The sequence below is a fragment of the Schistocerca nitens genome, chromosome 5, assembly GCF_023898315.1.
Source record: "Schistocerca nitens isolate TAMUIC-IGC-003100 chromosome 5, iqSchNite1.1, whole genome shotgun sequence".
Taxonomy (NCBI): domain Eukaryota; kingdom Metazoa; phylum Arthropoda; class Insecta; order Orthoptera; family Acrididae; genus Schistocerca; species Schistocerca nitens.
The window spans coordinates 755,588,242-755,660,330 of NC_064618.1; the positions used below are offsets into that span (position 1 = coordinate 755,588,242).

General features: G+C 40.5%; 1 protein-coding gene across 1 annotated transcript; it reads left to right on the forward strand.

Moving 5' to 3' along the window:
* Positions 1-8,809: 8,809 nt before the first annotated feature.
* Positions 8,810-57,196, forward strand: LOC126260699 (ADP/ATP translocase 1-like). The gene is made up of 4 exons (XM_049958034.1): positions 8,810-8,993; positions 25,374-25,632; positions 26,085-26,319; positions 56,924-57,196. Exons 1-4 carry the CDS (start codon positions 8,810-8,812, stop codon positions 57,194-57,196), a joined length of 951 nt encoding a protein of 316 aa, XP_049813991.1.
* The last annotated feature ends 14,893 nt before the right edge of the window (positions 57,197-72,089 follow it).

Below are 72,089 nucleotides of genomic sequence, written 5' to 3' on the forward strand. Positions count from 1 at the left end.
TGAGAAACCGGTTGGAAACTTTCGTCATGTACTATACTTAGTCCTCTGTCTGCTACAGCATTATCCTACTCATATCAATAAACAGTAAGTGAAATCAAATTAAGCAGACGTATTATCAAAAACCAGTTAAAAGTTTATTTTTGAAACAGTAACTACTGGAAGCTAGTACAAATTTCAATTTTCAAGCATAAAAAAATATTGAAACACTAACGAAACTCAGTTTATTTGGAAGTAGCACATAGGAAAGGAAAGCTACTCCTGTGTAACCACACGATTGATGAGAAATTGCTGGAAACAGCATACACCTTAAAATATCTAGGACTAACTGTCCAGAGCGACCTTAACTGTAACGACCATAAAACAAGTAGTAGGAAAAGCAGATGTCAGACTGAGATTCATAGGAAGAATCTTAAGCAAAGGTAACTCGTCCATGAAGGAAGTGGCTCACAAGGTACTTGTTCGACCGATTCCTGAGTATTTCCATCAGTCTGGAATCCTTACTAGGTAGGACTGATAGAAGAGATAGGCACCAATTCCACATTTATATCTTCATGGCTACTCTGCACGTCACATTTAAGTGCCTGGAAGAGTGTTCATCGAACCGCCTTCACAATAATTTTGTTATTCCACATCCGAACAGTGCGTGGAGAAAACGAACACCTACTTATTTCTGTAAGAGCTCTAATTTCCCTTGTTTTATTGTGATGATCGTTTCTTGCTATGTAGATCGGTGTCAATAAAACAGTTTCGTATTCAGAGGAGAACGTTAATGACTGAAATTTCGGGAGAAGATCCCGCTGCAACGAGAAAGCCTTTATTTTAATGATGTCCGTCTCAAATCCTGTTTGATGTGCGCGACCTCTCCCCTATTTCTTGAAAATACAAAACTTTCTCGATGTTCTCTGTTAATGCTGTCTGAAAAGGATTCCATACCTCACAGCAGTACTCCAAGAGAGGATGGACAAGCGTAGTGTAGGCAGTCTCTTGAGTAGAGCTGTTGCATGTTCTAAATGTTCTGCCAATACAACACAGTTTTTGCGTCGCTTTTCCCATAAAAGTTTTTATGTGTTCTTTCCAAATTAAGTTGTTCGTGATTGCAATTCCTAGGTATTTAGCTGAATTTACGACCTTTCGATTTGATTGATTTATCGTGCAACGGAAGTTTAACGGATACCTTTAGCACACAAGTGGATGACCTCACACTTTTCTTCATTGAGGATCAATTACCAATTTTCGTACCACGTAGATATCTTTTCTAAATCGTTTTGCAATTTGATTTGATCTTCTGATGACTTTACTAGACGATAAGCGACAGCATCAACTGCAAACAGCCTAAGACGGCTGCTCAGATTGCCTCCTAAATCGTTCATATAGGTAAGGAACAGCAGAGGGCCTATAATACTGCCTTGGGAAAATAACTTCTGTCTTTCCGATGACTTTCCGTCAGTTATTACGAACTGTGATTTTTCTGATAGGAAATCACGAATCCAGTTACATAACTCAATTTCTTTACAACCCGTTTGCGAGGTACGGTGTCAAAAGCCTTCTGAAAATCTAGAAATACGGAATAAATTTGAAATCCCTTGTCGATAGCATCCAACACTTCGTGTGAGTGAAGAGCTTGCTGTGTTTCACAAGATCAATATTTTCTAAATCTGTGTGGACTGTGTGTCAATAGACCGTTCTCTTCGAGGTAATTCACGAAGTTTGAACACAATGTATGTTCCAAAATCCTGCTGCATATCGAAATTAATGGTAAGAGCCTGTGTAAGTAGGCTGTATAGGTTTTTATGTTGATAACGCCATGTAGCGCTCTATTTGAAAATCACTGACTGTGCTGTGTGAAGGCTGTGGTTGGTTTGCATTGTTGGAGTATTATTCGCCATTGTAGTGTTGGGCAGTTGGCTGTTAACAGCGCGCGGCGTTGCGCAATTGGTGGTGAGCCTCCAGCAGTGGTGGAAATGGGGAGTAAGATGGCGGAGTTTTGAGAGCGGATATATAATGACTTTTGAACACTATTAAGGTAAATACATTGTTTGTTCTCTATCAAAATCTTTCATTTGCTAACTATGCCTATCAGTGCCTTGTAGTTTGAATCCTTTATTTAGCTGGCAGTAGTGGCGCTCGCTGTGTTGCAGTAGTTCGAGTAACGAAGGTTTTTGTGTGGTAAGTGATTTGTGAAAGGTATAGGTTAATGTTAGTCAGGGCCATTATTTGTAGGTATTATTGAAAATCAGATTGCGTTGCGCTAAAAATATCGTGTGTCAGTTTAAGCACAGTCATTTATAATTTTTCTAAGGGGACGTTACACCTGTAATTTGGTGGATTACTCCTATTGCCTTTCTTGAATATTGGTATGATCTGTGCGACTTTCCAATCTTTGGGTATGGATCTTTCGTCGAGCGAGCGGTTGTATATGATGGTTAAGAACGGGGCTATTGCATCAGCATACTCTGAAACGAACGTAATTGGTATACAATCTGGACCGGAGGACTTGCTTTTGTTTAGCTGCTTCAGTACTCAGAGATATCTACACTCCTGGAAATGGAAAAAAGAACACATTGACGCCGGTGTGTCAGACCCACCATACTTGCTCCGGACACTGCGAGAGGGCTGTACAAGCAATGATCACACGCACGGCACAGCGGACACACCAGGAACCGCGGTGTTGGTCGTCGAATGGCGCTAGCTGCGCAGCATTTGTGCACCGCCGCCGTCAGTGTCAAGCCAGTTTGCCGTGGCATACGGAGCTCCATCGCAGTCTTTAACACTGGTAGCATGCCGCGACAGCGTGGACGTGAACCGTATGTGCAGTTGACGGACTTTGAGCGAGGGCGTATAGTGGGCATGCGGGAGGCCGGGTGGACGTACCGCCGAATTGCTCAACACGTGGGGCGTGAGGTCTCCACAGTACATCGATGTTGTCGCCAGTGGTCGGCGGAAGGTGCACGTGCCCGTCGACCTGGGACCGGACCGCAGCGACGCACGGATGCACGCCAAGACCGTAGGATCCTACGCAGTGCCGTAGGGGACCGCACCGCCACTTCCCAGCAAATTAGGGACACTGTTGCTCCTGGGGTATCGGCGAGGACCATTCGCAACCGTCTCCATGAAGCTGGGCTACGGTCCCGCACACCGTTAGGCCGTCTTCCGCTCACGCCCCAACATCGTGCAGCCCGCCTCCAGTGGTGTCGCGACAGGCGTGAATGGAGGGACGAATGGAGACGTGTCGTCTTCATCGTTGAGAGTCGCTTCTGCCTTGGTGCCAATGATGGTCGTATGCGTGTTTGGCGCCGTGCAGGTGAGCGCCACAATCAGGACTGCATACGACCGAGGCACACAGGGCCAACACCCGGCATCATGGTGTGGGGAGCGATCTCCTACACTGGCCGTACACCACTGGTGATCGTCGAGGGGACACTGAATAGTGCACGGTACATCCAAACCGTCATCGAACCCATCGTTCTACCATTCCTAGACCGGCAAGGGAACTTGCTGTTCCAACAGGACAATGCACGTCCGCATGTATCCCGTGCCACCCAACGTGCTCTAGAAGGTGTAAGTCACTACCCTGGCCAGCAAGATCTCCGGATCTGTCCCCCATTGAGCATGTTTGGGACTGGATGAAGCGTCGTCTCACGCGGTCTGCACGTCCAGCACGAACGCTGGTCCAACTGAGGCGCCAGGTGGAAATGGCATGGCAAGCCGTTCCACAGGACTACATCCAGCATCTCTACGATCGTCTCCATGGGAGAATAGCAGCCTGCATTGCTGCGAAAGGTGGATATACACTGTACTAGTGCCGACATTGTGCATGCTCTGTTGCCTGTGTCTATGTGCCTGTGGTTCTGTCAGTGTGATCATGTGATGTATCTGACCCCAGGAATGTGTCAATAAAGTTTCCCCTTCCTGGGACAATGAATTCACGGTGTTCTTATTTCAATTTCCAGGAGTGTATTTCTAAGTTACTCATGTTGGCAGCTGTCCTTTGTTATTTCTATAAGGACAATACTGCATTTTTACTGCAGAATAGAAGTGACTCAACAAAATTCTCGTTAACTGTGTAGCTGTGCACGTACTGACGACTAGCAGAACCTTGTCAACTATTCGTCAAAGTCAGTACCACTGATGAATTAAAAGGTATCTGTAGCAAGAACATTCATTCCCTCACGCTGCACAGTAAGAGGAATGGAAACTCGTACTCTATGTCAAATATAACTGAGGTGCAGGAAGAAAATACTTTGGTAAGTTTCCGCCCCAGCTACTCATTATTAGACACTGGGATACAGGATTCCCTGAAATTGCAACAGAATTGACGATTTATTTTCATCCAAATTGTTCCACTTTTTCACTTCAGAGAAGCTCCATCAGTAGCAGGTTTGGGTAGCGCATACATTTATCTAATTGCCAAGTTAAATATTGCTTTTTGTCAAAATGTATAAACTGCGCAAACTCACCTTGAAATAGCTATTGCGACAGGATCTTGAAACAGTGCGTCTTATTTAATAAGCTATAGGTGACAAGGGAGATCAACACCTTATGGGAAAAATTCTTGTGTCGATTTGCTGTAATGTGGGAGAAAAAATTTCACGTTTATTTTCGTACAAGCAATGCTCTTTTAAAAAGTACAGTATTTGATAGAAAAAAGAAAATTAAATGAAAATGTAGATTCAGCTATATCATCGTAGGTTAAGTTCTGCACGTTAACCTCGTGGCAAAACACTCTCCGTGTGCTAGCATTTGCCAAAATCTCGTTTCGATATCTCGAACGTTTTAGGTGATATGAGTTACGCTACGAATATTTCAATCTCACGCGCTTGCAATTGGAAGTAAGCTCCATACATAAATTCCATTTTCTCGAGACTGGAGACAGGTAGTGCTCCTCCCATGCCTAAAGAAAAATTCAATATCTTAGCTACATTTCGTTTGCAGCAACACATGGTGTAATATGTACCAGTCGCAAAATCATAGTGATTCACATTTTTCATTGCAGACTTTTCCGAATTTCGCACAGTATCTTAAGTGCAAATGCCACAATAAGTATGACCATTAGCGAGGAGATGAACACTTTATCATGAAGCTGACATACTAAGCTATAGACAAAGTAAAAATAATTTTTTTATGGATAGCTTTTGTAAAAGCGTGTGAGACTACTGACTTAACGGAGCAGGCATGACGTTCTCGACCTGTTATGGCACTGCTGCAGCTTGGCTAGCAGGCTAACCAGCGTTCTCTTTGTGCAGCTGAAGGCGCGTACAGCTGCCTTGGACAGTGCAGCGAGTCGGTACGCCAGACTACTTGTTTTCAGTCTGTTCTTACACTGTCGTTCATAGTGCGGGTAAATCAACGAGACGTGCCAGGTCAGAATTGAATACACCTACTGTCACAGTGTAAGTGGTACTACCGAAACGCCTGTCATTTAAATCCTACAAAAGTGGCGACGAAAAGGGAGCCAAGTTTTGTGAAGAAATGTTTAAACAAAGTGCAGACTGAAGATGATTTTCTCAATAAAAGCGCTTTCAGTGACGAACCCACCCTCCGTATCTCTGATAAAGTGAATCGGCGCAATGTTTGGATGTGGGCTGAGCAGTAACTAAGTCATATAATCGAACATGTACGGGACTCGCCTAAGGTAACAAGATTTACAGTCCTTTTTTGCCGGATCAGCTGTCGATACAAGTAGATTACTTGAGTTTAATAATATTTTTTCGCCAGCGTTTATGTTTCTGTTGACATGTCAGCTTTTCAGATTGGTTTGATGGACGCCATAAACTGTTTTGATGATGGCGTAAAAGGTAGATTAAAAACAATGAGCAGTCTAGGCATCAGAACATGGGACAACATGAAAAGTGGGGTGCTAGGTGTGGTCAGGTAATGTGTCACTGTAGTTGGAAAAACTGCTTGAAGCCCGAAAAAATAGGCCAGTATAACAAAGAAAAGAAAGAAAACTAAAGAAGATGAAAATGACATTCAGAATCAACAAAGTTATGGAGATTGAATGTTTCGACATTTTATCACTGAGAAGAAAATGACATGCTAATCTTTTGTTTCATTTTCCGGTAGTCAACGTTCTTGCATACTTAGGTCCCATTATCTCATTCAATATTAAACCTACGATAGCAAAATTTTGCATACAAGATAGTGCTTGCTTACGCAGTGAACCACATTATTCAGTAATGTATGAAATATTGTAAGCTAGAGGATGTCATATGTTTTCAATTACTACGAGAAAAAATTGACTTGTAAAAAACATTTTTTTATATACACGCAAAACAACAGAGTGTTAAATGTTCTTGGTTTACTGTTTCAACGAGTTAATAATTGAAAGAACAGATCTTGTTTTGACCTTTTATTTTGAATACTGTGGAAGTATAGGTGGCGGACTGCACGTACATCGGTTTTGGAGGACTGGGTTCTACATGATACTGGGACGAACCCTACTACAAGCTCCAGATCTGATGTACGCACTGTCAGCCATCTCTATGTACAATCGTCTGTCTGAAACTACCCATGATCACACAAACACCCAAAAACCACTTTCTCTTGAAATGTTGTGTGATGTGGTTGGTGTCTGTGAGGGTACTTGTTTTGGTATAGTCGTACTGCATATCAACTGTCTCCATCTGCTTTGCCGTACACAAACATCATCTCGGCTTGTTCCCGACATGAATACCAGACCATTCTGCTGCTTACAGTGAGCTGCGTCAATCATGGAGCCTGCAGCACGCAAGGAACACACGGCTCCTGGCCAGAACGGTCATTCGTCAGCGTCATTTACTGTGGCAACGATGCATTTCCGGACACATGCTCACAAGTCCTTTTTTCCTCCACTTCCTGTCAGGAATCCGCCCCGCAGTTTGTCGGTTTTATAAACGTTCGCCCTATACTTAATAGCTAATATGCATTTGTCCCGTTTTTTTGGGAGAGAATCATGGCGAACCTAGCCTTGTAACATGTCTTTTCACGTTTGGAAAAACATTAAATTTCCGAAGTAATTTTTATAATTTCAGAGGAAGACCGCAGCACTTAATGCTATTATTTAAAAATGAAATAAGAAAATATATTAAACTTTTATTATATAACCAGCTAGTAACGAAAGTGTGAAAACTGCTTGAAGGTGCAACACACTCTCCTACACATTAGGATGATCAACAACGTCTTTCTAGGAAGCTAATACAATGATGAAAGGAAATCCATTGTGTTTCGAAATGTAGCCACAAGGCACGAGTCGTGGGGTGGCTGTAGGATGGCGTATAAAGCGCATGCACAAAAAAGAATATGTTTCGCTAAAATTTTCAGTGAAATCTTTTAGTTTCTGTTACAGGAGATATAAACATTTTGAATTTGTACTTCCACTAACAATTCACCTCCACTGTACCACGAGTAGTCTGCTACAAGATTTATGCCACAGTCTTAAATAAACAGTCGCAACACTCCTGTCCATTTTTATCACACTCTGCGACAGCAGCGCACCAAGTGGCCAGCGAGAAACACCTTTGAATACGATATCGGATGAGTGCGAATAGTGTTGTTTATATTGATCTGTAACATAGGTTTTGCAATGGAGAGCTTATGTAGTGCCACAAACACTGAAAACTAAAAAATAATAACACATTTGGCTTTCTTTAGTTTTCTAAGAACTCTGGGAGGTATGAAACAGTAGAAGACGTGAGTTTTTGCAGAAAGACTTTGTGTATTTATTCAAAAACACGAAATTTTGTTCACTACACTACCAGTCAAATCAGTGAATGTGGAACGCAGGAAACTTGTATGGAATTCACTCCTACATTATGTAATCTACCAAGTAAGCTACCAAAACTGTAGCCAAAGAGAAAACTTCATAGGCGTGTTAATAACACGTCAAAAGTCATATTGTTGCTACATCTGAGCCACAATCGTCAAAGACCTGCAACACTTTCGCTTCTAAAGCAAAATTAGTTACATTTGGGCCTCGTCGTCAAATAATGAATCCTGCCTAGTCGTCAAAGATGGGAGTCCAGAAAACCTGCTTCCTCGGATCGCTAGGCAACAGTTCAAGCAAATCGTATTAATGAGTTTTATTACGAAATGAAATTTACAGATAACTTTGTATTATACAGATGCGTCGAAAGCAGAGAGCGACATGCAAAATAAGCAATTTTCTCAGCTTAAACAATTCGAAGTCGCTCCTATACAAGTGCTGCTGGTGTCTCATTTCTCTCTGATATTCCATGTTTCCCTTCAATTACTATAATTACGTAAGAGATGAAAATAATGGAAATAACTTCACAAAACTGTTTCTAAACAATAGGTGCTGGAGCACTATTATTTGCTAACTGACACCGCCTATTTCCTTGCGTGTAGGTGTTTCACATGTAATGTAACGTTCTCATTACAGTCGGGTCTCATCTTGTGCTCTTGCGATGAGAAGAAATGCGCATTACGTTTCGTAGAAATTGCTATGAAATGCTTTGGAAATGTGGGATCAAAACTTTTACAGTCGAAAATAAAATTTCTTATGTTTTTCCCTCTTTTATCAATAAAACAAAGAAAATGCTTTTCACGCAATTCATTATTTATTATAGTCATGTTAATTAGTTTGTCTGGTTAAAAAAAGCAATTTAATCATAACTAACTCATCGTGGATCCAGAGAAAGTGAACGATAAAAGAAACCAAAGAGTTACTATTATGCATTTCACAGAAATTTTTAAATCAGTAGTAGAGTTTTATAATTCTTTATCATGAATCACATATTTCCTTCCTGAGAGTTATGAAAGGGAAAATGTTTCCCTGAATTAAGTCTCACATTTAAACTGTGTATTGCTCTGAATGCCGGAAGATGAGTCGTCTAAGGAATCTAAGTCGAGTCGTCAGTCCCTTCTCCTGGACATGCTTGCTGGTGGCACAGCATCTGCAATTTCAAAAACCATAATGGCGCCTATGGAACGAGTTAAACTGCTGTTACAAGTGCAGACCAAATTGAAGAAAATTGAAAACAAGGCAAATTACAGAGGTTAGTATTCTGCAGGGTGCAGTGAGAAGGTTTTTTTTCTCAGTTTGTCTCCTCACTTTTTTTCTAGTTTTAGTGTCAACACACACATACACAGGGAATGTGTGATGCAAATTCTTCCCGTACGAGAAATGGGCTTCAGAAGAAGAAAAAGAATACGCAATAGACAGAAGCAACTATCACATCATAAATGGCTTCTCTCTCTCTCTCTCTCTCTCTCTCTCTGTGTGTGTGTCTGTGTTTTACAATGAATGAATGAATGAACAACCACTGATTCTAATAAGTTATAGTTCTCTCTGTGCGTTCTCAATCCAGACTATTGGTAATTCCCTGTTAACGATATGAGGTGTTTCGAAATATTACATGTCCACAGCGGCCCAGTTAACATCAAAGAAAGTTGTTACTTTTTCGATTACGGTACCCTAATCAGCTATTATATACGTGCCACAAGTTACTGCCATTTGCCGGCGTCAGTCAAAGACGTAACATCAATGTGAAAAATTGTCTTGAATCGTGGCTCATAGTTAATAAAATAAATAAATTTTGTTATTTGTCACAAATGCTGTTAAAGAAGAATAAGCTTGTAACTAGCATGCAATATAATTTATGACAAGTGCTGCAGAATTCATGGGTACAGGACCATGATAGAATATTTACATACCGTAACGACACTATATTGTATACTTGTCTTGTGGGTATATTTCTTACAAGTGACATATTCCTTATGGATTATATGTCACGTGCCTTCGTATAGAAATAATAACACTTGTTTTTGTTTATCTGTGCCAAACTTCGTAATGAAGGAAATATGCTTGTATATAAAAGATCAAGAACTTTTTATGTGAGAAGTGAATCTGTTTATGTAACTTTCTTTTTTCATTTATTGTTGATGGATATGATCTAGTGAGAATATCGCTAAGTTCATAGGAACGGTTCCAGGTACAGTAGGACAACACAGACCTGAATAATCAACGTAAAAGTTCCAGACTTAGTGACTATTCTCTAGTTCATACAAAATACTAATGATATTCTGCCCATTTACTTGACAAAGTTTTTTCCAGTCTTTTTTTCGATAACTAGGAACAGAATTAGCTCTTATGTCTTTCATTAATGAAACTGCCGAACAGGTTCGAATTCCTTAACTAGATTTGGAAGACGAGCCATGGAAGCTCGAGCACCGTAGGCATTTCTCAAGAGTCAAATTCTCATTTCAGCTCATGAGAAAAGCACTGAGATAACAGTTTCGTCAAATGGAATAAATGCCTCACTGTGTTCAATGTGAAGTAGAAACTTGGTGATCGCCTGTTGTGGAATGGTATCGAGCATTTTCGAATTTTTAAAAAGTGACTTTGCTTACCGAGATTTTGCCTTCTACTTCTGCTACTGAATCTGAATGGAAGTGTTTAGTGCCTTTTAAATTCCGCTATCCTAAATACACTGCGAGTATTCAAAAATTAAAATGATTAATTTGGCAGTTCACCGCGTAATATTGAGATAACTTTTTATCGCAATTTTTCCCTTAATGAACTTTGATGTGAAAAACACCATCAGTATGATTTGCTGCTTACAACTGTATACCTTTTTGAGTATAGGAATATCGACATGTGCAGAAAATATATACGTGCAAGATCCTCTAGCGAAGCAACTAAAACGTCAAGGCATATAGGAACTATTTTTAAAACAAAGCAGACCTTGTAAGAAGAATTTTTATTATTTTTGTATCTCTCTGATAAGAAAGGAGCGGATGATCACTACTGTCAGTGATCATGACCTTACGTGAATCATCCTCCAAAACTCGAAAATTCAAAAATGGCAAAGGATTTGTTATATTTCTCATTCACGGTGATAAATTGGGTAAATGTACGGAAAATTCAGCAGCATGTCACACTTAATTTAAAGCACACATCATCTCGATATTTGTACAGCTGTTTGCACTTACGTCCCGAGAGCTCAGCACTGTAAATGTTTTCTTGAAAATTTTCGAGAATTCACGAGAACAAATGTCGTTCCCATCTTGATCCAATTTTTAAACTAACGAAAGTTGTGACTTTCGTTAGTTTAAAAACAACAGCGCTTGATTATCTTCTGATAGCAGTCGACAAATAGTCAAGTTTTCGTAAAGAAACAAAACTTAGGCTATATCCATAATGTTCTTTCCAAATTGTTATATTCTATATACATTAAATATAAGATTTTTAACAATCAGTATTTACTCCAGAAATTATTGCCAAAAGTGAATTATTGAAAAAATGATTTGGATATTGTCATCTAAACATATTTTGTGTCCGCAGCTCCTGGTCTTGCGGTAGCGTTCTCGCTTCCCGCACACGGGGTCCCGGGTTCAATTCCCGGCGGGGGTCAGGGATTTTCTCTGCCTCGTGATGACTGGTTGTTGTGTGTTCTTTGTCATCATTGACTCGCAAGTCGCCGAAGTGGCGAACTAAAAAGGACTTGCAATACGGCGGCCGAACTTGCCCGCATGGGGCTTCCCGGCCAACAATGCCATAAAATCATTTCATTTCGTGTATTACCTTCCTGTGCATCATGAATTTACAATTGAGGACTTTGTGAGTCGCAGACAAATTTTCCATTTTGTACACTAAACACTTCACCAGAGTTAGGTATATAACATCTACCTGACATCAGTATACATGAAGAACTTTCGAAAATATCAAATTCCTGGTTAGAGAAGACAAAGTTAATATTGACTACTGAAAACAGCTCGATTTTCTCCGTTCCGTTGACGAACGTATGTTGGGTAACCATCTGGAAAACCTTCATAACAGTTAACTTCCTTTCCACCTAAAAACAGCTTTATTTATTCTTCTTAACAGCATCAATAAAATGATTAAAACTGTTACAAGAAAAGCAATTTCTCAAGTTTCAGCTCCTCAACTTCATTTAGATAGAGAAAATTAAGCCATTTTTGCCTCACAATGTTTGTGAATTTTTTTCGTAACTGAGTAAAGCCGAAGAAAATTTTGGCGAGCACGGACAACGCTGCTATACAGAAACGGTAAATAAATTAAATAATGGAATGAAAAGAAGTACCCCAAATCCAGTTACGATTGAAACTCATAACGTAGCATCCAATGCAGTGTACAATGGGATTTTTGATTGCTATTTTGTTTTGTTTTCGCTGTTCACAATTTTTACTTCGTTTATCGTTTTATCTACACGTGTCACATCTGCCTTCGTACCCAAAAGCAGTCGACACACTAAACACAGAGCACAGTGCTGCTAGCTAATAACTTTAGCCTAGGATGAAACAGACGTAAAGCTGTCAGTGATGGCCGAGTACCTTCTGTTTTTTATCGATGCAATAAATCTTATCAGTCATTGCGTTAGAGTCTTCAAGGAGTGCACGATTCTGACCAGATAAATTGGAGAACCTATCCTGCAGAAGCGTAGACTGTAAAACCCGGTCCCTGGTGATGGCGGCGGTGCGTCATGGCATGGATTCACAAGACATCGAAAGCATGTAAGCAGCTACCCTAATCCATGACCACTCAGCCAACACACGCAAATCAAGGAGTTTGATCGAAGTTGAGAACCGAGTGAGATGGCGCAGTGATTAAAAACACCGGATACCGGTTCAAATGCCCGGACGCCCATGCAGATTGTTCTCCGCCGTTTTCTTAAATCGATTCAGACTCTTGTCAGAATGGTTACCTTCAAAAGGACATATCCCATTTCCTTACCTATCTTTAGCCTTTCCAAGATTGTTTTCTGTCCCTTGTGGCATTGTTGTCGACCTTTCGTGAGACCACAAATCACGCTCTGTGGCGACACAAATGTGTTCAGCGCGTCAGGTCACCTGGAGGATGCTTCGCGTATGTGGAGAGTTCCTCACACTTCTATAGGACAATCTGGGAGCTATGGGGTATAGGTTCATGATCACGTTACGAGATATCCGCTATCAGAGAGGCCAGAGGCACAGTAAGAGGAAAGTGGTTTGAGCGCTTGCTCAGACGAGTGAAGTTCTAGCGTGAAACATCAGCCGCCTCATTGCCAGCTAGATTTTTGTTGTTGTGATCTTCAGCCCTGAGACTGGTTTGATGCAGCTGCTCCATGCTACTCTATCCTGTGCAAGCTTCTTCATCTCCCAGTACCTACTGCAACCTACATCCTTCTGAATCTGCTTGGTGTATTCATCTCTTGGACTCCCTCTACGATTTTTACCCCCCACGCTGCCCTCCAATGCTAAATTGGCGATCCTTTGATGCCTCAGAACATGTCCTACCAATCGATCCCTTCTTCTAGTCAAGTTGTGCCACAAGCTCCTCTTCTCCCCAATTCTATTCGATACCTCCTCATTAGTTATGTGATCTACCCATCTAATCTTCAGCGTTCTTCTGTAGCACCACATTTCGAAAGCTTCTATTCTCTTCTTGTCCAAACTATTTATCGTCCATGTTTCACTTCTATACATGGCTACACTCCATACAAATACTTTCAGTAATGACTTCCTGACACTTAAATCTATACTCGATGTTAACAAATTTCTCTTCTTCAAAAACGCTTTCCTTGCTATTGCCAGTCTACATTTTATATCCTCTCTACTTCGACCATCGTCAGTTATTTTGCTCCCCAAATAGCAAAACTCCTTTACTACTTTAAGTGTCTCATTTCCTAATCTAATTCCCTCAGCATCTCCCGACTTAGTTCGACTACATTCCATTATCCTCGTTTTGCTTTTGTTGATGTTCATCTTATATCCTCCTTTCAAGACGCTATCCATTCCGTTCAACTGCTCTTCCAAGTCCTTTGCTGTCTCTGACAGAATTACAATGTCATCGGCGAACCTCAAGGTTTTTATTCCTTCTCCATGGATTTTAATACCTACTCCAAATTTTTCTTTTGTTTCCTTCACTGCTTGCTCAATATACAGATTGAATAACATCGGGGAGAGGCTACAACCCTGTCTCACTCCCTTCCCAACCAATGCTTCCCTTTCATGCCCCTCAACTCTAATAACTGCCATTTGGTTTCTGTACAAATTGTAAATAGCGTTTCGCTCTCTGTATTTTACCCCTGCCACCTTCAGAATCTGAAAGAGAGTGGAATCCGTGTATCGATTTTTATGATCGTTCGAGGCGCTGGACTACTGAAGGCACCATTAGATGTCTCTGGTCTCACAACCACGTGATCCTAAACTGCGGTAGCCATTCTAGCAGATAAATTAATGCAACAGCTCATTGTATCTTCAATTAGTATATTCATTTCAATTCTGGAAGCTATTTCTACCTTTTTTCTGTGAAAGAACTTGCGAACATCATACTCGTCATGCATTCCGAAAAGTAACAATAAGTTTTCAGAGTTGTAAATAAGTATCTGTTTATAATAAAGACGGATTCCACGTTGAATTCGGTAAGTTAGTTCTAGGATCGGAAAAAAGGAGACGTGGGCATAATACAGGTAAAGGACCATTTCAATGGCAGCAGCATTCATTTATCACAGCGCTCTTGACATTTATATCCTTAATCATCCTTAATCTGCATACCACTGTGAAATACATGATAGAGGATTTTTCCCATTGTATCGCGTAATAGTGTTACTAGTGGTCAGCGTTAATTAGTGTAGCGTGACAGGGCGGAACTTTACTGATTGTTTGGACAACAGTGAACTCCTGTAATCTGGTTATGCTTATTTATGGATTGTTGAATACCTGTTCTTTCATTCCTGTGCTAGTAGTTGTGGGCCTGAGTCCACTATTGGGAAAAATTGGCAACTGAAACATTTTTTCTACAGCCTGAATCTCATCACTCCCATTATTTACTCTAGGTATAGCAATTAAAAAGTTTTATCATTCAGGTTCGAAAGCTGTTAATAGTTCCTTAATAAACCAACAATCACAAGCCATTTATTTAAGTTTCTGCAACACTATTTGTATCGGTGAGACACGTGCTGTATTTACAGCATTGGCCGTGTCCTACGTGAGCGACGGAAGCGAGCGACAGCTTCAGGCGACAAAACACAATCCATGGAGGTAGAATAAGGGGAGATGGCGCTACAGACTTACGCCGTAAGTTGTTTTGAAGCCAGTGGGCGGGGCGTGCCGCCATCTTGGATCCCACAAAACATTAACAGACGAGTGTTTACAATTGCTTCTTGTTCGTTGTTTCTGTCTTGTGCACGCGATATTTATTTTATATAGTAAATGTTACACTGTTTTAGTGAACAACACAGCATAAGGAACGCAACTGGCCTTAAATGCGTACTCCATACAGTAATGCGACACGCAAATATGACGCTTCTGGCCTCAGTACAGTAATTCCTTTTTGTTTATACACTTCGAATAACAGAGATGAGAAGTATGTGCTATGAAAATCGTGCTTTCTTAACCCATTTCTAATCACTTTCATTGTGTTTGTGTCGATAATTGATAAAGCAAAACTCCAAAAGCAATGATTGATAGTTTAAAGGCACCTATTTGTATTCGTTGCATTTTCAAGTCAATGCAAATTTTCAGTGTTCAAGTTTGCAAGAAACTTAACTTATTTCCTTTGGTGTCCCTTAGATGTATGGAGGGATGATATGAACAAGACAGCTGTCATGTCAACAACGTGAAATATTCGTTAAATTACGAAGGAAAAGAACGGAATTTAAGATTGTCAGGCCCATTGTAGTTTACACATCTGCTTTGTTCATAAATTGTACCTACCAAGTGACATTTAGTGTGGCAAATAACAGCAATTTACAGGGTAACACGACAACACAGTGATTAATGTAATGATCTAAATAGCCTGACTTAGATGGGGAACTTTACTTTAACAAATATGTAACCAAACTTATAATTTAACCGCTTATAATTTAACCACCGTAACATGTAACCTATAGCTTGATATCCTTAAATGATAAAGGTCAGAGTTTATTTTCGTTATTCGTCATACTTACTGTGCTGCACGAAACTGAGTACACAGCTGCACGAAATTTTTAAGAATTTGCAGAGGTAAAATCACGATGTGTACGTATAGTTCATTTAAGGCCATACATTATTGCGTATGAAATGTAACCAATATATCTAACTTGTATTTAAAATTGAGACCGGAATGATATCTCTTTTCATTCTTGAGGTATTGTTTGTTACACTACTGGCCATTAAAATTGCTACACCACGAAGTTGACGTACTACAGACGCGAAATTTAACTGACAGGAAGAAGATGCTGTGATATGCACATGATTAGCTTTTCAGAGCATTCACACAAAGTTGGCGCCAGTGGCGACACCTACAACGTGCTGACATGAGGAAAGTTTCCAACCGATTTCTCATACACAAACAGCAGATGACCGGCGTTGCCTGGTGAAGCGTTGTTGTGATGCCTTGTGTAAGGAGGAGAAATGCGTACCATCACGTTTCCGACTTGATAAAGGTCGGATTGTAGCCTATCGCGATTGCAGTTTATCGTATCGCGACATTGCTGCTCGCGTTGTTCGAGATCCAATGACTGTTAGCAGGATATGGAATCGGTGGGTTCAGGAGGGTAATACGGAACGCGGTGCTGGATCCCAACGGCCTCGTATCACTAGCAGTCGAGATGAAAGGCATCTTATCCGCATGGCTGTAACGGATCATGCAGGCACGTCTCGATCCCTGAGTCAACAGATGGGGACGTTTGCAAGACACGTCTCGGTCACCTCTTGTTCGTATTGACGGCACTTTGAACAGTGGACGTTACATTTAAAATGTGTTACGACCTGTGGCTCTACCCTTCATTCGATCCCTGCGAAACCCTACATTTCAGCAGGATGATGCGCGACCGCCTGTTGCAGTTCCTGTACGGGCCTATGTGGTTAAAGAAAATGTTCGACTGCTGCCCTGGCCAGCACATTCTCCAGATCTTTCACCAATTGAAAACGTCTGGTCAATGGTGCCGAGCAACTGGCTCGTCACAATACGCCAGTCACTACTCTTGGTGAACTGTGGTATCGTGTTGAAGCTGCATGGGCAGCTGTACCAGTACACGCCATCCAAGCTCTTTTTGACTCAATGCCCAGGCGTATCAAGGCCGTTATTACGACCAGAGGTGGTTGTTCTGGGTACTGATTTCTCAGGATCTATGCACCCAAATTGCGTAAAAATGTAATCACATGTCAGTTCTAGTATAATATATTTGTCCAATAATTAACCGTTTATCATCTGCATTTCTTCTTGGTGTAGCAATTTTAATTTCCAGTAGTGTATTTCCGCGGACGGGTCGCTCGCGGCGCGTCCGAACCGTTCCTGCGCTTCGGGAATCTTGTGGTAGTAAAAATCGAAGTATCTCATAAAAGGTTCAATATATCGAAACGACGAATTTTGGAAATGACAGCACGCAGAAAGGACTATTTTATCATACGAGGGCTATTCACAAAGTACATTACGTTTTGGAATTAAAAATAAATAAAGTATTGGAATTTTTTTATTATATACAGATGAAAGCCACACTTAAATACTACTTTTCTACATAGTTGCCATTTAAATTAAGGCACTTATCGTAGCGATGGACGAGCTTGGAAATTCCTTCGTCGTAAAATTCGGCCGCCTGCGCCTTCAACCATGTGGTTACCTCTTCTTGAAGCTGTGCGTCGTCATCAAAACGCTGCATAGCCAACCATTTCTTCATTGCTGGGAATAAGTGGAAGTCGCTCGGTGCCAGGTCGGGACTGTACGGCGGATGAGGAAACAACTCCCACTTAAAAGATTCGAGAACTTCACGAGTGACATTTGACGTGTGGGCCCGGGTGTTGTCGTGAATCAGCAAGATCTTTGAGCCCAATGTTCCCCTGCGCTTGTTTTGTATTGCTCTTCTGAGGTTGTGCAGAGTTTGGCAATACCTTTGAGAGTTTATTGTAGTGCCTCTTTCCAGGAAATCCACAAAAATCACACCTTTTCTGTCCCAAAAGACAGTCGCCATCACCTTCCTTGCCGACATTGCCTGCATGCATTTCTTGGGTTTTTGGGGGGAATTTGTGTGCTCCCACTGCATTGACTGCAATTTTGTCTCGCAGTTCACATGCTTAACCCATGTTTCGTCACCAGTAACGATGCGATCGAGTAATGAGTCGCCATCTTTCTCGTAAGCGTCCAAAAACGTTAACCCTGCAGCCACTCGCTGATTTTTGTGAATCTCTGTCAAGATTTTTGGTATCCATCTTGCACAAAACTTGTGGTAACCAAGCTTTTCGGTAATGATTTCGTGCGACAAACTTCGTGAAATTTATGGAAAACTCATAGAGAGTTCCGTTATTGTGAAATTACGGTTTTCACGGACCGCGGCATCGACTTTTTCGACAAGTTCGGCAGTCACTTTGCTGGGTCTTCCACTTCGCTCTTCGTCGTGAACGTTAGTTCGGCCGTTTTCAAATTTTATGACCCATTGACGCACTCCACCTTCAGTGATTATGTTGTCCCCATACACTTCACAAAGCTGCCGATAGATTTCTATCGGTGTACAGTTTTTTGCAGTCAGAAACCTTATTATAGTACGCACTTCACACTTCGCGGCATTTTCAATGAACTCTGCCATTTCAAACTGTCACAGTAACTCAATGGAGTACAGCACGAACCTCTCACTAGCACGGCAGGATGCCGAGTGAGCGGCGGAATGCCATGACACCAAGATGGCCGCGCTAGCCCCGCCCCTAACGGACACAAACGAAAACGTAATGTACTTTGTGGATAGCCCTCGTATGATTAACAGTCGATACGTTTTTGCTAACGCGTGAAGAGAGCGAAAACAAGACTCCCTGTATCTTACACCATGAGTGTTTGTCCAAATTTTCATAGCCAAACAAAGGGAGAGAAACAGGTAAACGGGGTATCAAAGTGACCAGTATGAGGTCTAGTTCGGCATGAAAATATTTAACTGCTTGAAAGTAAAAAGGGTAAGGTACGAAAACTTAAATAATAAGCCGAGGAAAAATTGAAATATTTCACGAAAAGCTGCTGTAAATGGGGTGTCAAAAATTTCATCTGTTCAAGACCCAGCTATTTTGCACTTAAAAAGATACATTGGAGCGGTATTTAAATGTCAAAAAGGCTTCATTTGAATCAAGTACATTAGGAAGGCAAACGAGAAGTCACTGAGATCATGTTTTCTGAATAAAACTTTAAATTCAGAAATGGAAGAAATCAGTCAAATATTTTATGAAATGGTTTGTGTAATAGAAATAAGTGGATCAGACAAACGTTCTATGTGCCTTTGAATGATGCTCGAAATCATGAATAGAAAATGAAGTGCGCCTTACGTTCCCTTATATTTTTTTTCATAATTTGAGACAAATCGTCAAACAAAATGTTTGACTTTCTTTTAAAAAATTTTGGGAGCTTTACTTTTACAGGCTTTTTAGAGTAACTGAAACGCTTGGCCTGAACACTGACTGCTGATGAATTACGTTCGAAACATCAAATATCTGTAAAATTTCATGGTTCATTGTAATTCATTAGGAATTAAATGTGTGTGATATACTCGCTACCCCTACATTACAGCTAGCTGTTTTTCAGTGGTAACAATCTGTGTACTTATGTTTGTATTTAGTGTACTTAGTCATGTGATAGTCATACCTCAGCATATATTGGCTGTTAAAAGGTATTGATCATGTAAAAAAAAAATTCGCATTTAATTTATTGATGAGATAGTCGGATGCTCCTCTGCTCATTCACGTGTATTCGAAGCATTTGTCTGGTGATCTTCTAGTTGACAATACTTATGAAATTCTCCATGGAGATTCCTCCCTTTGTACATTTTATGCACAGCATTCCTTTTTGCTTTATTTTCTTAAGTAAACCTAATTCTGTAGCCTTACTCTCCAGCTACAGTATTCTACAGGTTAAGGACGCCATTTTATAGAAACAGCTGGTTGGCTCTAAGCAGCCATCTTGTAGCGCTACATGGCCGCTCGCACGCAGGAGACCCAAGGTTGTCGCCTGATGCTGCTGCTTGTCACTGGAGTGTTGCGTATCCAGAAGTCGCTTGCTGTCGCTCGCTTCTGTCACTCATGTAGGACACGGCCTAATACTATCACCCTTCAAAGCATGTCCCTTTCCTCCTGACTCACCCTGTGTGTAAGTAAGAATTTTAACACGAGGCCAGCCGAAAAGTAATGCCTTCGAATTTTTTTTATGTGAAAACTCTTTGAAGTTTTTTAAATAAAATAAACATTCTATATCTTTTTCTTCATGTTTACATATTTTTTCCTCAACATAATCACCCTTTCTCAACACAATTACCCTGGTGAAGAGCACATTTCTCGCAACGAGAGACCAGTTTGTTGATACCGCCACTGTGGAATGTTTGATTTGGTAGATGGAGCCACAACCTAATCTCTGGTTGCACCGCTTCTTCCTCACTATCAATGTGAAGAATTCGAAGGTTTTCTTTAAGTTTTGGAAACAAATGAAAATCGGTTGGCGGCAAGTCGGGACTGTACGGAGGATGATCGATGACAGTTCACGCAAAGTGTCGGATTGTTGCAGAAGTCGCAGCACTCATGTATGATCTGGTGTCGTCATGCTGATGGAGAGGGTGCTCCACGCGTGAACGAACTCTTCGAATTCGGGACTTATTACTGCACGCTGTTTCTCTTCTCACACACCGACATAGTTAACGTTCCTCGCCGCCATGTAACACGCTATAATTTGGGGGCCTCTAGTGGCAGAAGGCTGCAAATATGTAGACATGAAGAATAAAGATGTGGAATGCTACAGTTCAATTCTTTTATCTTGGCGGCTCGCGCATGCCCGCCCAGACGCGGGAGATTGCTGCGTTGCCAGTTGCACGCGCCAAGAGAAGCAGCGCCATAGTACAGTATAGTTCGCAAACTACGTTTAGGGGGAAGCGCGCAGTTTATGAAGTAAAGCCACCACGGCCGCATTAACCCTTTCCCTGCTACAGAGACGTGCCCCCCGCATTCCGCGCTGTGCGCGATTTTGTCATCACTGCACTGCTCGCCTGTACAGACACATGGTGTTCCGACTGCTTTGACACACTTATTATTCGATTTCACAAAAACTACTTGGCCCAAAAATTTGATTTTTACACGTCTTCTTGACTGATACCTTCCCCCATAAATGACTTAATTTTGTTTCGATGTTCAACGTAGTTATTGTGCAGCATTAAATGTAGTAAACCATTGCAAGAAATTTTGAAGAGTTTGCGGAGGTAAAAGTCCATAGCGTATACTTTCCGTATGGTCATTTTTAGTTGCCACTAAAAATTTCAAAAAATTCATGAAGTAGGACATTTCGATATTGTTTTAAATAAAGGTTTGCACTCAAAACTTTTCGCTTAGCAACCAAACACTTTAACCATTACGCTAATGCAATTCGTCATTCGACAGACTTCCTGGAGGACTTTAAAACATCACGCAAAATACAAACACTGTTCGTATGACAATGAATTACTCACGTTTCGTCGAAGTACAATAGGAAATAAACAATTAGCGCTGTTCCTTATTGCGAAAAAGCGATTAGTGAGAATGATACAGACACCTTTCCTCGCTATCGCCTGAATTAGGAGGCTTATTGCTTGTGTGGTTTAATTAATTAATATAATATGAAGCAATTAGTATAAAGAATGCTTTTTCCAAACTTTCTATACAAGAAAGTCTGCTATCAAGACATTGCTTTTGTTCAGTTACTTTATTTATGACTGAAAGTTTCTAAAACTGGAGACACTCGTTCGTGCTCTGCACTCCAGTCGAGCTCTGGCAACGTCGTTCTCTGTTCATTGTCTGACTGTGTTTTGTGGCGTCTGTTTTTTGTGACGTCAGATGCGCAGAACGAACCTAAACTCGGCCGCCGTCGTAAATGACGCGCACTTTAATAACTTTGCTTCATTTAAAGCTTTCACATAAAAAATTCGGGTACATTACTTTTCAGCATGCCCTCGTAATTTTCGTTTGTTATTTTTATTAGAGAACGAAGTTTTGGGGCCATTGGGACTGCGAGAGAAAATTGTATCCCCAGAAACTGCTCTCTTACAAATAAGAAGAAAATAGATAAAGATGAAAGAGGTACTATACATTTTTCCGCACAAAAGGAAATTTGGGCCGTTTCTGTGTAAACGGCATGATAACCTGGTTTTCTCTTCAGTATCAAATAAAACTGGTGGAATGCGAGAAACTAATGCTAAAAGATATTCTCAGTGGTCAAGGAAACACATTGAAGTTTCTCGACCCTCCATTCTAATTGTATACAAGCACGTGGCTGGAACTGATTGAATGGATCAAAACGTGAGTACAGGATAAATTTCCGCAACAGGAAATGGTAATGGACTCTTTTCAGTTGGTTATTGGGTGTGTCTGTACAGTGTACGCAATGCGTGGATGGCAATGGAAATACCTTTTCTCATGTAAATTTTAGAATAGAATTTGTGAACGTGTACTTGAGCCGGTGAGGTACGCCACTGAAAGGATCCGGACAAGCCCAGCACTCCTGTACTGTAGTAATAGATGAGCTCGAGTTTGATTTAATGAACCATCTGATTGTGAATATACAGGAGCTCAAAAGAAGACGATGTGCTGATGACATCAGCGTGTACCAAGTGTAAGGAATGTAGTGTGGGACTGTTTGCTGAATGTTTTGTTCCTTATAATACGAAGTAATTTGCTGTTTTTGTTTTTGATTTTTACTTTGTGTTCATGTTTAATTTGTTTCTTTTAGTAAAATAGTACAACCTTTGCATGTAAATGTATATGTTCCATTAAATAGCGCTTTGCGTTACATAGAACGTGATTCTGTGATGACTGTAAAGGGTAAATGTGTCAGATTGAGGTAAGGGACCCTGGTCCAGAAACGACCAAATCGTAGGTTATAAGTAGACCGCGGATTTTAGGTAAAAACCTATTTTGTTCCTGAGTTCCTATTTGGAAAAAAATTGTACTTATGCGTTTCATGACTATTTACACTTAATAGCGTTAATTATATAGGACCTAAAAAAGCCTATTTCGACGTCAGTGCCTATTTCGGCTTTAATATCCTAAAAAGTGCCTATTTCATCATATAAGACAGTGGCTCCAACATTTTCCATACTATACGACAGATGGGAAAAAATATTTTCTGTTCAGCGTGCAGCAAGGTGGCTAGTTGATATGCGCGCTTGCTTCGTATTTGCCTAACACTTCGGTCTTTTTTTTATTTTCTTATATCTCTATCCCTGTTAATACCAGATTTGTTTTCGCTGGGAAAAAGTGAACGATGACCTGTTTTTAATTTTCCTTTTACTGCGGTGCATGGGAGCGGTAGGGGAAGTACCGTACTCGTTGCTGGACAAGCGAATGGAATCTACCGGTGCTTCAGATGAAAACATCTTACTACTGGCAAATTATTTTTCGAACCGGAAAATTCACGTATAATACCTTTCACGAGACAGAGTAGTTTGATAGGACTGCCTGTAGACAGCAGCGAGAAAATGCAATAATTTAGCTATAGAGGGCGTCTACGATTAACATTGTGATTTTTTAATCCGTGCTCAGCTTAAGGCCTATGAAACCGTTTCTTTGCGAAAATACACAGCTGGCCAGAATCCTACGAACGAAATATTTTCAAATATAACATTTAGTACTCCCACGTTCAATTCTAATGTGTAACTCAAATCTTTGACCGGTTCCCATTCGCTCACAGAAGTTAAGAACTGTCGCGCTCGGCGCGTACTTGGATGGATGACCATTCAACCGTGCCGAGTGCTGTTGGTAGTAAGGCAAGCAAACGAATTGTAAACAGTCTCAAACGACCTTCGCCTTCGACGAGACGTAAAGCCCAAAGTTTACTTCCTTTTTCTAATCTTTGAAAAAACAAGAACTCTATGTCAGATTAACGAAATAGGTACTTTTTAGGATTTTGATGCCGAAATAGGCAAAATTAGGCGTCAACGTCGAAATACGCAATTTTAGGTCCTATAGAACTAACGGTATTCAGTTTAGTTAGTGTATTTTAATTTATTTTTATTTTCTCTGCATCATTTTTATTAGAGCTTATTTTAGGTTTTATATAGCCTAAATGAACTACTGAAGGAGCCTATTTTAGGTGCCTAAAACACACTTTTTTACGACCTAAAAATCCGTGGTCCGGTTATAAGTGTCAATCTTTCTGAATACCTCTGACGATAGAATACGTGTACTGATACTATTATTGTTAAGACTGTAGGACAGACGCCGGCCGGAGTGGCCGTGCGCTTCTAGGCGCTACAGTCTGGAGCCGAGCGACCGCTACGGTCGCAGGTTCGAATCCTGCCTCGGGCATGGCTGTGTGTGATGTCCTTAGGTTAGTTAGATTTAATTAGCTCTAAGTTCTAGGCAACTGATGACCTCAGAAGATAAGTCGCATAGTGCTCAGAGCTATTTGAACCATTTTTTTGTAGGACAGGCAACTTTCGGACGTGGTGTGTGGACCAAAACAATCAAGTCCAGTAAACAGAGGCTCTAAAATGAATATGTTGAGAAATATGTTCATTGTACAAGTGCTCATAGGCCTTAAGGTTCGCATTTTAGATCCAAAGTTTATCAGACTTTTTTCTTGTTTGCTCCATACTGCCACCTCCGAAAGTCACCTACCCTCAACAATACCAGTCAGTACACGTAGGACTACAACGCACTAGACAAGCTGGCTGCGGCAGCCAATAAAACAATGACGTTTCATTGTAGCCATTAGACAGCATTAGACAGCGATGGTTTCCTGGCTGCAGCAGCCATTAGAATAAGCTGGATTGCACGGCAGCCAGCTGGATCCGCGCAGCCAGTTGTGAGGAAGGGTGTCTCGTGGAGACCACATGTGGCTGCCTTCATTCTCTGTGCATTTGTGGAAGCACCCAGATCTTGTTTGCACCCAGTCACAGAATTCGCGATGACGTTACATATGAAGAAATTTATTTCCACAATTGTGGTGTTTTACTGCTGATAGTTTTTTTTTTAAAAAAAATCAGCTTTTACTCCCCTGTGCAACCATTAGTAGTTAGTGTCATAAATCTTGGAGTTACTAGGTACCACAGAATTTTGCAACAACAAATACTTTGTTTTAGTTTAAAAAAGGAGAAATAACTAAATTGTGACTAGCACCATGTTACCTTCGAATTTATGAACATTTGCTTCACGCTATTTGACAGAAGGTATGTCAGACCTGCAGATTTCATTGTTTTGTTTTATGTTCATTTGATCTGCATAAAAATACAAGCAAACAGAATAAACAATAATATCGTTACAACAAAGATCTATTAAGCAATAACAAAATAATTTACTTGTGGCAGAAATTATATTTATCTAACTACAACTGACATTAGATTTAACATAATTATTGGTTAATCAGATGTATTTAACGAAAAGCTGATTAAATTTTGGAAATTTATTTGCCAGTAATATTTGATTAGTAATTCAGGATTAATTGTCAGTGACCATGTCATTTCTAGGTGTAGTGGATTGCTTCGTTAGAATCTTCAAGGAAGAAGGCTTTCTCAGTTATTGGCGAGGAAACCTTGCTAACATCATACGAGTTGTTCCCTTACAGGCCTTGAATTTTTCACTCAAAGACAGGTACAAGGAAATATTTCTTAAAGATGAACGTAACGCAAGTTTTTGGAGACTTTTTCTTGGAAATTTGGCATCTGGTGGAGCAGCGAGTGCAACATCTCTTACCGTTGTATACCCACTGGATTTTGCTCGAACAAGGTAACTACAGGCTATGAGGACATGACTAATTTTGCACGAACGATGTACACGAGATAAGACTGCAATGTCACTGTAGATCAAAGTTGCTTCTTTGCTTCTGTAATTCTCTGTCTTTGTGAAAACTGCACATAATTTACCTCTTATACTTTTATTGGTTTCATTTGTCATAGATACAGAACTTATTGAAAAAGTTTCTTATATTTTGTACTTTTGCTAAACTTACAATGTAACATAAGACAACTAAGGGTTATTAAATAACGAAATATAGGAAAATATCCTCAGAATAGCAGGTGATTTTATGAAATTTTACTATCCAGCATCTTCAGAAGAAAATATTGTCTAATTTCTTTTAGCTGTATGTTGTCAATTTGAACGAATATTTTGTCAGTAGTATCTACAGTCAGATATAATTCTAATGCAGTTAATATTATAAGTCTCTTTTCTGATTGCAGACTGGCCGCAGACACTGGCAGGACTTCCGTTGATAGACAGTTCCGTGGTATGACAGATTGCTTGGTGAAAACATTCAAGTCAGATGGTATTGTTGGGCTCTACAGAGGTTTTTGGATATCCTTACCTGGTGTCATCATCTATAGAGCAGTTGCGCTTGGAGGTTTCGACACAATAAAGGCACTACTACCTGAATCAAAACAAGATTCTATGGGTACATCATTGTGTATTGCTTTGGTATGTACACGTGAAAATACAATTTACATTTGTCTCTGTCAATAGGTACTATTTATAAATGAGATTACAAGCATTATATGTATTTATTGCGTATAATTTAGATAACGTGTTACATATCTCAAAGAAGTTACGTAAAGTATTTGAAAACCCTCCAACTTGTAGAAACTGCAAAAACATTTGAGCAATTTTCTTATCTCAGGAAAACTCAAGCGCGAAGCAAAAAATATCATAAAAAAGTATGATTTGCTTAACAAACGACGATAACTTCTTTATATTGATAACATTTCAGTTATAACGGGAAATTTTAAGGTAGATTAATGAAGAATCCATCATATAACTTCCCCATCTTTCAGTCACCTTCTGCCAATGCAGGCAATGGAAATGTTCGAAAACGTTAGTTACTGAATAAATCTGATGCAGCTTGAACGCCAAGAGGATGTTTGAGCAAGGAGCCCCTGTGAAAGACGTCTGTGCCCTATCATGAAGCAATTTACTGCAGGATCTGAAAATAATTAGTAGAAACAAGATGAAATATATACATACGAGAATTTTAGCGGCATCTGAGAAAAACCTTTGGAAGATAGAATAAAGCTTATACAGGTTTCGGAGCAAAAGCAGCAAATAAACGAAATAAAAAGAAAACAAAGGCAAATTACTGTAGGTGAAAAAATGGTGTAGGAAACGTGTTGCAATGTTTAGCTGCATCATTTTGTAGGAATTTTATCGAATGTCAGCCATTTCTGGTTTGATTCAACCACATTTTACATCTAAATCAGCCATAAGAGTTTAGTGATGACACTGATAAACGTGCTGAATAGTTTCAGCTGTTGTGTGGCCTCTTATTTAGTCATTCTGCTTTTCTGCACAGAGTATTCCAGTGATCAACGTATCTTAAGGAATGATGCATAGGAGGAAATGTGCCGTTTTGCAGTAAGGGAACGGGCTCGAAAGCATTGAAGTTAAATGTGTTGTGTAATAACTGTGCCAGTGGAATACGAGAAGAAATGAACCGTTTATACGATGTAATTATTTGATTTATTGCGTATGTAGCTAACACCGTGAGCAGGCACCACTGTCTTGCAAGTAACGCATTGGGAACAGCAGCTAGACCACTATCATTCAGAGGGAGAGCAAGAGTTAGGCCCTGCTGACTTTGGACATCACACTCTGTTGGGCCAATAACTGTTGAAGGAAGGTTCGCTTTAACGCCCCATCGACTCCGTGGTCACTAGAGATGGAGAAAAAGCTCGAGTAGAGAAGGGAAATCCGCAGTCCCCTTTTCGAGGGAACCATCCTAGCATTCCCCTTAAGCGATTTTGGGAAGTCAGGGAACCTAAATTTGGATGACCGTGCGAGGATTTGAATCGCTGCCCTAAAAAAGGCAGCCCAGCGTCTTACTACTGCGTCACCTCATTCGGTCACATGGCTCCTACAGCGCAATATGGCCGATACTCAATATTCTGCGTATATAATTTTCTTGGTTTTTCGGTTGGTACATGCTTCCTACCTGCTTAACAACATCAGTGTAGACTTCTAAGAGCCATATAATACTACCAATCGTTCTGTCTAGGCATAAGGGAGACATGTTTAATGTTAACTGTGTCGCATGGAATAAAGGTTGTGTTGACTGTGAATGTTTCACTTAAGCTGTGGATAAGACATTAAACTGCTCTCTAGTCAAGTAAGTGCCAACATAGATCTCCTCATGCCACAGTTTGGCAATTCGTCTTTGAGACGGTTAGAGTAAATAGATGGTCGCCAGTCCAAATCTTACACGTGCTTATATTAACCATTCAGCTATGCAGCGTTACGGATATTACATGAGGATCATACTACCTTTTTGGACATGCTCAAGAACGTGATTAGCCAGGAAGAACAGTGTCATATTTTACAGAAAACCGTCCTGTACGCTATTTTGTGCAGATATACAGACCATTACTAGGTCCACGTCTACATAGTAACGTCTACTTTTTGAACACATTAATTTTTAGATTTTTTATCTAACATACAACTGAAAACACGATACGATTGTAAAGATACATAAAGATATATAAAACAAAGATATTAATGAAAATAAAATAGTTTAGTGTAGAAACCTTTATAACATTTAGGTTAATTTTCATTATAAAGTAATACCAGTAGCCGATCACTGTCATTAGTGATATTTACTAAGAACGAAATCGATGTCGCAACTTTACTGTAATTGAACCTAACTACGAATGAAAACATTTTGTAACAAAAGAGTTGAGTTAGTTTACTGCTACTTACATAGAAAATTCTGCGACCCTTGGGAGTGTCAAGAAATTTTTTGTATTGTCTGCGTATAATATTAAAGTACACTTTGCACAACGTCCTGCAGGGTCTGGAATTTTTCGCCGCAATATCAAGATGGCTTGGTCACTTTTTTCGGTATGAAAAGAAAGTCCTCGAATACTGCGCGGTTTGTGCGGATTCCACACGTACATTTACATAACTATTTTGCAATTCACAATTAAGTGCCTGGTAGAAGGTTCACCGAACCACCTTCAATCTACTGCGTTTCTCTACCGTTCTATTCTCGAACAGCGCGCGGGAGAAATGAACACTTAACTCTTTCCGTGCGAGCTCTGATTTCTCATATTTTATTACAAGGGTCATTCTCCCCGTATAGGTGGACGCCAACAAAATATTTTCTTATTTGGAGGAGAAAGTTGGTGACTGAAGTTTCATGAGGAGATCCAGTCGCAACAACAAACATCTCTATTTTAATTATTGCCTCGTCAATTCGCCTGTCATATCCGTGACACTCTCACACCTATTTTGCGGTAATACAAAACAAGCTGACTTCTCTGTATTTTTTCGGTGTCCTCCGTCAATACTGTCTAATACGGAACCCACATCGCGCTGCAGTACTCAGAGGACGGACAAGCGCAGTGTAGGCAGTCTAATTATTAGACCTGTTGCATCTTCTAAATATTCCGCCAATAAATCACAGTCATTTGTTAGCTTTCCCCAAAACATTTTCTATATGACAGTTCCCTAAGTATTTAGTTGAATTCAAAGCCTTTAGATTTGTGCCATTTATCGTGTAACTGAAATCATCCGAATGTCTTGTGATACTCATGTGGAAGAATTCACGCTTTTCATTATACAGAGTCCATTGCCACTTTTCACACCATACACATAGCTGGTCTAAATCATTTTGCAGTTGGTTTTGATCACCTGATGACTTAACGAGATGGTAAATGACAGCATCATCTGCAAACAATCTAAGAAGGCTGCTCAGATTGTCTAGTAAATCGTTTACATAGATTAAGAACAGCAGAGGTCCTAAACACTTCCTTGGGGAAAACCAGATAACTCTTCTGTTTGACTTGATGACTTTACGTCAGTTACTTCGAACTGTGACTATTCTGAGGAAACAACGAATCCAGTCATACAACTGAGATGATACTCCTTAGGTACGCAATTCGACTAGAAGTTGTGATTCTTGAAGTTTTCCGGGCGTACTGAATGTTCGATGAGGTTTCGGGATTGCAGCCGGATCATGTTGACTTCTTACCACGATTTTTCGGCTGGCAACTGCCCAGCCATCTTCAGGTGAGACTTTAAGTCATTATGAATAAACTGTCTTCTCTCAGAAGAAATTAGAGAGATCACCGGGTCGCAAGCCTTGTCCAGTTGGAACCCGCTGTCACCATTTATAAGATTTTGTGCTAGGCCTATTTCCAAAGATTCTTTAATTACTCAATCCCAAAAAGTTCTCGCTGGGGCCAAGATTTTCGTGGCAGAAAAATCCATAGCGTGTCCTGTGATAATACAGTGCTCAGCTACAGCCGACTTACTGAGCTGCGAAAGGCGAATGTGGTGCTCATGTTCAACGCACCATTCATGTATTTTGCGTGTCGTCTGACCGATGTAAACATTGCCACACTGGCATGAAATTTTGTTGATTCCGGCCTTCCGCAGGCCCAGCTCGTCTTTCACTGAACCGAGAAGGGCACTTATCTTCGCAGGTGGCCGTAAGATTAACTTGATGTTTCCTTAGGATCCTGCCTACTTTAGATCAAAGGTTGCCGACGTAGGGAAGGAACGCTCTGGACTTGAACAGCTCTTTATCTTTTTGATGATGTGGGTGGTCACGTTTCTTCCTTCTTCGCGCTGTGCTAATTTGATGTGGAGAGTAACTATTACCTCTTAACACCGGCTGTAGATATTCTAGCTCCTTTGTAAGGCTGTCTCCATCAGAAACAATACGAGCACGGTGCACCAACGTTCTAAGGAAGTTTGTGAAGGGTAATGGCAACTCGACGCTTGCAGGTAAAGGTCCGTATGTGTGGGTTTACGGTAGACAGAATGCCCTCATGACCCATCCACTCTCCTAGTAACCAAGACGTCCAAAAACGGCAAGCAACCATCCTTCTCTATCTTCATCCTAAACTGGATGGTCTTGTGGATTGCATTCAGATGTTTTCACCATGGGCCTACACTACAAAAGTGTCATCTACATACCGCCAGAAGACTCTCGGCTTAAGTTCTGCCGAATCAAGTGCCCTTTCCTCAAAGACTTCCGTAAAAAAGTTTGCTACCAAAGGCGAGAGAGAACTGCCCATAACAACACCGCCAGTCAGCTCAAAATATTCGTTGTTAAATAAAAATTAGGCTGAGGAAAGGACATGATGGAAAAGTGCTGTTATATCGGCCGTGAACTTATTGCTGATGAACGATAAAGAGTCCATAAGAGGAAGCTTAGTGAAGAGTGAGATGACATCGAAGCTCACTAATATGTTAGTTTCACTGAGTTGAAGTGACTTCAGTCTATTGATAAAGTCAGCCGAGTACCTAACATGATGCGCGCACTTCCCCACAAAAGGTCTCAGTAGAGAGGCGAGATGTATTGCCAAAACATACGTGGGAGCACCGATATTACTGACGATCGGCCTTAACGGAACCTCTTTTTTAGGGATCTTTGGAAGTTCATATAACCTGGGTGGCACACAACTATGAGGTCTTAGTCTTTTGGCCACTTCTTGCGGAATAGAGGAAGAATTCAGCAGATGTTTTCCTTTCCACTTTCGCTGTGGGATCTTTGTCAATCTTCCGATACATTGGTTCACTCAGAAAGTTATAAATCTTCTATCTATGAACCTCACTTGGCAACAGCATTGTGGCGTTTCCCTTATCCGCGTGAGGATCTTCTCGTAGCTTTCGTAGTTCGGCCCTTTCCATGGCAGAAATGTTGCTCTTCTGAGGTGGAGCTTTCGTCAGTGCAAGACATGTTTTACGTCTTCTTTCTTCTGCTGCATCGCTAGGAAGAGGTCTAACAGCTTCCTCAACAGCACTAATAAAATCAGAGGCAGGGTTTTCGGCATAGGGACGGAGTTCAGGCCTTTCCCAAGCACAGACATTGAAGTTTGAAAGGTAAGAGCCGAGATACTGGCAGAAGTAAAGCTGTGAGGGCGGGGCGTGAGTCGTTCTTGGGTAGCTCAGATGGTAGAGCACTTGCCCGCGGAAGGCAAAGCTCCCGAGTTCGAGTCTCGATCCAGCACTCAGTTTTAATCTGGCAGGAAGATTCATATCAGCGCACACTCCGCCACAGAGTGAAAATTTCACTCTGGAAATATCCCCCAGGCTGTGGCAAAGCCATGTCTCCGCAATATCCTTTCTTCCAGGAGCGCTAGTTCTGGAAGTTAGGCAGGAGAGCTTCTGTGAAGTTTGAAGGTAGGAGACGAGGTACTGGCAGAAGTAAAGCTGTGAGGACTGGTCCTGACTCGAGCATGGGTAGCTCAGTTGATAGAGCCCTTGCCCGCGAAAGGCAAAGGTCCCGAGTTTGAGTCTCAGTCCGGCAGACAGTTTTAATCTTCCAGGAAGTTTCATATCAGCGCACACTCCACTGCAGAGTGAAAATTTCATTCCACATGTGCAAAGCTCAACATGCGTTTTAACAATGTTACGAACTGTGCTGCAATAACATTTTTACAATATGTGTGTTGTGGTGGAATTCAAGGACATACACATCCCGCTAGAAAACAACTAGGATCATAACAAAACGAACCGTTATCTACTGGAACGTATTGTGCAGCAGACGACATGCTGTTAACTAAATCATCTACGTAACGAAAAATGTTATCCATCTAAAGACGGACATGGTAGCCTGAAACCAGTTATTGTAGTAAAATAAAACATTCAAAAAGTCTTTTGTGGCTGGTTGCGTCATTCACCAGTGAAAAAATCGATTCTCTGTGGTACGTGTACTGTATAGCTTTCTGGAGGTGTATGGCGCCCACTGTTCCCACCCAGTTACGGTTCCAAAATTATGCTATGCTCGCATTAGTCCTATAAAGTGATCATCAGCAATGGAAAATGCATGAAACAACGACATGCTATGAGGAAATAGAAAAATGTATAGCAGCAATGTTTGACTTATGAAGTTACACATTGTGGTGCACTAACTCGGTGAACAGAACACAGTCTCTTCCACACACAACATCTCTCAGGCAAATGTATACACAGGGATTGCAGTACCTCTCAAACCACTGTCACTGACTTAGAATCACTGCAGCTATAATACTGAAGACTCGATTTATGTCTAAGATGTGTCAGGGAAATGGAGTACTTCGCATCCATCTTTGTTCATCTAAAGGAGGATGGTGAAATAGGTTTTCCATTGCTTTGGTGGACATGAGTCATCAGACATGTATTGGAAGTCTCCTACTGACTCTGGTATGGGGAGGTTTGCTGTTAACGATTGCATGTAGATAGAACTCTATATTGCACACAGAACACACAATTGTATACCAGTCGAAAGCAGGTCATACCACACAACTGATACAGTCCAAGAGAACAACTGGAAGAAAGTGGTTAATTTTGTGATAAATGACCTACCACAACATCTCCCTCTCTCTAGAATGCGTCATCAGTCTACCATTAAAGTATTCCTCGTTACAACCACTCTCAACCAATTACTCTATCTACTTTCTATCATCCTTTAACGCAGATTCATGTAAATTTAGAGGCAGATGGTTCTCTTTATTAGGAATGCATCCAACAGAGCAGTCAGCTTGTATGTATTGCTATTACCTCGTAGACATACAGGAGAATGACGTTAAAGAAACCATGCAGCAACTTTTCTGTAAGGTATTTGTTAGATGACGCCTTATGGTTGTGATTGGTGGAGTGTACAGAGAGGCACATTGTAAATTCTGTTTGCTGGAGTTTAAAATACTTAGACAGTTTTGCACATGATCAAACACACGATTCATTCTGTAGTTGTATGTTGTAGTCTCCAAGCTGGTAATACAATGCTCTTTAACTAAGGAGGACGTAAAGTTTATCAGAGCCACGTGTCCGGATACTGTAAATACTGTTTGTTAGAGTTTAAAACACCTAAACAATCTTGCACAGGGTCAAACACGCGATCCATTCTGTAGCTGTATATTGCAATCTCCAAACTGGTCACACAATGCTCTTTAGCTAAGGACAACGTAAAATTTTTCGTAATCATATGTCCAGACACTTTATAAAAATCTATAAGGTGGTGCCAATAACTTTGGGGTAACACCTGGGCGTGTGATCCGACATATATAAATTTATTACTCCACATTTGGCGGTCACCTAAGTTAAACAATATATTCCAGACGTCTTATATCTTTCTATGAAAAATTACTGTTTCCCTGGTTCCCAGTGCTTCCATGTCGACTTTTCCTGTATTCCTCTTGCTGTCACAAACTCGTTCCCATGTACAAGAATTTTCCTGCACCAAGCAGACATGTAAGTACTCCCTCATTCTCCCTCAATATCCTCACATTTTGGCGTATTTCCCCTCAATTTATACGAATTTTCCGTCAATTTTCGTAATTTTACCTATTTTACGGTATATCACTCCTGCTCATGTGATCATGATCTCACTTCTGACCACGTATTTTGTATGTATGTATGTGTGTATGTGTGTGTGTGTGTGTGTGTGAGAGAGAGAGAGAGAGAGAGAGAGAGAGAGAGAGAGAGACGGTTTCACATGCCGCCACCTCCCAGCCCATACTCAGAAAACTACCGCCAGTGAATCCAGCTTCAGACTCCGCCCTGGCCATATCACAGGTGGATTAGCCTTCGAACACCATCCTGGCTGTAATGTGTGGTGGAGCGACCTCCGAACCCTGTCCTGCTCATAATCCGTGGTGGATCCTCTTTTGAACCATATCCAGGCCGTAACATAGAGTGGATCCAGCTCCAAATCTTATCCCAGCCATAATGCATGGTGGATACATCTTCGAACCCTAATCCGACCGTAACATGTGATGGATCCACCACTTTCGAACCCTATGCCTGGCTGTGTGGTGAATCCACATCTATGAGCTCTATACCGAACCTAGCATGTGCCATGTGGACCCCCCCCCCCAAACACACACACACACACACACAGACATAGAAAAATAGAACAGTTGCGTTAGGTGTTAACAATTGTACCACTTATATATGCAATTTTAGCATACACTACCATAAGTGAGACAAAATCGGTAAAATTACGAAAATAGAAGGAGAATACGTATAAATTGAAGGAAAATACGTAAAATGTGGGGAAATTGAGGGAGAATGAGAGAGTACTTACATTTCTGCTTTGTGCACGGAAATTCTTGTAGATGCTAACGAGTATGTGATAGCAAGAGGAATAGGAGAGAGTGTCGAAATGGAAGCACTGGGAACCAGGGAAACATTAATTTTTCGTGTACACCGATAAGACGGCTGGAATAGATTGTTTAAGGTCGATGACCACCAAATGTAGAGTAATCAAAATGCTGTATATTATAAAAGTTAAATGTACAATGTGAGTACCGCTAAAACTCAGAAACGAGTGCCAGTACGATCAAGGGAGTTACATGGTATGGTATCCCTCTATTCCCCATTCATGAAGAAGGTTCCAGTTTTTACCTGAAGGGCGTGCTATTGAAGCTACAAGGGCTGGGAAGTTTCGCACTATAGAAGTTTCTAGAGCATTCCAGTGTATTAGAGAACATTCCAGAACATTCGAGGGTAATCGAAAGCATTCTACAACATTCCGGAATGTTCTGGAATGTTCCTCAGTGCTCCGGGATGTTCCGGAATTTCGGGAATAGTCTGGAATATTAGGGAAGATTCCAGAATGGCGGGGCTACCCAATGATGGGGGAATATAAAGGAAGACCCGTCGTGGTTTCGAACGTCAGTTTCTTATCAGTGACGAAGGGTGGAAACGACAAAGTAGTGCAGTGAGTGAATAAAAACAAACAGTGAAGTGTAAGTAGTCAAAGTGATACAGTGACTGAATATAAATCGAAAATAAAGTGTGTACAGTGTATTTAGTGTATTTGTTGATAAAAAGTTAATTTGATTTATATTTTAGACAATGCCAAAAAGTAAAAAAGGAGGAGGTCTTGCCAGTTCTCAAGCAAACCGACGAAAACGAAAAGAACAGCGAAAAAGCGAAACAGACGAAGAGCTCGAAGCACATTTAAGTTCCAAAAGAATGAGAATGAGCACGGAGAGAAGCAGAGAAACCGAAAATCAGTGAAATGAAGAATCAAGAATTGCGAAACAATTTTATAATAAAAGACTGTGAACTCAAGCCAGCCGTGAAAATAACGTGTTATCCTACGAGAGGCGCGGACTAGGACGAATAAATAGTACAGCCTAACAAATGAAGCATTCCTCAACGACCCAATGAAAGAACGTAACAAACACGTCATAATCGGAACAATGGATAAAATCTGCCAATTTTGCAATGCGAAAAAATTCGGTACAGAAGCATGAGTGCAAAAAATCGATTACCACCACTGGAAGCACATCCGCAGGAATTTTTACATTACATGGCCGGGGCAACTCCGGAGTCAAAACTTTTTCTTCAAAATATAAAAGCGAACAACACCTGCTTCCAGATGACTTCTTTCGGTGTCACTGCGGTCAATGCTACCAGAGATGAAATCGTTTACGTTTTTTTCCATCCAAGAACAAACCAATCACAACATGGGTCATCAATGCCACTACCCAATGAAGTCTAAAAATGTCTGCAAGTATATTTCATCGGAAATGAAGAAACATAAATCGATCAACAATGCACAGATATCAGTGGATTGAGACGAGAAGTAGTCAGAGATGTAGAGGATCTTACACGAACACAATCAACTGATTCACATATTCAAAACAGCACAAGACCGAATGATTACTGATGACGATAAGGCTATAATTCGAGCAATGGTGAATGGAGAACGTCGATTTAATGCGCCTCAGATAGACGAAGTCGCCATCATAATAGTAGACAATGAAAACGCAAGCTGTGACATAATTGTACAACGAAGAACAAAACTACAACGTACTGCAGAGACACGCCATTCATATTATGATGCCCTCAAATATCCATTAATATTTCTGCACGGAGAAGACGGATGTCATTTTAATGTGAAACAAAGCCAACCTGAAACAGGCGTAGAAACAAAGACAAAAGTCGCTTCCGAGGAGTTCTATGCTTACCACTTCATGACCAGAGACAATGAAGCATTATCACATGCTCAACACTCGCCTGATAGATATGTATGCAAAAATAGAAGCGGAACGGATGCTTTACACAAGACTGAATCAGAAGAAACTTCGCATGGAAGAATACATGCACCTTCGACAAGCAATCATAAATGACGGAAACATTCACGATATTGGAACAATGTTAATCTTTACCCTCATCACACATAGGAAGTCCGAGACACATACACGAATACTCTCAAGATGCCATGATCTACATAAGAAAATATGGATGACCTGACCTCTTGATAACATTCACAATCAACTCGTCGTGGCCAGAAATCAAAGAACAACTAAGATACAGACAAGCCCCCAAGCATCGACATATAACGATATGTTTACGTAATGTGTATACATAAACATACAGTTATAAATGTCCCCGTTCGTAGCCGCTAATTTTAACAATATGTTTACTTTTGTGCTGTAACATATAGCTATAATCAGCGGTGGAAACATATTTGCGAACGCCGACCGTGTGCGGCTGTTTCTTGCTGGATCGTCTGATCAGTCGGAAGTTGCATTGCGGAAGAGAGTAAATGCCTATTCAAAATATAATTATTTTTTGGATAGCTCAACATGAATTTCCTAAGGGACCGTAGTTTATCATGCATTTACCAATAGAATATGGCGCGGAGAAAATATTTCGCCGCATACAACTTCCGTCCGATTTCGACGAAAGAATTCGTGACTGTGAACTCTCTATTTGGCAGAAACATAGAGAAAATTAAATAATTTCATGAAGAAGTGAGACATAGATTTATATTAAATGAATAGTCCATACACCAGTTCGATTTAAATCTGAATTTATGGCAATTAATAGACGAACTTACACTGCAATGAAGGATTTAACATGGATGCCGTTTTGACTGGCAGTTCTCGTAATGAAAACAATTCCTTTGACGTTTTCACATACACGTCGCACAATAAATCTACTGCTAGGCACTTTTAGTATTACACATTTACTTTACACTAGAACAATATTAATTTTAACGATAATAATACGGCGGCAAGACATGCGCGTCCGACACAAGTTACAGGAGACAAGAGAAGAATGAGTAACTGTTCATCGAGAATATCTCGTACATAAAAAAAAATGTGTAAGAAAATGTTCTTCTTCTGTCCGTTTTTCGCGCCGCGGTTTTCAAAGTCAATAACTCACAGCATCTCTGACGGCGCTTCGACAATAAACAAGTTACGTCACAGGTCGTTCACCTTTTACATTCTCGCAACATTATTTGCTAACTGTAGCTGTTGCCGAGCGACTGCTCGATTAGTGAATGATTTAAAATGATAAGGCAATCACGTAACGTTACATTGCCTTCCTTGGGAATCTTGGAAATCAAGGAGATTACCAAGATTCACATGTCGCCGTTAACATTATGGGATTGAGTACTTTACAGATTTACATTGATCAAAGACAGTATTCCTGTCATTTGATTATTAGGATTACACAAATATGGTGATCTCTCATTCATAGACAAAGTCAGTTCTTAAGGTAAAAATACACAAAAAAATTTAAAAACTAAGACAGTAAATCTACGAAGTTTACAATGGACATTATACATTATACTCATTACAGTCCTTTTTTTACAGAGTTCATACCGACCATCTTTGTGGCCTCAAGTTATTGTCCAGAGCTCATAGGCTCTTTGCTCCTGAAAGAAAACACATAGGATTCATCTTTTTATACACACATAATTCTCACACAATTCTCACACATGGAATTTCTCACACGTGTCCATTTTTAGACACATATACTTCTCACACATGGTATTTCTCACACGTGTCCATTTTCCATTGCTCACTAGTTGTTATAATTTTTACGCTTTCATTGTTTGTGTATTGACAGGAAAGTTAAAATTTGATTCTTCTCCAGGTGAAGCTTATCCCTTGAGAAGTTGGATCGCTTCTTTGCGGTCTCCGAGTAGAAAACTTTTCATCAGCTCTGGCGGGCGAGTCTCACTCGCACGTTACGTACACACGTTACATGTAACAAAAAATATAAATACCCATTAGTCTAAGAACTAAGCTTAAATCTAATTTTAGGACTTGGGATTCATAGGAATTTGACTTTGTCACTATTCGCTTGTGGTTTGGCTGTTCGCATTTCATCCACGGGATATAACATTAGCATAGTATGTGATATGTTGTGAACTCATATAAGAGTCTTTTATTTTGGGAGCGGCTTTCATGGAAAGTCCGTTTCGTCGAACTGCAGCGGGAGTGCTGTGCAAGTACATCACTTTAAATTTAACGCGTTTGTTGCTTCGATGGACGTTGACACAGGCTGATTGTTAGAGCTGAATCGCAACTCGAGGCGCTCACCAGCCTCCACGCGGTACTTCAGCTTTTCCGCGCACGGTTCAGTGAACACGTTGCGTCGATGGTGTTGTGGTTTGCTGAGCTGGTGCGGAGGGACGAGGATTACCAGGGACAGAGACTCCATTGAAACCATCCCTGTCTCCACATTTTCCAGCCGATTTTGAAGATTTTAAGGTAGGCTAGCGCTCGCACTTTGCAAAGCAGCTAACACACTTGGTTTCTGATGCACTGCACGTAATCACATCACCGCCTTCGGTTACACAACCGGACTATCATTGTCCGTCAGCCTATCTGCACGTTTAACACTTTTTATCTTCATCGTGTCTGTGGCAGACTTCCACACCATTTTAAGCCTTCACTTATACACTACTATGTACACAATTTTTTTACAGTTTATAATCAAATAGTTTGTCTCACTTTGAAGCCTGCTAATTGAGAGCTTCGATTATCATGTCCATTTCAATTTCTGTTACTTTGTTGGTAACTATCTTTAACATTTCGCTTTACATTGTTCCTCATCTTTCTCTAAGACTAATTATGCTTTTAGTTCACAGTCACAATACATTAGTTTCTCCGATCTGTTAGCAATTATTATTATTTTAATTCATTTCAACCGTTCTTTCTATTTATTAGATTCATTAAAGTTATCACTGTCATTTCAACAAAAATTCTCTTTTTACTAGATGTGAGGATCAATCAGTCACATTTGATCGCCCTCTCACATGAGAACAGAACACCATTCAAGAAAATATTCAAATTCCTTATCGCGATCTCGGTTTCCGTCTCGGATTGACTTTAAAAGAAAAAATAAAGACATTTTAAAACTAGCTTTTCCCGATTTCGTTCACGCGTTTCCTTTTGAAAATCGTATGCCAAACCAGCCTTCCACGTCAACCGCATTTCTCAATATGTGACGTCAAGTCTACGGGACGGGTTTAGGCGGGTTAGGATATTTAAACAAATTCAGAAGAAAGACATAGGTATAATAATACATAGAAGAAGAAATCTAGCAAACAACTCCTTGTTCCTTATGACTTAGAAATTAATTTCCCTTTGCGCCGTACGTCTGCGTACGCGCTCCAATTAAGAACTAGTTGCGTTGTTTTGCCTGCTGTTTCATTGTCATTTTATTCTCGCCTTGACGCCTGCTTGCGCTACACTGCATTGACCTCTATATATGACCTTAAGTCATCATTGCTTTGTCCTTGCCACTTACGCTCTTATACTTTTTATTCATTTCATTTATGGCTTTGAATGTATCTGACCTGAGTATTGCAATTACAATTAATGCTACTTTGTTTATCTAGCTGAAGGATAGCGCTTTCGTGGTCATGTTGGTACTTACAAGTAACTCACATGCTTCGTAAACATTACGTTATTTTAATGCAGAGATGAACCTGTTCCAGATTTCTATGTACATTGGAACTTACTCTAGACATAGCTGACTTAGAAACTAGTTACTTGTTTTCCTTCTTAGTGGGATCAGGAACCAATAATTGTCAAGCGAACCTTGTCCTTGACGAAAATAAATTTCGTTTCTGGATCATTGCTCCTTGAACTTAAAAAAAAAATTCTTACATACTATGTTTTATTTTCACTTCTTTAGCATTTCATATCGCAGAAGCCGGCTTGTTAGGCACATCCTTCGCTTTATATTTCATTTTTCTCTCTTAAATATTATCTCCTTAAAACTAAATCTTAAAACTAGAGTTCTTGGAGTTGATCACTTTCTTTGTTAAACAAGAATTTTTTTTATTTATCAGCTTGTCTGTACTTAAATTATGGCTCAAGATAACATATTTTAAATTGTCTGCTGTATAGCAAGATAGACTCACTGTCGTGTAATATATTCTAAGCATTTTTTTAACGAAGTCAAATCAGTTGTCACTTAGTCACTAGCGGCTAACCTTCTCTTGCCATTATAAAGCTTTCTTTTGATTTATTCTGTAGCATGATATTTTTTAAGATCAGAGTGATGGTATAACCCTTTTATTTTTCCATTTGCGGGATCAGAAATCAGATAACAACCTGTATGCGGTATACGAAGGATCTCGTAAGGTCCCTCAAAAAGACTTTGCCATTTTCGATTTTTGTGTAAGAGCAACGATGGTTTAAAGTGTGTTTTTAGCAAGACCTTTTCGCCTACTTTATAAGTTAACACCTTATTAATATGTTTGTCATACGCCTTCTTGCGTAAATTGGCTTGGGTGGTCAACGTTGTTAGAGCTTGTCTTATTCTGGCGTCTAAACTAGCACTTGTGTTGTTACACTTAGGAATTGAATTGACCCATTCATTTTTTTTCTTGGTCAGAAGACATCAACTCATTCGGAGTGAAACCAGTAGACAGGTGTGGTAGATTATTCACAATTTCCTCGAAAGGTGACACAAAGTCAACCCAGCGAGTCTGCTGATTTGGTATATAAGTACGAATAAAACGATTAAACTCCTTGAACACCCGCTCAGTCGGGTTCGACTGCGGTAAACTTGGAGATAAGGATTTGCCTCATTTGATGACTAGCAAGGAAAAGTCTCCATCTTTTGCAGACAAAGTTAGACCCATTGTCTGAGAGAATTGATTCAGGTTTTCCGAATCTAGGAAAGTAGTCACGTTCTAAACGATTGATGATTAGTTGAGTATTTGCAGATCTCATAGCGTACAATCTCAAATGTTTGGTAAATAGATCAATGACAGCTACAAGGCACCTTAGTCCTCCACGACCTCGTGGGAGGGGTCCTGCCAAATCTATGCCTAGGGTTTGTCTAGGTTTCTCTGTGATAATAGGATTCAAAGGCAGTATATTCGAAAGATTAAAAGGTTTTGCCTTTTGACAGTCGTCAGTCCAATTCCACTGAGTATTTTTCTTTAACAATTTCAATAAATCAGGGTTGTTCATTACTTGCTTTGGTAAAAATCTTCTGAAGAATGAAGCGAGTCCAAGATAACCTTTAAGTTGTCGTTTTGAAGATGGGATAGGAAAATTTTTAATTGCACTTAGCTTAGCCGGATCAGGACGGATTCCGTCAGATGAAATGACGTGTCCTAAGAATTTGACTTCGGCTCGGCAAAAGTGTGACTTTTGCAAGTTGGCAGTGACTCCGTATTCCAGGAATCGCTGAAACACTTTCTGTATTAGTTCAACGTGGCCTTCCCAGGTTTTAGTGGCAATTAAAAGATCATCAACGTAGAGAGTGACTTCATCAATAAGATCTGGACCAAGAACATGATCTAAGGCAGAGATGAATACTCCAGAACTAACATTCAATCCAAAAGGCATGACCTGAAATTGATAGGATCTGCCGGCGAAGATAAATGCCGTAGCCTATATTTTCGTGAGTTAGGATTTAGTCTCACTTGCCAAAATGACATTTTCAAATCTATGCTACTCAAATATTTAATTCCATAAAATCTCTGGAGGTGTTCTTCAATCGCTTCAGGTCTCGTTCGTACTGGCACAACAATTTTATTTATGTTTCGTGCGTCAAGTACGAGTCGTACGGTGTTATCATGTTTCAAAATCGTCAACAACGGGCTACTATATGGTGAATTAGAATACTCTATGACTTTCCAGTTCAACATTTTCTTAATTTCATTACGAACTGCTTCCCTTCTTGCATACGGTATGGGATATGTCGTGCGACAGAAAGTTTGGTGCGGCACCACTTCCATAGTATATTCATAGTCTTTTATAATACCGGGTCGTTTTGAAAACACGTTGATATAGTGTGATAACAAATTGAATAATTCCTGTCGCTGAGGTTCGGATAACTCTGTTGATTCTGTAGTCTTATTGGTTATTTCCTGCTGAGAGGGTAAGTCACTGACTGTTATTGTATCATTAAATGTATCACAGTTACCATAAAACAAATTGAAATGATTACGACAAGGAAGTTTTCTGCCTATCCTTTGTAATCTAATGCTATTACAAGTGCCAAAGTTTTTTACTCTTTCTTTCACTAACTCCAGTGCAACTTCTGTTTGCTGTACTAACAGTGTGCAAATGCCTATATAAAGATCTATTCGGGCTCTATATCGTCGTAGAAAATCCATTCCCAAGAGACATGGCACTGCCAAATTCTTGACAACGAGGAAAATACATTTTATGGGTATTGATTGAATCTCCAGTGGTACCCAAGCTTGTATACTGACCTTTTGTGTCTGGGAGCCGATGGCTCCTGTTATTGAACATCCTTGGACGGGTAATGTTGGAATTGTAATTAATGTACTAATTTGCTTATAGAAACATAAGGACATAGCATTAATATTTGCACCTGTATCTAGGATTACAGTCGTCAAAATTCCGGCTATAGGAAGTTTTGTCATAGCTTGCACTTGGTCATCTATCGGTTCATCACCGTCAGTCGTCTCTTTCTCTTGTAATAATTCTTGTCTCATGTCAATCCCGTCATTGTATCTCAGTACAAGTACGTCATGGTTAGTCTCTCCGTCGAAGTGGTCGCCCCCATTCTGTCTCACAGCATCACTTAGGGAGCTTTCATATGCTGAACTTAGTTTTCCTGTTTGTGTGGTTTTGATTGGCCTTCATCATTAGAAAGTTCGACCAATCTGACATTATGAGAACACTGAGGAACAAAATTACTGTTATGCACAAACCTCGTGTCAAAATGTTGCTGCGTTTGTTCTGGTGTCCAATACGTGTTACTATCTTCCGCGTTTGCGAAAAATACAGGGGGATTGTAATGCCTTCGCGGGGTCTGATGATTTTTATTACTATTATGATTTCCGGAATTGTTACTGTGAAATCCACCTTCACACTGTGGTTTGCCGTTAAACTGTGTGTTTCTGTACATTCCCTGCGCTTGATTTTTACTAGGCGCGGAGTTGTATTGGTATGAGTGGGCGTTATCAGCTGTTTGTTGCTGCCCGTAATCTGAGTGTTGGCTGCGCGAGTACGGTGCATTCCATTGCGATCCGCTCTGCTGTTGCCAACCTTTTTGACTGAAAACGTTTCCAAACTTCTGCTTGTACGATTGATTGCCGTACTGGTTACCAGTCGTGTTATACACGGGATTGAATCGGTTGTGTTGATTATGTCTATTCCTTTTGTGCGGATACCCATTGCCTTTATTTCCGTTTTGCCAATCGTTACTATTTTTGTAACCGTTCCCTGGCTTTTCATAGCCGTTACTGTCGTAATGTTGTGGCCAAGAATGGTGCGGAGTATTCCGCGGTTTGTTAGCTCTCATGTCCTCATAGATCAGGTCTAGGGAATCTAATATCGACAGAAAGGTATCTGGATCATCATCTGGTATGGCTATCAGCTTTTCACGAATCGAAATGGGTAATTTAGACACGAGAATCATAATTACATCTTTACTATTGATAGGGTTATCCCAATACCTAATTTTGCCAAGATATTTTTCGAAGTACTTTCTCAGGCTACTATTCCTGGGGTCAAATTGTTCTGCATTATAGACTTCTTTACGAAGGCGCTTCTGAACACCTTCGCTCCAAAATTTGCTGAGGAAACAGTGCTCAAACTCCTCATATGTTCGACACTTATCAACCATTTCTGTTCCCCATATTGCCGATTCGCCACCTATATATCCGGTAACAAATTGGATACGCTGTCTATCAGTCCACGAATTTGGAAAAATGCCGGAGAATCCACGAAGAAAAACAATTGGGTGGATATTTCGTTTTTCCGGGTTAAAGGTTTGAAAAACTCGATGCTTTATCATGCTTTCTTCCTTCATCATTTTTACTACTGAGTCAGATTCTTGGTTTCGGTGACTAACTGGAATATGTGGTGGTGAAGTGTGTTCATTAGATACAACAGGTATTCGGAATTGCCGAAATAATTCATCTTCTTCCTCTGAGGCTAAAGAGTTAGTATAATTCGGTCTCTGTATTCGGGAACTACTACTCACTTGTGCCTTCAGGTTATTTAGCTGTTCCGTTACCTCTTGCTTCCAATTTGGTAATTCTTGCTGAAGGGTACGCCTAATGCTACCGAGTTCAGACATTACGGTATCTCCGGAGCTTCCAGGAGCTGACAAGATACCAAGAGTGGTTGCTTTCACAGTCTCTACTAGGTCTTTGTTAATTTTATCTTCGACAAATTTGTCCTTTCCAGCAATCCAGTTCTCATACTTTTCTCTAAATTCTCTCTCATGACTATCTAGCCTCTCCTTTACTTTCGTTTCAGTTTCCAGAGTCAAGTTTGACATTCCCTCGGTTAGTTTTTGTACCTGCGTAGTTACTCTGTCTAATCTGTGATTAACCGTGGTTTCGGTGGAATCAAGATTCTTGGTTGCGTTTCGGATGTCAGCTGTCTCGCTTTGCATGGTAGCTAAAGTGTCATTCAGTTCGATAATTATTCCACTTCGCATTTGAGAAACAGCATCCTTAACTTGCTTTGCTACTTCTTTGGCTACGTTTTCTCTAACAGTTTTTATTTCTTCGCTTACTGTAGACAGTTTACCTTCAAGCGAGGCTAACATTTGGCGATTTCCGTCCTGCATCATTTGACTCAGTAGCTGTTTGAATACATCGTCTGTCACTACCCCTGAATTGCTTTCACCTGCCTCCCTTGTAACCGGTATATGGCTACGAGTACTAGTGGCAGAAACTATGCTGGCATTGTCTAGTTCAGTACCAGTAACATTATGGTGTGAGGCATCAAAGTCCGTAAGATTTCCCACTTCACTTCCTACAATTGTTTCGATTGGTGTCTCAGCCCTACTAATTATCGTGCGGGACCGTAAGCGACGCGACACTTCACTCGTTTCATTCTGTTCATTTGAATCAAGTGATGACATTTTATCGTCTGCCATAGCTCACTTATTTACAAACAGTAAGTCAATGAAGTTCGTTTGAGCTACGGCCGTCAGCTGTCGACAGAGATGTAATTTATCGGTTGCGAGTCGGTTGTCACTGCTACGTCCAAGTTCGGAATGTCGGGAGTTGCAGGTCACGAGAACAAGAGACTATTCTGGACCGTAAAGAAAGTATGGCTGCACACTGGTCAAAATAAATGAAAACTAAGGCTGGTCAGCTCCGTGAACAGGCAGCGGACATTTAAAAACAATTGATATGCAATACACAACAATGTAATTTAAACAATACTTGAAGAAATTTCTACTCTACTAAATGCAATCTACTGAATTCAAAGCAAATTTTTACTGCAACTACTAAAGATCGTCACAAATTGATTAATGTCGGATGAAATTAAGGAAGCTTGGCTATGGCTAACGAAATTTTAACTTACGTTGTTGATGACTGCCTTGGGCGTTGCAACTAGATTTTCGCACAAATTCGGTTCCAAAAAAAAAAAAATCTCTCTTCCGTAATTTTCTCTGAATATCTCGTTTCTTTCGCTCAATGGAAATTCTATTGGATGGCGTTTGATGTCATGTAACAAATAAAAAGCACAAGATTAGCTACAATTATTTATGAATATTTCCACAATGCCTATCTTACATAAATTTTTATTCCTTTAAGTTTTTTTTTTTTTTAATTCGGGTCCCTGTTCGGGCGCCAATTATAACGATATGTTTACGTAATGTGTATACATAAACATACCATTATAAATGTCCCCGTTCGTAGCCGCTAATTATAACAATATGTTTACTTTTGTGCTGTAACATATAGCTATAATCAGCGGTGGAAACATATTTGCGAACGCCGACCGTGTGCGGCTGTTTCTTGCTGGATCGTCTGATCAGTCGGAAGTTGCATTGCGGAAGAGAGTAAATGCCTATTCAAAATATAATTATTTTTTGGATAGCTCAACATGAATTTCCTAAGGGACCGCAGTTTATCATGCATTTACCAATAGAATATGGCGCGGAGAAAATATTTCGCCGCATACAACTTCCGTCCGATTTCGACGAAAGAATTCGTGACTGTGAACTCTCTATTTGGCAGAAACATAGAGAAAATTAAATAATTTCATGAAGAAGTGAGACATAGATTTATATTAAATGAATAGTCCATACACCAGTTCGATTTAAATCTGAATTTATGGCAATTAATAGACGAACTTACACTGCAATGAAGGATTTAACATGGATGCCGTTTTGACTGGCAGTTCTCGTAATGAAAACAATTCCTTTGACGTTTTCACATACACGTCGCACAATAAATCTACTGCTAGGCACTTTTAGTATTACACATTTACTTTACACTAGAACAATATTAATTTTAACGATAATAATACGGCGGCAAGACATGCGCGTCCGACACAAGTTACAGGAGACAAGAGAAGAATGAGTAACTGTTCATCGAGAATATCTCGTACATAAAAAAAAATGTGTAAAAAAATGTTCTTCTTCTGTCCGTTTTTCGCGCCGCGGTTTTCAAAGTCAATAACTCACAGCATCTCTGACGGCGCTTCGACAATAAACAAGTTACGTCACAGGTCGTTCACCTTTTACATTCTCGCAACATTATTTGCTAACTGTAGCTGTTGCCGAGCGACTGCTCGATTAGTGAATGATTTAAAATGATAAGGCAATCACATAATGTTACAGACACAACATAATGGCCGGAATTTTCCAACAAAAACAAATGAAATTTATTGAGTTCATCACAAAATACAAAATTTTGGAACCGTTAGATGCTGGATATACACAATCGAATGGCAAAAACGGGTTCAAGAAACATGAAAGAAGGTTGTATACATGGAAGAACCCTGGCGATACTAAAAGGTATCAGATAGATTATATAATGGTAAGACAGAGATTTAGGAACCAGGTTTTAAATTGTAAGACATTTCCAGGGGCAGATGTGGACTCTGACACCATCTATTGGTTATGAACTGTAGATTAAAACTGAAGAAACTACGAAAAGGTGGGAATTTAAGGAGATGGGACCTGGATAAACTGAAAGAACCAGAGGTTGTACAGAGTTTCAGGGAGAGCATAAGAGAAAAATTGACAGGAATGTCGGAAAGAAATACAGTAGAAGAGGAATGGGTCGCTTTGAGGGATGAAATAGTGAAGGCAGCGGAGGATCAAATAGGTAAAAAGACGAGGGCTGGTAGAAACCCTTGGGTAACAGAAGAAATATTGAATTTAATTGATGAAAGGAGAAAATACAAAAATGCAGTAAATGAAGCAGACAAAAAGGAATACAAACGTCTCAAAAATGATATCGACATGAAGTGCAAAATGGTTAAGCAAGCATGGCTAGAGGACAAATGTAAGGATGTAGAGGCTTATCTCACTAGGGGTAAGATAGATACTGCCTACAGGAAAATTAAAGAGACCTTTGGAGAAAGGAGAACCACTTGCATGAATATCAAGAGCTCAGATGGAAACCCAATTCTAAGCAAAGAAGGGAAAGCAGAAAGGTGGAAGGCGTATATAGAGGGTCTATACAAGGGCGATGTACTTGAGGACAATATTATGGAAATGGAAGAGGATGTAGATGAAGATGAAATGGGAGATATGATACTGCGGAAAGAGTTTGACAGAGCACTGAAAGACCTGAGTCAAAACTAGGCCCCCGGAGTAGACAACATTCCATTAGAACTACTGACAGCCTTGGGAGAGCCAGTCCTGACAAAACTCTACCATCTGGTGAGCAAGATGTATGAGACAGGCGAAATACCCTCAGATTTCAAGAAGAATATAATAATCCCGATCCCAAAGAAAGCAGGTGTAGACAGATGTGAAAATTACCGAACTATCAGTTTAATTAGTCACAGCTGCAAAATACTAACATGAATTCTTTACAGACGAATGGAAAAACTGATAGAGGCCAACCTCTGGGAAGATCAATTTGGATTCCGTAGAAATGTTGGAACACGTGAGGGAATACTGACCCTACGACGTATCTTAGAAGAAAGATTAAGGAAAGACAAACCTACGTTTCTAGCATTTGTAGACTTAGAGAAAGCTTTTGACAATGTTGATTGGAATACTCTCTTTCAAATTCTGAAGGTGGCAGGGGTAAAATACAGGGAGCGAAACGCTATTTACAATTTGTACAGAAACCAAATGGCAGTTATAAGAGTCGAAGGGTATGAAAGGGAAGCAGTGGTTAGGAAGGGAATGAGACAGGGTTGTAGCCTATCCCCGATGTTATTCAATCTGTATATTGAGCAAGCAATAAAGGAAACAAAAGAAAAGTTCGGAGTAGGTATTAAAATCCATGGAGAAGAAATAAAAACTTTGAGGTTCGGCGATGACATTGTAATTTTGTCAGAGACAGCAAAGGACTTGGAAGAGCAGTTGAACGGAATGGACAGTGTCTCGAAAAGAGGGTATAAGATCAACATCAACAAAAGCAAAACGAGGATAATGGAATGTAGTCGAATTAAGTCGGGTGATGCTGAGGGAATTAGATTGGGAAATGAGACACTTAAAGTAGTAAAGGAGTTTTGCTATTTGGGGAGCAAAATTACTGATGATGGTCGAAGTAGAGAGGATATAAAATGTAGACTGGCAATGGCAAGGAAAGCGTTTCTGAAGAAGAGAAATTTGTTAACATCGAGTATAGATTTAAGTGTCAGGAAGTCGTTTCTGAAAGTATTTGTATGGAGTGTAGCCATGTATGGAAGTGAAACATGGACGATAAATAGTTTAGACATGAAGAGAATAGAAGCTTTCGAAATGTGGTGCTACAGAAGAATGCTGAAGATTATATGGGTAGATCACATAACTAATGAGGAGGTATTGAATAGAATTGGGGAGAAGAGGAGTTTGTGGCACAACTTGACAAGAAGGGGGGACCAGTTGGTAGGACATGTTCTGGGGCATCAAGGGATCACAAATTTAGCATTGGAGGGCAGTGTGGAGGGTAAAAATCATAGAGGGAGACCAAGAGATGAATACACTAAGCAGATTCAGAAGGATGTAGGCTGCAGTAGGTACTGGGAGATGAAGAATCTTGCACAGAATAGAGTAACATGTAGAGCTGCATCAAACCAGTGTCAAGACTGAAGTCCACAACAACAACAACATCACATACGTATCTAAGTATGTGAACAAAGGCAGCGACATGAAGTATTTTAAATAGTCAAAGACAGTGCACAACAAAACAGAAACGATGAGATACTCATGTACCAAATGGTAAGATATATCAACAGTAACGAAGCAGCGTGACGGATTTTCGGTTCTCCCATATGCGAATACGGACCAACTGTGCAACATTTAGCACTACATTTGGAAAACGGACAGAGACTTTACTTCACAAAAGACGCCTTCAGTAAAATTTCGAGCGAACCACCATCACATAACACAACAGTAACAGCTTTTTACCAACTGTGCCAAATGGATCCATTCGCGAAAACATTACTATATGTCGACATCTGTATCTATTATACGTGGAACACAACAAGAAAAATCTTTCAACGACGAAAACAAGGAATTCCAGTAGAAGATGGTCCAGGAATCATGAAAACCAGCCCACTAGGCCGAGTATAAACCGCACATCCGAACAACGCCGAATGTTTTTATCTCTGGATGTTGCTACTCGAAATACGGGGACCAACAAGTTTCACAGATCTCAAGACTGTTGACTATTACCTACGTCAGACGTACAGGGAAGCGTACCAACGCCTAGGACTACTGGAAAACGACAACCAGTAGGAATTAACACCACAAGAAGCGTAACTCACAGCCTCAGTTGAACAAATGAGAGACTTTATTCTCCACAGTTCTAACAACATATAACCCACCGAATCCAAAATAGCTATGGGACTCCTTCAAAGAGGGTACAAGTGATGACATACAGTACGAAGCCCGAAAAGCTCATCCAGACCTGACCATCGAATTCAACTACGATGTCTTCAATGAAACACTCATTCGCCTAGAAGATAAATGTGTAGCAATAAACAATCAGACGTTACCACAACTTGGGATACAAGCACCAAGAAAAGATGCTTTTATGGAAGGAGGACGAACTGCCCATTCCGGCCTACAACTACCGCTGAATATAGCCAAAGAACAATTTCCGGTACATAAAGTCTCCAGAGCATCTGGACGGGGTGAACTTCTAAAACAAGCTAAAATTATCTTCTGGGGCGAATGCAGAATGGCACATAAAAAATCATTCAAAGCCTTGGACAGAACATTACAAGACTTGCGAGGAAACTCTGAAGTAATGGGAGGAGCGGTATTCATAATCTCAGGGGATTTTCGACAAACACTTCCAGTTATCCCCACGTCAACACCAGCAGACGAGATCAATGCACGCTTATAAGAATCACATCTCTGGCCACACATACAAATACTGAGAAAAACAAAAAGTATGAGTTGAACTATCGAAAAAAAGTATAAGAGTTGAACTATCGAAAGACGAAACAACAGCACATTTTGCTCAACAACTTTTACAAATAGGTGAAGGCACATATCCTACTGACCAAATGACCGGCCTCATTAAACTCAAGAGTAATTTCTGCAACATAACCACTACTGAAAACGAAGTCATCGCTCAAATTTATCCAAACATTGTTCACAATAATACCAATTCGGATTGGCTATTTGAAAGGGCAATTTTTGAAACTAAAAATTCCCTGTGAAGTGAGAATATATAAATCGTTCGACAAGATAGTATAAACTTCCCTACAGAATTTCTTCACTCTTTGCAAGTTCCAGGAATTGCATTACACTGCCTTCGACTCAAAATTGGATCTCCGATCATACTACTCAGAAATCTCAACTCACGAAAACTATGTAATGGAACACCGATGATCGTCAAACAGCTATCAAATAACTTCATCGAAGCCGAACTTATGACTGGAAAGTACGAAGGACACACACTATTTATCTCCAGACTACCAATGACCTCCACTGAACTGCCATACCAATTCAAAAGACTGCAATTTCCAATCAAATTAGCCTACAGTTTTACAATTAACGAAGTGCAAGGACAAACTTTAAAATATTGCGACATCAACATCAAAGACTCCCTGTTTCTCTCATAGTCGACTATACCTAGCTTGCTCTCACGTAGGAAATTCGTAAAATCTGTACTTATATAGTCTATTCCGGATAACAAAATGAAAAACGTTGTTTGTAAAAAATTATTGTAAATAGTTAGAATATGTTTCCAATAAATTGTTTTTAGCTCTTATACTTTAAAGTTTGTCCTTTTATTCCAACTACCACACAGTCTCATATCAGCTCCCTGAGCGAAGTCGGGTACAGCAGCTAGTAAATTTATATATGTTGGAACACAAACCCAGGTGTGACCCTAAAGTTATCAGCACTACCTAATAGATTTTAATAAAGTGTCCGGACATATGACTATGACAATCTTTACATACTCCTTAGCTAAAGAGCACTGTATTACCAGCTTGGGGACTACAGTATACACCTACCGAACGAACTGATCCTGAGCAAGACTGTTTAAGTGTTTTAAACTCTAAGAAACGGAATTTACAATGTGCCTCTCTGTACTCTCTACCAATCACAACCATGTGGTGTCAGCTAACAACAGAGGACTCCCAACGCATGTCTGATGAAATCATGCCACAAAACCAATGGAAAACCTATTTCACCATTCTCCTCTAGACGAACGAAGATGAATGCGAAGTACTCAGTTTCCCCTGCCACATTTTGTTCATAAATCAGTTCTTCAGTTCCATAACTGAACGTGTTATAAAGCTGCTTGCAAATTTAGTTCAGTTGTTAACACCTACACAACAGGACTGCTCTTTGTGTGTGTGTGTGTGTGTGTATGTGTGAGTCGGTTTAAACTGGGGGGCCGTCAGCGCATTTACTTCTTTTAGGATCGCATTTGCTAATCTAATTCCTACAGCATCGCCCGACAGATTGCGATGTTATTACATTACCCTTGTTTTAATTTCGTTGGTGTCCATCTTATAGCTTACAATCACTTTTCAAGACCTATCCATCCCATTCAAATAATCTTTCAAGTTATTTGCTGTCTCATAAAGAATTACGGTGGTACTGACAAAACACAGAAGTTTAATTTCTTCTCCTCGAATTTTAAATCTCTCTTTCCAATTTTTCCTTAGCTTCTTTCACAGTTTGCTTGATGTATAGAATGTGTGACACCTGACAACAGGGATGGGCTACAACCCTGTCTTGACTCCCTTCTTAACTACTGCTTCCCTTTAATATCTTCGACTTATAATTATAATTTAGTTTCTGTAAAAATAGTAAATAACCTTTCGCTGTCTTATTTCATCGCTTACACCTTTAGAATTACAGAGAATGTGTTTCAGTCAACAGTGCTCTATAAATACTATAAATACAGGGTTGCTTTTCTTCAACCTGTATTTTAAGATAAATCGTAGGGTCAGTATTACATCGCATGTCCCTGCAATTCTCCCGAATCCAACCTGCTTTCCCTGACGTCGGCTTCTTTCTGTCTTCACTTTGTGCTGTGAGTTATTCGTGTCAATATTTTACGTCCACGGCGTATTTAACCAATGGTTTATTAATATTAACACCTGTCAGCACGTCCTTTCCTTGGAACTAGAATTATTACATCCTTTTTACGTCTGAGGGTATTTCGTCTGTCTCACACATCTTGAATACGAGATGGAGTAGTTTTGTCATGACTGGCTTTCTCAAGGATCTCAGTAATTCCGAGGGAATATTATCTATTCCAGGGACCTTGTTTCGACTTAGGTCTTTCGGTACTCTATCAAATACTTTTTGCGATGTCATACCTCCCATTTCATCTTCGTGTCCTTCCTCTTCCCATTCCGTAATGTTGTCTTCCCTTATATAGCACTTCTGTACAGAATGATTCAGGTGCCTTCCTATGGGTTTTACGCAATTCGTAATGCCTTCAAAAACCACGCGTGAGATTTTGATATTCTCTTGGTCGCTATGTGCAAACTACTAGTCCTACAGAAAAAAATGAACAGGACCTTTTAGTAGGAAATTTTGTACTAGGGTATGTTTTCGCTAGGGGCTGTAGTGTTCCAATAATTCAATAAAAACGTACAGAAGTGACCTACAAACGGTTTTTTTAATAACTCGAAAACCGTGGCGTCCAGAAAATACGTATCCCGTTACAAAATTTAACTACATCAAATTTCCTACAAAAAGGTCTTGTTAATTTTTTCTGTTGTATTAACAGCTTGTGCATAGCAAGCAAGAGAATATGAAAATTTCGCGCTTTGTTTTAGAAGGCATTGGGGATTGCATAAGGCTCGTAGGCAGGGGCAGCTCAATCACCCCGTTTGTTTCTTCTATCTTCCTGCCTTCCCTTTGTTGTTTACTACTGGCTTCCAATCTTCTTCAGTGCTTCATATTTCATGTAGTTCAGCTCAGTTTCATACCATTTTGCATAGAGACTAGCATTTCTGTCCCCCTTTCTCTTCTGTCTTATTCTCTGTTGGCCACATATTTGTATAAGTTCTTCCATGAAACAATGGAAATTCACTTATTACAATTTAACTGGCAACAGAACGCCACGCCTAGAATTCGCAGCAAACCTCCTGGCTGACTAAAAACTGGGCCTTTGTTCAATTCGTCTTATACGGACTGGAGGCTAGAGAGCTTCTGAAGCACGTAGCCACGGAGAGAGCACTTACGTTCAGAGATTTTACGCAGGTTGGCTTAAACGTCACAAATACAGCAACTTATCCTGAAGAGAGAACCACTCAAAGACACAAAACTAATGTAAGGTGCACCGCTGGAAATTTTAGCAGTATTATTACTGTCGGCGTTACACGCCATGTATGTAGTGTATATTACTGGTCGCAACTCAGACCTTTCTCTGTTGAACCCGTCTATGGCAAAACGTTATCTAACAGAATTTGTAGAAATGTCCAGTTACATGTTGACCAAATATCAGAGCAGTGTAAAACTGACAACTCTCTCGTAATGTAGAGAAATGTAAGGCTATGTACTTCACAAAACGAAAAAAAGGAAAAGAAAAATGTACGAGAGACGTTCGATGAGTAACGTAACACATTTTTTTCCCCGTTAGTGTCATGGCGCAATATTCCTACTTCAGTCCCTATAGTTTCATGACTTTCTTGTAGGTGGCGATACCATACATAGCCTTCAAATTGGCTGCTGCAACAAAGATGCGATCCAAGCAAAGAACTGTCATTTGGCGGAAAACCAGAGCAACGCATTTATTCATCGTCTCTTGCACAATGTCTACGGAGATCTGGCAGTGAATAAAAGCACGTTGAGCCGTTGGGCGAGGCGTCTGTCATCCTTGCAACGAAGTCACGCAAATCTGTCCGATCACCCGCGTGCCGGCCGGCCGCACACAACTATGATTCCTTCAATGTTGGACCGTGCGGCCATACTCTTTCGAGGTTACTAACCGATCACAATCAGACACTCGGTTATCTACGAATCACAATCAAACACTTCACTGCTATGCTGTAAGTCTCTGTTGGTAGTGCTGACGAACTCGTCCAGTAGTATGGGTACTCAGAGGTGGGTTCCTCCCTGCCTAACATAAGTCCACAAAGAGCAAAGAAGGACTGTCTATTCGGAATTGCTTGCGCTTTACGAGGCTCGGAGTGACAATTTTTTGCCGAACAGTGGTTCATCACTTCGAATCGGGAATAAAACGTCAATGCATGGAGTGGCGCCACACCACCCCTAATCTCCCTAATACTCACAAAAAGTTAAAAGCTGCACCATCAGCCGATAAAGTTATGGTGGCGGTCTTCTGGGAATCTGAAGGGGTTATTCTGTTTGATGTCCTCCCTCATGGTGCAACAATCAATTCGGAAGTGTATTGTGCCACCATCAGAAAATTGAAAAAACGACTTCAGCATGTTCGTCTCCACAAAAAAAAAAAAAAAAAAAAAAAAAAAGCAAACGATCTTCCCCTTCTCCACGAAACCGCAAGGCCTCACACAAGTCTGCGCACCCAAGAGGAGCTCACTAAACTTCACTGGACTATTCGTCCTCATCCACACTACAGCCGGCTTCCATCTGTTTGGCCCAATGAAAGATGCACTCCGCGGGAAGTAGTACGCGAATGATGGGGAGATTATTAACGCAGCAAGATGTTGGCTCCAAATCGACCATTACATTGTCCCATGCTGCCATGCGTGGTGACGTACGACAGTCGCGTTGAACAGAGTTTATTTTGAAAAGTAGGGTTTTGTAGCCAAAAGAGTGTGAATAATACGGTGTAATGGAATCCTGAATAAAACCAATCAACTTTCAGAAAAAAAGTGTGTTGCATTACTTATCGAACACCTCTTGTGGTAAATCGAAAAAAAATTAGTGAGCTTCTGCTATACAACGGACGAGTCACAACTCCTTCTTGGCAGGAATCTACGGAAGACTATTTGTTGTAAATCGTGGGAGTTTATAAAAGAAAAAGTAGGACAGCCTGTACTGGAATATATCTGAAGTGTGAGAAGTCCACGTGATGTTGGAATAACAGAATATCGAACGTATGCAAAGAAGGGCAACACGAATGATCACAGGTTCTTTTGGCACGAGAGTGTAACAGAAAGACTGCAAAATATCAAAACTCGAAACAGAGCGGAAATCTGGTTTAAAATTCCTAGAACTATTTTTCAGGGATGAATGGCGGCTGTTGCTATCCTTCTGCATATCGAATACATGATGACCATGAGTACATAATTAGACCAATCATAGTCGACACAATGGAAAATAAGCAGCCACACCTCTCACGCTTCGTCCATGAATGACTCTAATGGAATCCTTACTACATAGCATATCGCAAATTACCCTCTGCTATTCATTTTGCAGTGATATGGAGAAATTAGATGTGGATGTAGATGTATTGTACTTACATATTCTGTATAAGAGTGGTAAATTAACCTCAGTAACTGCTTCAAAGCTAAATGGAATCCATTCGTTACAGGGAGTAATGTCGCTTGCTACCGCAATGTCGCACCCTTTCGACACGGTACGCCGTCGGATGATGATGCAATCTGGACGGAAGGGCAGCGACGTCATGTACAAGAACGCTCTCCAATGTTGGGCTAAGGTCTACAGATTGGAGGGAGCCCGCGCTTTCTTCAGAGGTGCACTTCCCAACGTCCTACGGGGCATTGGGGGTGCCATAACCATTGTACTGTATGATGAATTCAAGAAACGTTCTTACGGAAACCTTAGCAGACGCGTGCCCTCTTGACGCCACGAAAAAATGAAGAGACCACGAGCACAGTCCCGGTATATCAGAGCTACGGCGAACGACCCAGTAGCATCAACACTTGGGTCTGAGCGACTGAGTTATGAGAACAGAAATTCATCCATTCATCTTCTTTTTATACAAGTTTATGTTTATTTCTAGTTGTGCATAGTTTACCTTATTGCTTCATGTGTAAACCAGTGCCAGGACCGACGCTGAACGCATATGTCTTTCACCCATTATGTTGTAGTTTTTTCGGTGGTAAAACACCGAATGTGTACAGTATACAGGGTACCAACTTTTAATTTCTGAACTAATAAAGCCGGAAACTTTCCAAGTGGTTGCTACCTTCCTACCTTTTCTAAATCGTTTTTATAATACTTGAGTGCTAAGGAAGTTCAGAAACCCACTGGGACATAATAACAATTGCAAAGATTTAGTTTTTCAATTGTCCTTTCATTGTGAAAGGAATCAAATATCACAACACTAATGAAATAATTTCATATACAACAACCAATGTAAACAGAAATCTCAGTATTAAAATGACAGAAAACTTCTCGACCATTTTCAATCATATTAGGTAGTGTCTACATAAAGTCTATAGCTAGGCAGGTTGTAAAATTAGTTTACAATCATCCAACATTGAAATAAGAGGAAAGAGATGCACTTATGTTTTGTGACAAAACACTTGCAGATATCGGTTTACGAAGCTACACGGTTGGTAAATGATGTTCTACGTCGGAGCGGTGTAAACACAAACACACACACACACCGATTTTTAAATTTTTGTCTGGGATAATCGATAACATTGTTCCAGAAATAAATTAAAAATATGTTCGTGGTAAACAAATCCGCCACAGTTGTAAAATACTTTTATTGACCGAAGTTTTGATGACAGATGTCGGTATACACCACCACGGTTTCAGGGTGTTAACCCCATCATCAGGTGTATCTGAAATCTTTATCTGAAGCAAAACAACAGTTGTAACCTACTCCATAAAACAATTAGAAATTTTAAAGAATTAAAGATTATAGTTTGTAAATTAAAAGATAAAATCACGGTGTTTAACACGAATACGGTCCGCAGCGTTACTGCTCAGTCCGCTCCCCGTAGGCGCACGGGTCACCCGGGTGCGTTGTATTAGCTGGACTCGAATGTAGGCGTTTCCTTGTGGTTCACCACATCCCGGTGTAAACTGATTTGCGGTTTCTGCAGCGCAGGATTGTAACTTCTTTAACATTGGGCTAATGTCTAATGTCGTATGGTGACTTTATTTTTGTAGGCTGCATGCTTTCCGGTGGCAATTCTGCGACTGAAAGTTGGGGGTTTTCTGCAGCTACAGTTTGGAATATTATATGAGGGCCCACTATACTGGTGTCCACAATTAAAGCAACAAATCTATATTTCCCCATTCTGTGATTAATTCACGATATAATCATACAAACTATCTACAGATGTCCGTACGATTATGTTCTGCTCAGAAGATGGCATTCCGGTGAACGGACAACCATGCCAACGGTAGCGTCAGGGCACCTCTCAAACGGGGTAGTGTTTGCCGGGTAGTCCCACATCCACAATCACCGTGTACACAGCCGCAGACGGTGCAGTACGGCACAGAGAAGGCCCCTACCAGGCTTTCTGCGGTGGAGGGCCGTAGGAAGAATGGAACTGGGACAGTCAAAACTGAATTGGCCCGATGGCTTAATGTGAATCATACTGTTGCTTTTCGGATGTTGCGACAGCTTATAGAGGCCACAACCGTATCCCGAAGACCAGGACAGGGCCAACCACGTGTGACTTCAGAAGAGAGGACCGTTATTTGGCTGTAAGGGCACGACGGTACCACCTTAGTGCTGCACGGTAACTAGCATCTGACCTCGCAGCATCCACTGAACATGTATCGAGGCAAAATGTGTACAGAAGGCTTCGGCGGAGTGGTGTTGATCTGGAGAGTGATTCTCGACGGGTTCACATCTGTATGGAACGTGGAACACGATTGCAGGACCCAAACATTGGGGATTGGAGGATCCCTAAAGGTGTGTGCAGGTGCTATGTTGACAATTCGAACACCTCTTCATGAAACTGTATGGGTGAATCGGCAAGGTTTAACTGCTGTCAGGTGTCGTGACAAGATCTTGGGACCTTATGTACGGTTGTTGCGAGGAGCGGTGGGCCCAGACTTAGTACTGATGGATGTTAATGCTGGACCTCATAGAACACATGTGGATGATGTTTGCTTGGAAAGTACGGTGGCGTGGCCTGCTCGCTCTTACGATTTGAATCCCGTAGAGCATGTCTGGCATGCACTAGGGAGACGCGTTGCATCACATAGGCATCCACCAACCTCTCCAAGACTTGCTAGCAGCTCTGCAGGAAAAGCTGGCGTTATTGCCTCAACATGAGCTTAATGACTTCATTTACAACATGCCCTGTCGTTGTCAGGCCTCTACTGATGCCAGAGGTGGTCACACCCCATCTGAGTACATTAAACCAGTTGTCGGAATGCGGTGCAAATCCGTTAAGTTGGAAAAACGAAGAACGTAATTGTCTACCTCTATGCGTGTTGCACTTGTTTACATTCTGTATTCTTTACATTTTTCTACTTTACTATTACCTCTTTATAGGTGCCAAAATAAACGTAAACTTGAAAAATTTCCGTTTGTTGCTTTAATTTTGGACCCTAGTGTAGTAGTTTGGGCATGAACATGACATCCTACTGCTGCTAGGTAGGCTATTTTTTAATCATTTCATCTGATTTTTCAATTTGTAAATGTTAATCTTTAATTCTCTAAAATTTCTTAATTGTTTAATGGAGTAGGTTACAAATGCTGTTTTACTTCAGACTAGCTTTACACCCGCTGCTTTAATCACTTGGGCTGTATGGTCTGCACAGATTTTTTTTTCTTTAATCGAATTTTTATGTTCACAAATTTCAACAGCTTCTAAACTTTTTACGCTAATTAAGGTCACAGAAGCACGGTCTTTCGCTACGTACTCCTGACGGAAACGCGATTGTTGTAGCTGGAGTCGAAGGTTTTTGTTAATCATGCCTTTTGCGTTCTTGCGGCAACGTTACTTTGAACCTTTCATCCCATAACATATTTCTTTGTATCTAATCGCGAAGCGAAATTCCAACTTTCATAGATTTAGTCTTCAAATTTTTTTTAATACAACGAAATGTTTTCTTAAAAACATTCATCCCCTATTTTACCCCACAGGGACTTGAATTTCCAAAAACATTAAAACACGTATTTCTCTAATTTGTAACAGAGAATCGAAATACAAATTTTCATAGATTTAGCTTTGAAAATGCTTTCATGATGAAGTAATTTCATAAAACTTTTTGTCCTCTAATTCACTTCTGTAGTAGATGGATTTTCCAAAAACGCTGGATAACTTTTTTTTAAATTTCTAATCGAAAAATCAAATACCAGTTTTCAAAGGTATAGCTTTAAAAATGTTTTAGCAGTTCTTTAATAATGACTTATTTTCAAAAAACTTTCACCCACTATTTTACCCCCTTAGTGGTTGAATTTCCAAACGTGCTGAAACACATTTTTTTTTTTTTTTCCGTTTCCGACTGAGAAACCAGTTTTCGTAGTTCTAACCTGAACATTGCCTAACTGCGACATGTTTTCAAATATCCTATCATGACCTATTTCACCCCTTCTGTGTGGAATTTCGAATAACCCTTTCTTAAACGACACCTACAGTATAAGATCGACACCTTCTCCAAAGTTCAATTGTCTATCCTTAGCGATCTGGGCTTAATAGTTGTTTAATAATTTAAAAAAAAAACTGACATCCACTATTTCGCTCCTATAGGGGTTAAAGTTCGAAAAACTATGAAACATGTATTTCTTTATTTCTGACCGTCAAACCAAATACCGATTTTCTCAAGTCTAGCTTCGAAATTGCCTTAATAGCGACATATTTTATAAAAACATTTCATCCCCTATTTCAACCCCGTAGGAGCTGAATATAGAACAATTTCTTCTTAAACGACGCCTGCAGTATAAGATGAACACGCTCTGCAAATTTCAAGTTTCTATTGTTAGTGGTTTGGGCTGGGCGATGATGAGTCAGTGAGTGAGTCAGTTAGTCGGGTAACTGCCTTTTATATAGCTAAGCACCCGCTGCTTCGCTCGCGCAGACTGTATGGTATTCACCAGTTTCTTTTGTTTTTATGTAATCGAATTGTTTACGAATTTCTGTAATCGAATTGTTTACGAATTGCAACATCTTCTAAACTTTTCACGCCGAATAGGACCACAGAAGCATGGCCTTTTCCGAATGTGCTTCTGACGAAAAGGCGATTCTGGTATTTGGTGTCCACAGCTTTTGTTAATCACACCTTTAGTGTTCTTGTGGTGATATTTCCATAGAAACCTTCATCCCCTAACACATATTTCTTTATATTTAACCGAGATGCGAAATAACAATTTTCATAGATTTAGCGTCAATAATTTTTTAATATAACGAAATAACTTCTTAAAAATTTTCATCCCCTATCTGACGCCTTAGGGGTTGAATTTCCAAAAACAGTGAAGCACATATTTTTTACTCCCAACAGAGAAGCAAAATACAAATTTTCATAAATTTAGCTTTGAAAATGATTTCATAATGAAATAATTTCATGAAACTTTTCAACCTCTATGTCATCCTCACAGGGGTTGAATTTCCAAACCCAGGCGAACAAGTATTGTTTATTTCTAACTGAGAATCGAAATTAAAATTTTCATAGATTTAGCTTAAAAAATTCTTTCGTAATGAAATATTTTCATAAAACGGTTCATCCCCTGTTTGATCCTATTAGGGTTTGAATTTCCAGAACCTCGAAACACATGTTTTTTATTTGTAACTGGGGAGTCAAATATCAAATTTCATAGATACAGCTTTAAAAATACTTTAATTGCTCTTTACTAATGATTTATTTTCAAAAAATCTTTCATCCCCTGAAACTTCCTGGCAGATTAAAACTGTGTGCCGGACCGAGACTCGAACTCGGTCCCGAGTTCGAGTCTCGGTCCGGCACACAGTTTTAATCTGCCAGGAAGTTTCATATCAGCGCACACTCCGCTGCAGAGTGAAAATCTCATTCTTTCAACTCCTATTTAACCCCTTAGTGGTTGAATTTACAGAAATGGCGAAATAAATGTCTTTTTTTATTTCTGACCAAGAAAACAAATACCAATTTTCGTAGCTCTAGCTTAGAAATTGCCTCAACAGTGCCATATTTTCACAAACCCTTTCATCCCCTATTTCACCCTGTTACGGAAGGAATATCGAAATAACCGTTCTCAAACAATGCCTACCGTATCAGATCAACATCCGCTGCAAATTTCAAGGTTCTATCCGTAGTGATTTGGGCTGGGCTCTGATGAGCCAGAGAGTCAGTCAGTCGGGACATTGCCTTTTATCTGTAGAGGTTTTAGGTACACCTTCCGAAGGGGCTAAGACCCCAAAGCAGTGATAGTGTGTAGTAACTTAAGTCGTGCAAGACTTCGGCCAATAAAAATATTTTGCAACTCTGGCGGATTTATCATGAACATGTTGCCGAACAGTTGCACATGCTCCACATATAAAAATAAATTTAAAATAGTTTCAATGCCCCGGTTGCGAAGAACGTTTTTGGGAAGTTTTCTTTCGTTGTCTGGAAAATGCCGTAATTGGTAATCATCTCCCAGTTATTCCAAATTGGAGACTCTGTTCCATATCTTCCTGGTAACTGGCTGGAAAGACGCGCGACTCTGTGAAGTGTCGGATATCAAACAGCTCGTTCTATTCCGTCGAAGACAGAATGATATATAAACGTCGGTGCTCAGACTGTCTAGTTTAGTAGCGCTTTGAAAATGATCAAGGGTCTCATGAACACTCCCTGCAGCTTTTACGATGCGGGTTATCAGCGCCTGGGGTGTGTCTGTTGGGTGTCTCGTACAACAGATGCCTCATTCCCAACAAAGAAAAGAAATCCATAACGTCACATCGGGAAACGACTTAAGAAACAGAGGATGTGGCTTAATACGTTCGAAGCAAAGGATAAAACGGCAGGTAGGCATATTAACCAAGAAATGATGAGCTATTTGAATAGCTGATAACACATAATTGAAGGACGATAGAAAATAACGAAAGGCAGAATACTAAATTTTGTTTTCAAACTTTCATATCCCTAGAAAAATCAAGAAATGCTGTCACCATTCGTCTGCCCCATAGTTGCGAAGATGGTTGGTGTAGATATCAGTGTAAATGACAGTGACGAACGTTTAAATTCACCAGTACTCAACACGGACCTACTGCTTCATACACCACTGTGATCTTCAATACGGGTTCTCTATGGAATGAGCTCCACTTCTAACCTCAATTCGCAGCTGGTGAAATGTGAAGAAAATTATTCGGAGTAACTGAAAACGAGTACAAGTCACATTCATGTACAAACCAGCCAAAGAATAGCTTTACAATATTGCCGACCTAAGTCATTTAAGGCTCACTGTAACAAAATTACAGAACAATCGCAGAGCCCAAACATAATCATCTGTCCGGAACAAGGGTACTTTGTCTCCTTAGGTTTTACTGGTGTTTTAGCCAATTCAGTTTGCAATCGTGTGTGTCATGCACCGTAGTATTTCAGTCATGTAGCTCGTCACTACCATCACTGCAATTGATGCTACTGAGACGTTATAATCAGGCTTGTCTATCTGTGCCTTCCGTCCCTGGTCCACTAGCAGTCTCCCGCCATTTTCCCATATATCGACCATACCATAAGACAACTGATGTTTTCTTTGCGGTCTTTGCTGAGTTGAAGTTTTCTGCCAATCCGATATTTTTGAACAACTTTATCACGATGTCCCAGAATCGACATGTCTGAGAGCAGAATTCGACTACGATACTCCATCTCAAACTGCAGAGGAAAACAGTGTTCTGCTACAGCTGATTTGCTATGACGCATTAGTTTCGCGTACCTTTGGTATTCTGGACGTCGGATCTCAACCGTCCCGGCTGTCTATCTTATATAAAGCGTGTCACGTTTGCAAGAAATATGATACTGGATTCTCTTGCTTCTGGATGTTCTGTTGGTTGTGCGTTGTCCCTCTAGACTGCTTGTACAGTATTCTGAAGGGAGTATCCACAGTCACCGATTATGACTTACTGTTAATATAGTAAATCCAAAGTCACTCTGTTAGTCTTATTATGAACCAAAGACGTTGAGGCACCACCCCTTTGCCCTTGGTAATATGAATGACGCAGGCAGATGTTGGTTTGCACGATTTCGTTAGTATATCCGAGCGACACATTAGTTTTCTGTTTGACCAGAATGTCTGTAGCTGGCTTCTCTGCTCTTGTTCCGTGTTGAACATTAGCTCAGAAATTCTTTCATTTTCTCCATTCCATGGAACCAAATCAGAAATGTATTATTCATGTAATAAGTTAGTTACACTACTAGCCATTAAAATTGCTACACCAAGAAGAAATGCAGATGATAAACGGGTATTCATTGGACAAATATATTATACTAGAACTGACATGTGATTACATTTTCACGCAATTTGGGTACATAGATCCTGAGAAATCAGTACCCAGAACAACCACCTCTGGCCGTGATAACGGCCTTGATACTTCTGGGCATTGAGTCAAACAGAGCTTGGATGGCGTGTACAGGTACAGCTGCCCATGCAGCTTCAACACGATACCACAGTTCATCAAGAGTAGTGACTGGCGTATTGTGACGAGCCAGTTGCTCGGTCACCATTGACCAGACGTTTTCAGTTGGTGAGAGATCTAGTGAATGTGCTGGCCAGGGTAGCAATCGTTAATTTTCTGTATCCAGAAAGGCCCGTACAGGACCTGCAACATGCGGTGGTGCATTATCCTGCTGAAATGTAGCGTTTCGCAGGGATCGAATTAAGGGTAGAGCCACGCGTCGTAACACATCTGAAAAGTAACCTCCACTGTTCAATGTGCCGTAAATGCGAACAAGAGCTGATCGAGACGTGTAAACAATGGCACCCCATACCATCATGCCGGGTGATACGCCAGTATGGCGATGACGAATACACGCTTCCAATGAGGGTTCACGGCGATGTCGCCAAACACGGATGCGACCATCATGATGCTGTAAACAGAACCTGGATCCATCCGTGTACCCAGGTTCGTCGTTGAGTACACCATCGCAGGCGCTCCTGTCTGTGATGCAGCGTCCAGGGGAACCACAGCCATGGTCTCCGAGCTGATAGTCCACGCTGCTGCAAACGTCGTCGAACTGTTCGTCTGGATGGTTATTGTCTTGCAAACGTCCCCATCTGTTGACTCAGGGATCGAGACGTACGGATAAGATACCTGTCATTTCGACTGCTAGTGATACGAGGCCGTTCGGATCCAGCATGGCGTCCCGTATTACCCTCCTGAACCCACCGATTCCATATTCTGCCAACAGTCACTGGATCTCGACCAACGCGACCAGCAGTGTCGCGATACGATAAACCGCAATCACGATAGGCTACAATCCGACCTTTATCAAGTCAGAAACGTGATGGTACGCATTTCTCCCCCTTACGCAAGGCATCACAACAACGTTTCACCAGGCAACGCCGGTCAACTGCTGTTTGTGTATGAGAAGTCGGTTGGAAACTTTCCTCATGTCAGCACGTTGCAGGTGTCGCCACCGGCGACATCCTTGTGTGAATGCTCTGAAAAGCTAATCAGTTGCATATCACAGCATCTTCTTCCTGTCGGTTAAATTTCGCGTCTGTAGCACGTCACCTTCGTGGTGTAGCAATTTTAATGGCCAGTAGTGTAATTCCACATTACATGGATGACGTGCACAACTTCTGTCCAAATGAGGTGGAACTTGTCAGTTTACAGGGCTGCATGTATATTATTTGTTAGCCTGTATGGCTTCATGTTGACCATTTACACTTTACAGAATAGAATAGTTGTTATAATGCAATAAAAATGTGCATATTAGGTTTTTTCGCTACTCATATTGGTAGTGAAACATGTTCAAATTTAACATTAAAAGTAAACATATGTCATCTTTACGTAGCTTGCTACTACTTTGCAGTTTAAAAAAGGATATGTCCTTAATAAACTACTTTGCTATCTATCAGGTCTGTTTATGTTATTAGCTGAGTAATCAGTTTTTTGTGGCTGCTTATTGAACACCTTTCAGTACGAAGGCTACATTTATCCACTTGGTTACACAAATATTTTCGACTTACATAGTCATTTTCAAATATTTACCTGGAATGTAGCTTTGTATGGAAATATATCTTGGACTACAAACAGCACAAACAAAAAGAGAATGAAGCCTTTTGAAATGTGGTACTACGGAAGAATTCTGAAGATTAGATCTGTAGGTAGAATAATGAAGACGCATCGACTCGAATTGGGGAGAAAAGAAACTGATGGCACAACTTGACTAAAAGAAACGAGCGGTTGGTGGGACACATTCTCAGGCATCAAGAGTTCGTCAGTTTGGTAATGGATGGATGTGTAGGGGATAAAAGTTGCAGAGGGAGACCAAGTCTTGATTTCAGTAAGCAAGTTCAAGAGGATGAAGACCGCAATTGTTATGCAGAGATGGAGAGGCACACACAGGGGCGTTGAGAGGTGCATCAAACCAGTATTCGGACTTACGGCCGCAACAATCCGGGGCAAAATGTTTATTGATATGAATATGGCGATCTGACTAACCGACTGTCTGTAGACCATCACGACAGTAACATTTCTAGTACAGTCTGTAGACAGTCTCAAACATAGGAACGTCGTGTGAATTCGCTGCCATTTTGATGTCTATGCCACCTTGCTCTGGGTAAGCACCGATAATGGCTGAAACTCGTTGTTTAAATAAGAAAACTATTTGTTAAATATTAAAGTCTCTGAGGACAAATGTCGCTACATTCAAGAAATTTATGACTCTGGTGCTCTTTGTAAAAAAGATGTACGTATCTTTCTGAGACACTAACATCTGAAGTCATGATCAATGAGGTAGGTTTTAGTAATAGCGGTGGATATTATTATTCTTTTGAAATTATGATGAACTATTTATGTCATTAGCGTTTACATAGTCGTAAAGAAGTCAGAAAACTGAAGCCATTCAAGTATCGGCCACAAGATCACTGGGGATGAGTACTAGGAACGTATACTAGTCCCTCTTCGTATTGTAAGGAGCTTTTAAAAAGTCTTATTATGAACGGAAACTGTTTTCTCTAGTGGTCGAAAGAGTTGAAAGGTTTACGTATTTAAAATGTTTTCAGTCCCACCACTGATAATGCATGGAAATCTATTTTTTCTTTCAAAATGTGAATGAAACATTTTTGAACTATTCGCATGAAATGGAGAGACGTATGGGGTGTCTGGAACACCTCAGTTTGTAGCATCATAACATTAATTTCACCGTGGAACTGGAACAGAAATCAAATGGTTCTCTCACAAACTGCACCTGCTGAAAGCTACACACACCGACTGTTGCGTTCATGGTACAAGTTATCATTAAACAGGGCACAGGTGTTGTGTATTAAGTATTTTGTGGTTCTTAGGACGCACACCCTAACAGACAACCATAGCGTGACTGTTGAATCGTCGCATCTATTAGAGTATGTGATCAGAGACAATCCATACTCCAACTAGTCGGTCGAATGTGCTATCTGGAGAGCAACAGCATGCCAGAGCACAGGAACTCATAGGTGTTGCTTACGTGTGATACACACGCACAGTGTCCTCCAACATGCTAAACTCGCGTCCAGGAGAATGACATTTAAAATCTTCATCCTGCTGCCTAGATGTCTGTTTACCATAGTTTCTGTAATCGCTCTGGCAAATGCTGGAGTGATTCTCTCGCAAACGGTACGGCCCACTTTATTCCCCATTCTTCTGAGATATGAGCTTATTCCCTGACTCTAATGACCTCGTTGTTGATGGGACGTTAAATTATAATCTTTCTTCCTTCCACCAAGAACAATAGGCACTGAAGAAGCATGGGATCAAATGTATGCCATATCGACCTACAGAGACCATTCACCATAAGCGCAATATCAAGGGTAATTGGGGTTGAAAAAATGAAATTTACCGCATTCGGTTCGAAGGGGACGTGACATATGCTATACATACAACTAGGACAATTTGCAGTCAACGAATAGAACACGAAAGATATACAAAGCTATTACAGCGAAGCAAATCAGCTGTGGCAGAAAACTGCCTTGAAATGGACTGTGAGATGACTCTGCGGTAAGACTTCAATATTGTCAGACCTGTCGATTCTGGAACAGAGGAATATAAGAGTCTTTAGAGATGGGCTTGGTATGAATCCTCAGCAAGAGATAAGAAGATCGCCAACTGTGCAGGGCTTGGCTGTCCACAGACGGGCCACCAGGGGAGCGGGCGTGTTGGGCGCAAGCTTCGTAGCAAGAGTGTCACCATAGGGAAGACCATCTATTTGTCTCACAACTACAAATGTCTAAAATGGAGAGTACCTTAAACAGATATTATCGCCATAGCTTCACAACTACATCTACAACAAAAACTGTAACACTTGATGCTCCCAGTGCTCGCAAACGGAATTAGATTACAACACCTTAACCTGTCAGAGGCACAGAGCTATTCATATTCACAGAAGTAATTTACGATGAACGCCTGGGAAGACTGACATGGACATTACTCTTCGAGCGATGAGTGTTAGTAGTCAGACTTAGTGGTTAGTGTTTGTTGCAACCTCGGACTTTTCATAAATCATCACTTGTCGCTGAGAATCTCGGACTTCTCGCAAATCACTCACTTGGTGCTGAGAAAGTGCTATTCTACAGAAATTATGAAAAAATGGAATCAATTCTTGACAATAAAATGGAGCCTGATTCCGAACTTAGTAAGTATCTGCTCATCTGGAGAAATGTAGAGCTGCAGGCTTCAAATAATGTGAAAGTGTTGTTACCTTCGCGAACAAAAAATGAAAATGAAATGTGCGTAACGCATTCTTCGCCGAGAGTTCGCTTCTGGAGTGATCGGTCGCCCTGAGCAAAGTTCTTTTATTTGATGGCACTTCGGCGATATGTGAGTCGATGATGAGAAAATGATGGTGAAATCAATATACACACACACCACAGAGTCCCGAGTGGAGAATATCCCCGACGCGACAGGTAACGAATCCTTAGCCCCGTGATCGATAGTTTGCAACGCTAACCACAGAACCACTAGCTGGTGACTTCGCACGTACAAGTAATTAGTCACAGCACTGGTTACTAATATCAGTCTACTCTATTAGAGCAGCAACGTGTATTGTAGTTAAACCAAATTACAAGAACCCGTATAAGTGTAGTGGGGTACTGAGAAGTTAATTTGCTAATAAAAGGGTTGTACGACTGGCCGAAGAGCTCAAGACGGGGTCGGGGTAGAATGAAAAATTACAGAATCTGTACTCGCAGATACCAAAGGAAGGACACCTAATACCTCACGATGACCTACTCAAAAAATTCCAGTAATTCATGACAGGTTTTAGAAACGCTTTTTATTCTAACAATATCCCTCCTATAGAGCCCTGCTAATAAATTTAGACTCATCATCATTCGAATAGTGGCTTGCAAGCAGTCATTCTTCTAACCCTATAAACCTGAAAAGAGAAGGAGAAATGTGATAGTTGTTACTCGCTTCGCTAAAATTTAGGAAATGTAGTTTTAAGTGTAGTATATTTACGTACTGGCTAGTAAATTTCGCACAAAAAATACATTCAGAACTAAGCAGAATCTATTCGTTTCAGGTAGTAACGTCATTATCTACTGTTGTATCTCACCCACTGGACACCGTGCGATCTATGATGATGATGCAGTCTGGACGGAAAGGCGACGATGTTATTTACAAGAACGCTCTCGACTGTTGGAATAAAGTCTACAGAACTGGGGGAATTAGCGCATTATTCGGAGGCGTAGTGCCAAACATCTTATCCAGCTTAGGGAGTGCCTTTGCCGTTGTACTGTATGATGAATATAAGTCACGTAGCAAATGGGCGAGTTCAAGAGACCATAAGCATGCCTGAGATGAGTGAGACGTTACTGTTGCGCGAACTGTCGCGTTGCACGGCGACGAAGAAAAAGATGGAGCTGGATACCGTACTTCATTTTAGACAAGCTTCCTTTCCTTTACAGTTATACTTATTTCATTCGACAGCTGTACTAATACCAAGACCGACAATTGTTGCAATGGTGTACATTTTTATGTATTTCCTCTTCTTTAGAACGATAAAACACTGTGTATATGTATAGCACAAAAAATAACGAATATTATTATCCGCTTGACAAATACTGTTTTAAATTCCGTAGATGATTGCTCTGATTACTAAATACATTTTCTTCAGTCACTAAAAGCTAACAAGTTAAATAAATAACTGAAAACACTCCTGCTAAACAGGCAAATTTATCCTGCCTGCCTCACTGTATCTGGAAAGAATCTAATTTTACGAAGAGCGTGCAAAGGGAAAAAATTCGCGTACAGCATGCGAAGAGACATGTCAGTATTAAGGTAAAAGATTTGAAGTCAGCACCCTTACCACAAATTTCTTAAGTGATATTCCAGACGCGAGATTTCAAGTTTTCTCTGCTTGGTTGATTAATGACGTACTTTCGCGTTTACAACCAAGTTGTTGACTCCATTTTACGATTGGAGCCCAGTCAGCGAGTATACATGACAACGCAGCTCGCAACGCCAGAAGAAAACTCGGTCCTCAAAACATTGTGTATGAAATGAAATAAACAAATTGGCTGTACACCCGAATGCATACCACTGCTGTGTCAGACATTTTGTTTGGATAGTTTGTAAAGTCTATACAGGGTTTTAGAACATTTTTCCACACAAGCGACATATCATGTTTGCCTCTCCCCTCACCCTCCGTCGAACATTAGTTGTCTTTCCTTGGGCTTTTACTCCTTTTACTCATTTCATAAATACACTCGTAGAGAAAAAGAGGAATTATCCGAATGGGACGGTAATAGGTAGATGTGATGTAAATGACAAACAAATGATTACCATTTCAGAAAAATTGAATAATTTATTCAAGAGAAAGAGCAAACCAATTATGCATTGGTCCACCTCTGGCCCTTTTGCAAGCAGTTCTTCGGCTTGGCACTGGTTGACAGAGATGTTTGCTGTTCTCCTGAGGGGTATCATGCCAAATTCTGTCCAGTTGGCACTTTACATCATCAAAATCCCGAGCTGTTTGAAGGGCTCTGTTCATAATGCTCCAAACGTTCCCAATTGGGGAGAGATCCGGCGGTCTTGCTGGCCAAGGTAGGTTTCGGCAGGCACGAATACAGCAGGAAAAACTCTCGCCATGTGCAGGTAGACACTATCTTGCTGAAATGTAAGCTCAGGATGGCTCTCCATGAAGGGTAATAAAACGAGGCGTAGGCCCTCCAACCATCTGGGATTTTAACGATCTTACCCGCCACTTCGACATAATTTGGCATGATATCCCTTAGGAGGGCATCCAACAACTCTATCAATCAATGCCAAGCCGAATAACTGCTTGTGGAAGGGCCAGAGGTGGACCAATGCCTAGACTTGCTGAAATTGTGAAGCTCTTTCTCTTCAATAAATCATTCAATTTTTCTGAAATTGTACTCTTTTGTTGGCCTGTACATTTTTATCACATCTGCCTATTTCCATCCCATTTGGATAATACCTTCGTGCTGCGTCCTTTTTGTTTAATAATAATAACTCTCCTCCACAGCTGAATCGTAGGGTTGACGTTTTTCGTGCAGTGGGCCTGGGTTCGATTATTTGATACGTCAACAGTGTTCACTGACACGTTCGTCACTGAAATTGCTACAGATGAAAATATTTGCACCAAGCTGTGAGCCACAGGAGATTTATTAATTATTTATGTATAACATTATGCAGAAAATTTTCTCATTA

What these genes read in the sequence shown, in the direction of transcription:
- LOC126260699 (XM_049958034.1), top strand. Translation starts at nt 8,810, where the DNA reads ATGCCGGAAGATGAGTCGTCTAAGGAATCTAAGTCGAGTCGTCAGTCC. An exon ending in AAACAAGGCAAATTACAGAG is followed by an intron (nt 8,994 to 25,373) that starts GTTAGTATTCTG and finishes TGTCATTTCTAG; the next exon opens with GTGTAGTGGATTGCTTCGTT. An exon ending in CTGGATTTTGCTCGAACAAG is followed by an intron (nt 25,633 to 26,084) that starts GTAACTACAGGC and finishes TTCTGATTGCAG; the next exon opens with ACTGGCCGCAGACACTGGCA.